The sequence below is a fragment of the Myodes glareolus genome, chromosome 5 (genome assembly GCF_982192425.1).
Source record: "Myodes glareolus chromosome 5, mMyoGla1.1, whole genome shotgun sequence".
In the NCBI taxonomy this organism is placed as follows: Eukaryota; Metazoa; Chordata; class Mammalia; order Rodentia; family Cricetidae; genus Myodes; species Myodes glareolus.
In genome coordinates, this window is record NC_142030.1 from 103,131,161 (window position 1) to 103,203,249 (window position 72,089).

A 72,089-nucleotide genomic window follows, 5' to 3' on the forward strand; every position below is an offset into this window, starting at 1 on the left:
ACCCAGAAGAGTGGCAATTTGTCCTTTAAATTATTTACCCAGGGGAGTCAGTGTTCTAAGAAAATGAGGAGTGAGAACTCATAAGCTTCGTCCCCACAGAGGGATACATGACAGTGTTGCCTCTCTTGCTTGTTCTTTCCCGCAATGTCTTATCTCTCATGTTCAGCCCTGGCTGCTATAATACCTCCTCTTCCTGCAGCACATTTTACATGAACAAATAAGGCAATTTGTGGAGTATTTACACACTGACTAGTGGCTGATTATCTACCTGCAAAGAGAGCAACCGGTCTAGACAAGCAACATTGCTCTCCATCAGTTTCTCCCAGGAAGGCAGCTTGGAGCTGATGGCAGAGGGAAACTGGCTGGACAGTCGGTCCTGCCCTGACGTCAGACCGTTTAATGCAGGAGCAGTGTATAGTCTGTTCCTCTGGGCTTGGTTACCCAGCAGAACATGAAAAGCTTGGAAAAGGAGAGAATGAATGAACGGGTGTGATGACTCCAGCAGATTTTACTAAAAATGCGAATAAAGTTAGGCAAAACCAAAAGCAACAGCCACAAAGAACATGTGATATTGTGAGGTCATTTGTTGGGTATGTTTTAGGTAGAGCCAAAGTACAGAATGAGGTTGTCATAGTTTCTCATAAAAATGCTTAGAGATGAAGTCATAACTGGTCCAAATATGAGAACAAGTGACGGTTGCGTGCTCACATCAACCTCGGCAAGGCTCTGGGAATCTGGCAGAAGGGAGGGAAGAGAAGCTGTGAGAAAGAGCTGGGGGAGACAGGGGAGCACTGTGAACTGCTGTCCTCTGGATATGCCGTGGCTACTGTGCACATGAACACAGCAGTTGTGGCTATCTGCACAAGATCAAGCCAGTCAAAATCCCAGGATGGATGGGAGGTGAGCTCATGAGGTTCTTGTGTAGCTGGAGACTATTGGTTTTGAGGTTTGCTGGGGTGGTTGAGGTGTTTTCTTTGGGAGTGTGGTAGGTTTTCCGCATGCTAATTATTTAAAAGAGGAGACAGGATGAAAGCAGGAGAGGGACGCGCCTAGGAGGGTGTGGCTATGGCTGGTGTGGATGCAATCAAGACACACTGCATGTGCGCATGAAATTCTCAAAGAGCACGTGTGTGTGTACATGTGTGTGTGTCTATCTCTGTGTGTGTTATGTCTGTGTGGGTGCCTCTCTCTCTTTATTTGTGTGTGCATATACCTCTGTCTGTGTGTATCTGCCTCTCTCTGTGTGTTTGTCTCTTTGTGTGTGTGTGTGCCGATGTGTGTGTGCATGTGCCCCACCTCCCATGTGTGTGTGTATGTATGTATGCCTCTCTCTGTGTGTGCATCTGCTTCTCTCTCTGTGTTTGTGTCTGTATGTATGTGTGTGCCTCTCTCTTTGTGTGTGTGTACACCTGTGTGTGTGTGTGTGTGTGCATGCATGTGTGTGTGTGTGTGCGTGTGTGTGTGTGTTGGGGCAAATCTGAGTTCAGAAGGCACTAGTTGATGTTTCCAGGTTCTGTGTTCCAACACTGTTCCTGGGGCATGTGGTAATATAGCAGAAACAGCGACAGTCTCTAAGAAAGAGAAAGAGACTCCGAGAAAGGGAGTGAACCAGTGAGAAGGAGAAAGGCTTGTGTTCAGAGACACTGGGCCACGGGGCTCAGCACCATTTCTAGACCAATAACGCTCTCCTCTTGCTTTTGCCTATCTCGTACTTTCTCACATGTGCTGTTTGCTTTCTGTAACCAAGATAGGAAAAGGCTCCCCTCCTTTCTCTGTTAGCTGCCTTCCTGCATGTGTTAATCTTGATGCTGCAAACTCCAGTCCCTACTCTCCTGCAGTGCCAGTCTGCTTGTGAGTCTACTCAGTACTTTTCTGCAATAGAACGCCTGACAAAAATCAACCTCAGGGAGAAAGGGTTTATTTGGCGTATGGTTCCATAGGTCCATCATTGTGGGGAAGGCATAGCAGAAAGAGTGAGGCTAGCCTGACAATTAAAAATCAGAGCAAGAACAGAAGCTTTGTAACCTCAAAGTTCAAGCCATGTGATGATGTGATGTGTTTCCTTAGCAAGGCTTTGTCTCCTGAGGTTCCATAATCTTCTCAAACAAGACTACAGTTAGAAACCATTCAAGGTGTGTGTGTGTGTGTGTGTGTGTGTGTGAGAGAGAGAGAGAGAGAGAGAGAGAGAGAGAGAGAGAGAGAGAAAGGGCATACGTGTGTGAAGTAGGTGATGTAGACAGAAAAAAAGGTTGATAGTATTTCATTTACAAGGATGCTAAGAAAAAGAATTAAATCCTTTCAATATTTAACTTTTGGCAACAGATAATTTGAAATGGATTCAGAATGTGTTCTTGGATGAGTTCAAATAGAAAATAGACAAGCAATCACATTTCAAGACAGAGCGGCAGTGTAAGCCTGTTAGAATATTTGATGCTAGTGTCCAGAGTGAAGTGAGCTGTATGAAAAGTGCTGATTCAGGCAGAGTAAGAGGGGTCTAGTACCAAACTCCTGTATCTCGTGGCCCTTCTGTGCAGTGCTGTGCTCTGCTCAACCCTCACGTGATGACTTGCAAATGCATCTGCCAATGTTCTGTAGTGTCTCTTGCTGAAGGGTGAACTCTCATAACACTTTAAGTCTAGGCCCAGCTGAAGTTTCGAGGTAGAAAAATGGGACAGGGAAGAAGGGATGCCAGAGGCATGACGATTGAAATATGAGAATAACCAAAGATACTAGAAACCCCTCTAACAGTGTGCTGTGTATCACAAAACAGCATAATCAGAAAAATAAAATGCAAAACCAAACAATAACAAAAATGTTACCTCTAAATGCCAGAAGATCACATTCAATGACTTGGATGGAGACTCTGATGACACTGGGTGACTCAGATGGGTCCCACTACCATTCTCAGCAACATCCCTTTCTTTCTTAATAAACTCTTTAGAGTTGTACCTCTCTCTGTGTGTCCTGGTCCAGTTCTGTGCTCCAGGATGTTGATCTTGGAAGTCTCAGAAAGTACCCTCTGGACTCTGATCCATTCCTATAACACATTCATTGGCCAACAGGGTTGATGTGTGACATGAGGTGATTCGAATGTTACTGGGTTAGTTAGATACACAGCAAAATTGGATCCAGAAAGAACTTCAGAGCCCAGAGTATGCACCTGAATGTAAGAGCTCATTTGTTGAGGTGTGGTGTTCATTTTTTGGAATTAAAGGATCCGGTCAAAGCATGGGAAGTTGTCTTAAATATGGCTTCTATTGCTGTGAAGAGACATTATGACCATGGCAACTCTTACAAAGGAAAGGTGGCTTACAATTTCAGAGGTTTAATCCATTATCCTCATGGAGAGAAGCAAGGGCGCATGCAGGCAGATATGGTGCCAGAGAAAGAAGCTGAGAGTTTTTACACCTTGACTCACAGGCAACAGGAAGTGTGAAGTCTCACAGGGTGTAGTTTGAGCATATATGAGACCTCAAAGCTTAGCTCCACAGTGACACACTTCCTCCAACGAGACCACACCTACTCCAACAAGGCCACACCTCCTAATAGTGCCACACCCTTAGGGGGCCATTTTCTTTCAAACCACCACAGAAATATAAAGCAAGAAGAAGGGAAGAGTAAAGGAAGCCATGAAGTCAGACTGGGAACTGTCTCGAGAGCACGGATATTCAGAAGCACACATATGAACATGAGCGTAACTAGTCCAGGAATGTGATGACTGAACTTCCCAACTTGATGGGAGCAAAGCAATAGTGCAGCCCTTTCTGGGATGACCTGAAGGACATCCGTGGAGGGAAGTTTTCACAGTGGACCAATCTTTGAACAGTGCACACATGCACACATTTTTGCTGGATGGCCAGGGACTTGGAAAGAACAAGACTGAGAAAGTGATGAGAAAGACATTTTGGGGAAGAAGTATGCAGATAGATCCCTCCAAATGGGTGAAGGATGTGATGATACTTGTGCCCCATGTAAACGCTCATCAGATTGTGACTTCAGCAGAGGAGTTCAGCAATCAAGAAGGGGAGATGACCCCTTCTGTGGACCGTCAGGCTCTTTCTCCAGTCATCCTGACAGAATGGGGAATGACATTATGAAGACACAATCACAACCCCACCTGAAGGGCCGAGGTGGGGTTCTCCAGAAGGTGGCATATGCTTTGAATAAGCTTCCTTTCTACAGTATTACTTCTTCTGCAGCTACTATTCACAGGTCCAGTAATAACGAGGTGAAATGGAAATGGCTCCACTCACTATCACCCCTAGTGACCCACTAGGAAAACTTTGCTTCCTGCTCCTACAACCGTCTGCTCTGCTGGCCTAGAAGTCTTGGTTGAGGATAGGAGCACCCCTCGCAGAAGACAAAACAAGTGTTCTACTGACCTTAATGCTCAGACTTCCTCCTGGCCTCTGATGACCTGAAGTCAACAGGCTATGGAAGGAATAGCGGTGTTAGGAAGGGTGAAGGGTGCAAGTGGATTGCTTCTCTGCAACGGAAGTGAAGAAGATGTTGTCTGGAGTACAGGTGATCTTTAGGATGGCTCTTGGTATCACTGTGACCTGTGATTAAAATCGGTGAGAAACTGTAACAATCCAAACTTGACTTTCAGGAATGAAGGGATGTGTGTCTTTTCCAGGATATGAGCCAAGACTTGCTGAGGTGCTTTCTAAGGATGGAAGAAATACAGGATGGGTAGCATATATCCCCATACAGAAGAAGGTAGCTATAAACAGAAGCTAAGGTCATATGACCAGTTGTAGAAATGAGTATTATAACTGAAATGAGTATTTCTGTCTTATTTTTTGAAAACGTGTTGAGTATAATATTTTTATTTTCTTTCCTTTATCTCTTTATCTCGTAATGTACCATCAACTAACATAACAGCAATGGTTAAGTGCTGTTAACTTATATTATCATATTTAAAAGATTATCATTCCTCAGGAACTTTGCCACTTATTCTATAATACACCATGGACTTACAGTTTTATGTATGATAGTTATATCACGGTAGGCCAATTGTGGCCTGGTTATTGTTTTCATCTGAAAATTAAGCATGATATAAGGAGATATGATTGTGTGTCAAGTTGATGATGGTTGGACTTGTGACAGCTAATCTTGGTTGCCAACCTCAGTGTATCTGGAAACAACTAAAGCACAAGATACTCAACACTCTTGATCAGATTCTTTGAAGCAGGAAGACCCACACTAAAGATAGGTGACACCTTCTGTTGGCAGCTCAGATAGAAAAACATGTGTGAAAACATTGTTTTCTACCTGCTTGCTGTCACTCTCGCTGGCAAGTTCATCTATCCTGCTTCGGCTGCGTTCCCTCACTGGTATTAGAACCTACTTCTTCCTTCAGACTTCCAGCATAGACTAAAGATCATCAGTATTAGTCTGTCTCCTGGAGTCTTCCAAGCCTTCATTGCCACATTGGGACTGCTGAGATGGTTAGTCTTGTGAACTGAACAAATACAAGATTCTTGACCTCTCTAGTACAAGACAGTCATTGTAGGACTATCCAGACTACATTCTACTAGTTAGCCAGTCTCATAAATACCTCGTGTGTGTGTGTGTGTGTGTGTGTGTGTGTGTGTGTGTGTGTGTGTGTGTTTACTCACTTCTGTTCCTTTGGAGAACCCTGACTAACACAGGACTGTTCCCTAGAACTGAGAGCCTACAAAATAATTCTTTCCTGAAGCTACTTTTTCTGGGTATTTTGTGACAGCAGTAACATCATGACTACAATGACTGCATGTTTAAGTGATAGGTTTTCTTGCCTGGAACAGGAATGTTCCCAAGGTGAAGGGGACTTGTGGCCTCAGCCATTTTCAAGGTCAAAAGAAAAGAGGAGGAAAGTCAACTAGCTTAGCTGACTCTAGACCTCTCTAGTTCAGCTCTCCGGATAGGGAGGGACAGTTTAACAATGGTTTGTAAACACTGGCAGGTGCAGAATGCATAAGATAACACTGCCTACTATTCAGATCAGATCTATCTCAGACCTAGATGAGTTGTATTTTCTAGACCCTAAAAGGGCGTTGAGTTAAGATGCAATTCTTGTCATTAATATTTTAGGACTTTCAAAAAACAAATCGCCCCAAAGTCTTATCTCATAACAGGTGAATCCTATAACATCCAGGTAGGTTAATCCTGTATTTGAAGTATCTTCTAGTTCAAATTATGAAAGAGATGATTTCTTGTCCTCAGCAAAAAGTATTCACATAAAATGATGAAGTTGTTAGCTTGTGTTTCTGTATGTAGTGATATTTTATTTGCATTAATAAATAAAGCTTGCCTGAAGATCAGAGAGGAAAACAGTCACACTGATCAGTCACACAGACCAGGCAGTAGTGGCACATACCTTTAATCCTAGTAGCCACACAAGTTAGTAATAGAAACCAGGTGGTGGTGGTGCATGCATATCATCCCAGCACTAGAGAAGAATATAAAACAGGAGGAGACAGGTCTCAGCTCAGTCTCATTCTGAGGATTGCTGGAGGCAAGATTGCCATTTAGGTCTAAGGTAGAGGTAAGAGCCAGTGGATGGTGGCTTTGCTTTTCTGATCTTCAGGTTGAACCCCAATATATGTCTCTGAGTTTTTATTTATTTGTGATACATTTGGCACTCAGTTTTTGAGGTATAAATTCGTGAAAAATCCAATTGCCTGAGGCTTTAAGCTACTGTCATAGGCCAGAGCTGCACATCCCCTGTAACACGAGGGGGCCTGCTTGTTGGGGTTTCTGTCCTGCCCAGTTCCCCACAGTTGGAAAGCCCCAAAGAAAATCACACAGAGATCCCCATAAGTTATAAAACTGATTGGCCCATTAGTTCAGGCTACTTATTAGCTCTTGTAACTTATATTAACCCATTATTCTTATCTATGTTAGCCACATGGCTCGATACCTTTCTCAGTGGGGCAGCTCACATCTTGCTTCTTCGGTGATCTGGGAAGAACCACAGAGAAAGCTTCCTGCTTCCCAGAATACTCCTGTTCTCATCACCCTGCCTCTACTTTCTGTCTGGTTGACCCACCTATACTTCCTGCTTGACCAATCAGCATTTATTTAAAACATGATCGACAGAGTACAGACAATTCTCCCACACCAATCCCCTATGCATCTCTCTCTCTCTCTCACTCTTTTTCTCTCTCTCCACCATGGGTTGCAAGCTCTCCCTGAACCCCCTTCTCAGACTACTGCCAAACTAGTTAGTTGCCTTGAAATCCAGTCAGGCTTTTACTGTTCTGTGCAGCAGCAATAAGCCTCACATCTTCATCAATATCATCAGTAGATTTGGTAAGACAGTTGGGAATTCTTAAAGAGAGGATTTAGCTAAAAGAAAGTTTATTCCCATTTTAAAAAATTGGAAAAAATCATTATAGTGGAGGGACTTGTATCCCTGTATGATAATATGCTAGACAGTTTGAAAATGGGATGATCAAATGAGAAGATATCTAATTTAGATGGAACTTAAGTGTCAACTGTAAATATTATCAGCTGTATCATTTTTGTCTAATCACTAAAAATATTGGTCAATCTGAATGCTAAGATACAGGCTTAGAAAAGCCTAATAAAACAGATGATAGAGATATTCAAATATAGATGGAGGAATTTAATGGAGAGCCAATTTCAGCATTGCGTTATAAGAATAGAAACAGCTTAAGGTTTTTCAGACAACCAACCTTACTATACCCAGTAACCTTACAGGAATTTCCAAGTGGCAGAGGCTCTGTCACAGCTCACTGGGCTTCTGTGCCAATGTTAGATTTAAGGAGATTCAAGGGAGCAATAGTGTCATGTGGTATACAATCACCTTCTGTGAAGCAAATGTTAAACTTGTGGTCAGTTTGTAATAAAATTATCCCTTACAACTAGATAGATTTGGTTAACGGCATTTTAGTGTCTGGTCCACCATTACAATGGAGCATCTGATTCAGAGAAGAGCTAAGATTATTGAACAGTAGAGTAAAACTAGAGGTAGGGAAATCTTCCAAGATCAAATTCTTGAAGAAAGAGACTATGCTACTATAGAAAGGCAAGCTGTGAATGATAACCACACCCTGGGTTTATGTCATACAGCAGTTTTGAAGGCTTGGGACAGAATTAGAGAAATAGGAAAGAAAATTGAGTCATTTATTAAAGTTATGCAGGGCCCAAAGGAAGCCTTTACAGATTTCTTACAAAGAATGACTTTAGCAGTAAATAGAATGATACCAAATTCAGAAGTTAGATAAATAATAATTGAAATTTTGGCTTTTCATTTTAAAGATTGGAATACTATCTCAGGTAAAGCAGAGCATGAAATGGGTTGAATGTATAGGGCCTGAAGCACAGAGAGGAATATTAAAACCATATGTAGCTAACATAGCAATGAATTTGTGGGGATGTGATTTGTTACAATAATGGAATACTCAGATTAATATTCCCCCAACCTAAAAAATGAATCATAGATTAATGTATGTTTCTGGGAAAATCATTAAAATGTCTTGTAAAGAACAGTCATGAAATATTCAGGTTGTACAAGAACAGGACACAACACCTACTAATATTTCAAAGACACCCTACCTTTAAAATGCTTCACAGACAAACCTGTATGGGTTAAGCAATGACCTTTAACAATAGAGAAACTGCAGGGTTTAGAACAGCTGGTATAGGAGCAACTTGATACTCAGCATATTGAAGAATTAACCAGCCCTTAGAATTTTCCTCTATTTGTTGTTAAAAAGAAATATAAAAAAGGGAGAATTATAACAGATCTAAGAGCTGTTGGTAAGATAATTCAGTCAATGGGCATTCTACAGCCTGGCATTTCTTTGCCTTCTTTATTGCCTAAATGATGGGCTCTTATAGTTATTAATTTAAAAGATTGTTTCTTCACTACACCTTCATAAGAAAAAGATAAAGAAAATTTTTCCTTCGCAATCCCTACTTATAATTCTCAGCCTGCTAAAAGATATCAGTGGAAATTTCTCTCACAGGGAATGTTAAATAGCCCTACTCTGTGCCAATATTTTTTAGTCAGTCATTGGAAATAATATGTAAGCAATTTCCTGAATCTATTGTTTATCATTACATGGACAAAATTTGCTATCTTATTCAAATGTAGATACTTTAGAAAAAATGTTTGAAGAAGAAAATAATGCCTTGTTAGTAATTACAAATTGCTCCTGAAAAAAATACAAAGAGGAGATTCTATTAATTATTTAGGCTATAAAATAGGTTAACAAAAATTTAGATCTCAAAAGGTACAAATTAGAAGAGATTGATTACAGACTCTTAATGGCTTCCAAAGATTGCCAGGAGACATTTCCCACCTATGGCCCCATATTGGGATTGGTTCTAATGACCTGATCAATTTAAACAAAACCTTAGATGGGGGCAAGGACTTAAATAGTCCCAGGGAATTTTCAACTGAAGCTGAGAGAATATTGACTTTGATTGAAGAGAAATTACAGAAGACACATGTGGAACACATGTATCTGAATCTTAACTGCATTTCAGTCATATTACCCTCCAAACATTTCCGTACAAGAGTTTTAATGCAGAGGGAAGATATTACCTTAGAATAATTTTTTTACCACATAAACTGAGTAAAAAAATTAAAAACTTATGTGAAAAAGGTCTCTGAATTAATTCTAAAAGGAAAATTGAAACTTCATCAACTAGCAGCAATAGACCCAGTAGAAATTAAAGTTTCTTTTAATAATGATAAAATCGACAAATTTGGGAAGAAAGTGAACCCTTGAAAAGAGCTTTTACTAATTTGGGGGGAGAGATTAGCAAGAACTATCCCCCAAAAAGAAGTGAATTCAACTTATAAAGAGAGCTAGTTTGATGCTTCCTCACATTGTACAGGACACACTAATAATTGGTAAGTTCTATGTTCTATAATGATGCAAATAAATCAGAAAAGGCAGGTTATAAATCATAAAATTTAAATAAAGTGAATCAAAGTTTTTATGATCCTGTCCAAAATGCAGAATTATATAATATTCTTATCATAGTAAAGGATTTTAAAGAACCTCTCAACATAGTTACTGATTTGAAATATGCAGAAAGAGTTGATTTGAACATTGAAACTGCCGAATTTATACTAGATAACACAGAATTGACTTCATTATTTATTCAGTTACAAGATATAATCAAAAATAGGCATCGTCCCATATATAATAACACACATCTAATCCCACACAGCTCTGTCAGGTCCTTTAGCACAAAGTAATGTAGAAATTGATCAATTATTGATTGCAAATGTTCTGAAGGCCTCAGAATTTCACAAAAAATATGTCAATAGCAAAGGCTTAAAAGAGACTTTCCCATCACATGACAAGAAGCTAAGGAAATTATAAGGAAATGTCCTACTTGTTCTTTGTATAAACAAACACCACTACCTGCAGGAAGTAAGGCAAAGGATATGCAAAGGAATGAAATCTGGCAGGTGGATGTGTTCCAGTTTGTAGAATTTGACAAAATAAAATATGTACACCACACTATTGATACTTATTCAGGTTTTCAATGGGCAACTGTTTTGAGTTCAGAAAAGGCTGATTTAGTAGTCACATATTTGCTAAAAGTTATCATACATATACCTATACAAATAAAAACAGACAATGGTCCAGCATATGTGTCTAAGAAAATGAAACAGTTTTTTGCTTATTATAATGCAAAGTATACCTCACAATTATACAGGGCAGCCAGTTATAGAAAAGTCAAATCAAACTCTAAAGGATATGCTAAGTAAGCAGAAAAGGATGATAAAGACCCCCAGAAATAGGCTGCATAATGCTTTATTAACTTTGAATTTTCTAAATGCTAATGAGAAAGGAGCAACAGCTGCAGAAAGACATTGGATAGTAGGAAAAACTATGTAATTAAATCAACCAATATACTTTAAAGATGTACTGACCTCAGAATGGAAACTAGGACATGTGTTATGTTGGGGAAGGGTTTTTACTTTTGTTTCCATGGAAGAAGAAAAGCTATGGATATCATAAAAAATGATCAAGATTCTATTTGAACAAGAGACACCTCTTTTTTATTGACTTTTATTGAGCTCTACATTTTTCTCTGCTCCCCTTTCTGCCACTCCCCTCCCCTTCAACCCTCTCCAAAGGTCCCCATGCTCCCAATCTACTCAGGAGATCTTGTCTTTTTCTACTTCCCATGTAGATTAGATCCATGTATGTCTCTTTTAGGGTCCTCATTGTTGTCTAGGTTAAGAGACAGCTCTTAATTAGAAGAGATGAGAGTTCATCAAGCAACATGGCAATTTAATCTGAACGAACCTATAAAACTAACAAGTGCTTTTCATTTGATCAGTTATAACTTGCCAAAAGAGAATATCCCCAAAATTAGGGTTGAAGAAGGGTTTTGTTTCTATCTTTTCAGGAGAATAAAGGTATTAAGCTAAAGAATCTGAAGCTGAAGACTATGGGACAAATGAGACATCTGATGGAAAAGGACAAATCATCCAGAAAAAAAGTCTCAAGAGTAAATTGGTTTATTGGTATATCATTTTTCCAATATGATAATGAAATAATTTTCCAATAGAATTATGAAACAATAAAATTTCATATATCTTTCCTAGTGTTTCTTTCTGCTTTTCTCTACAGACTTATAATGGAAAGGGTCTTTTTGTAGTTCCAGTCTAATTAAAGATTAAACCTGGCTGTGGGGTTGGTTTCTCTAAACCCGAACATGCTTACTAAAGTGAAATCCAATATCTCTGTCTCATGTCAGAAGAGACACCTATGAGACAAAAGGAAAAAATTTAAGGACTATTTTATTGCTGCTAATCTCATAATCCTTTGGTTTTTATAAAGACCCTTTAACAAGTTTTCTTAAGGTACAAGATTTATAAGATATAAAAATATATATACATACATACATATTTATGCATATATTAAACTTTTTATCACGATATTAATGATACTAAATAATTCTAAAAAAGGGTTTCATCCACCTTTCTGTACATGATTTACAGTTTGAGTCTCTATCAGTTTTCTGCAGTGAACCATGAGCACGCCTCCCAGTGACCTTTAAAGTTTCCAAAAGGAGAATTGGACCCTACAACAATGATTCATCCAGGACTATGATAACACCACTAACCTGAAAAACGCCACCTAAAGATTGGCTATGGACTACAAAATGCTCAGAACAATTTTGAGATGGCTAGCTGAAATGATCCAGCCTAACAGATTACTCTAGCCAGGACTTGAGACAAGTCCTGCCTTTCCCATTATGCAGAGACTAGACAACAAATGATACAGCTGCTTCTCCCCGGACTTGACAATTAATTAAAATTTTTCTTTTCAGGATCCCCTAATAAACTTTCACCTCCAGACAACAGGAAGTAAATTTAAGAATACTATGCCCACATTCCCAAGAGGTGGGTGGATGTTTTTTGTTCATTCCATGGGTTATAGATATTTGTCATTGTTTATGGGGATTGGTTACAAGTTGTTTTGGTAATGGTCATGAAAAAAGCTAAACAAAGGAAATTAGATTCAAGGTTCTTGTTCTGAAAAGAAAAAGGGGGATATAGTTATGTTGAGATTAAAAAGTAGATTATTGAATCTACTTTTAAAAAAGCAACTACCAGCTTTACATGTCTTGCATTGGATTGGACTTTTTTATATTATATGCAAATTTTGTATATTTATACATATTTGAGATTAATTTTGTTAAAACAGATTGTACATACATTTTTAATCTTGTCCAGGGTATTTTATCTATACAGTTCATTTAACAATACAATGCAAATTTCTAGTCCTTGAATGTTATTATTACCTACCTACTGCTTAGGATAGTTAGGAAATGCAGGTTAGTAATTAGTCACCTATTACAATAGAAGTTATAGAACATTAGGAATGCTTTCAAGGTCAAATATATATATATATATATATAAATAGACAGGTCTTCTTCAAACACCTCAGAGATCTACAGAATACGGCATTTAAGATGTTTTAATAACTTAAGTTTCTTTTTTTCTTTTTTTCTTTTTTTAACGACAGTGAGACATGTCTGTTCCTGTCAGCACCAATCTACTAGAGAAGGTAATTGGCATTGAAGAAACTCCACATGGAGTTTGCTTTCTTTGTGGCAAAAGTAAGTCACTGGGCAAGAAAGTGTCCTTACCTCAATTGCTGACAGTATACTGTCCTAATGGGGCAAGCAGGCCACAAAAGAGAGTAACTGCTAAACTTTGCCCAGACAAGGTGGAGAAGAAGACCTTCAAAAACCTTGCTTCGTGGAAATGTCTGTCAAATATTCTAGGCCTGTAGGCTGAAGATGGATGCCCTAACATTGCAAAGGAACCTTGGGTGACTGTCCACCCAAGCTGGTGCCTTGTTCTACAGCGCTGCCTTGTGTGGGAACTGGTTGCACAGTTGGAACAGCTCTAAGGAGAGAGCTATTTCTGGCAAATGTTATTATGTCCTCCTAAAAGCAGGCCTGCAAATTCTCCTAGAGCTCTCTGTGTTTGGAGCCACCATTTCTAAATTTATTAAGATTTGGAGTAGATTTCAAGTAGTCTCACAGCATACTGATGCAGCTGCAGACACATACTGGCTAGTTTTAAGTAACTTACCACAATCTAGGAAAAGACTCTGAGTTGAGAAGCTATTTACATCAGATTGGCCTGTGTACTTGTTTGTGGGGGTTGTGGTGACTGTTGTTTGACCCAGTTCACTGTGGGAAGCACCATTCCTTAGACTGGAAACCGAAGCTATATGAGAGTAGAGAAGACTTGGTGAGTACTAAGTAGCAGGCAGCAGGATTCATATGTTTTTCCTCTTCACGATCTTGCCTGAGAATATGGAGCTTTTAAATGTCTGCCTTGACTTCTTTGCAATAACAGATTGTAACCTGGAATTGTAAGATGAATAAACCCTTTCCTCCCCTATATTGTGCTTTGTTGGGTTATTTATCATAAAAACAGGAATAAAACTAGGATTGTAATAAAGCTAAGAAGGTCACTAGGCTGTTGAGTGATGGATTTCACAGCAGAAAACTTACAAGAGGATTATGAGTTTGTTTCAAAATGAAAACACTCACCAGGGAAATTATAAACCTCCTATTTAAACATTTATCCCTTATCAAAAATTTCATCCCCTATCAACAAAAAAGCAGAAGTGAGAAAATCCAGAAGGATGGATTTAGAAGCTATCTAAATTTAGGACTGAAGCAATGGCTCAGGGCTTAAGAGCACTGGGTGCTCTTCAGAACACCCTGGCACTCATATGATGTCTCAAGATTCCAGTTCCAGGGATCCAACACCCTTTCTGGTCTCCATGGGCACTAGGCATGCACACGGTGCATAGGCATGCATGTAGGCAAAACGCCCATACACAGAAAATAAAAAAAAATAAAAAAATTTAAACACCTAAATTTAACAGTTCACTACAACTTAAAAGTGGGAAGTGACTGTTAAAATACTATTATAGCAATGGAGAGAAGGCTTAGTGGCCATGTTGCTGCTTTTCCAGGGGGTCAAGGCTTGAGTCTCAGTACCCATGTGGCAGTTCACAACTCAGTAACTCCAGTTCCAGGGAATGGATCTGATGTCCTTTCCTGAACTCCCTTGGCACTTTATGCCTGTGGTGCACAGACATGCTTCAGGTAAAATGCCCATACAAATAAAATAAAAATTTTAAATTATCTTTTAAAATGTCACTAAAACGAGGCACTATGTTAAACAATATTCAAAATAAAAGCCCGGGGCTTGCTCTGGAAACACCTGTATGGAAGGGACATGAAAACAAGCAGCTATTGAAGTAAAGTGATAAAGGCTCTCTCACGGAAAGTAGCTAAAGAAGTGACTAGAATTTGTGGGGAGAGGAAGGAGACACTCACAATTTAAAAGTTGTCAAGTAGTCCTGGTGGTGGTGGTGCATACTTCAGAAGGCAGAAGCAGAGATTTCTGTGAGTTCAAGGCCAGTCTGGTCTACAAAGTGAGTTCCAGGACAGCCAGGACTGTTTCACAGAGAAATACTGTCCCCAAAAAACAAACAAATAAAAAGTTGCCATGTAGAACAGAATGGATAGGAGTCATAAGGAGATTGAAGCAGGAAACCCTAGGAGAGACCCTTCTACTGAGAGCTGTGCATGGCTGGAAGCATTTTCTTCAGGCGAGAAATCCCAGTTCTGGCGGCATTAAACAGGAACAGGAAGGTCATTTGTCATGGATACTATCTAAATGATTAAGATCAATACCCATAAAGCTATCATCATTTATCATTACTTCGTCATATTTACTCCTTAAACGGGAAATGTGTGTGGACCCGAGCAGTCTATGAAAGCTGGAGCATCTGTTTCTTGATTGTTCTGCTTTCCATCTTTTTATTTAAGGTTTGTGTTATGTGTATTGTGTATATGCACATGTGTGTGCAGGTACCCTGAGAGCCAGAAGAGGATGTGGGATCCTCTGGAGCTGAAGTTACCTGTACTTGTAAGCTGCTGGCAATGGGTGATGGGAACCAAACTCAGGTACATGGCAAGAGCAGCAAGCTCTCTTCACATCTGAGCCACTTCCCCAAACCGTGCCTTATTGTTGTTGTTATTGTTGTTGTTATTATTATTATTATTATTATTATTATAGACAAAAACTGTCACCAGGAGTTCACAGATTTAACTAGGTTGATGTCTATGGAACCCCAGGAATCCTCCTGTTCCCACTTCCTCCATGCTGGGATTACAGGTGTTTTCACTACATCTGGCTTTTTTTATGGTTGTTGAGGCTCAAACCCAAGTCCTTCTGTTTGCACAGCAACTGCTTTGCAGAGGAAGTGACCTCCCAGACTCATCACAGTGATGAGGAAATGGAGGGGCAGAGATGTCCGTTAACTTTGCAGAGGAAGTGACCCCCCAGACTCATCACAGTGATGAGGAAATGGAGGAGCAGAGATGTCCGTTAACTTTGCAGAGGAAGTGACCTCCCCGACTCATCACAGTGATGAGGAAATGGAGGAGCAGAGATGTCCATTAACTTTGCAGAGGAAGTGACCTCCCAGACTCATCACAGTGATGAGGAAATGGAGGAGCAGAGATGTCCGTTAACTTGACTTGGAATACAAGGTTGTTTGTAGAGAGAGAGTAGAACTCAGATGTGCCTGATTCTAGATGAATTCATGATAGATGAATAGGCTAGTACACTATCTTACCTTTCTTGTACAAGATGGAAGGGAGTGGTGAGAGCGGAGAATCTAGAAGATACAGGAAATGTGTGGCGATTATCAAGTATTTTCACGATTCCCCAGGTCACCCGCAAGCTAACAAACTTCTCACATCTCCGATTATTCAATACTAAATTATTTTATAAACCTAAGGTAGGTGTTTTTAAATGCCTGAGTTCTCTTAATTCTCTCCAAATCATAAATCCCTACCCTTTTCAAAAGGTGATGATTTTCAAATTCTGTGGGAGTTCAATTCAAAATCATTTCCCTGTATTTTTTTATTTTTTTTTATTTCTATGGGTAGATTTCTGTTTGGGGCCAGTTCAAATCCCAGAACAAATCTAAATCCAAGTCCTTTTATTCTTGTGATGTGAGCTATGTCCATCACATCATCTAGCTTTTGCATATATTCTTGGGGGAGGTTTAACTTTTGGATTACATGTGCATTCTGTCTTCTACAAAATGAAATCTTTATATACATTCATACATACTTGGGGGAGAAAGGAAATCCTCTCCCAAGTCTGTCAGTATTTTATAAAGACAGAAATGGGGAGATGGCTCAATTGGTAAAGTGATTGCAGTGTAAGAATGAGAACTGGAGCCTGACCTACAGAGCCCACACGAAATGACAGGCATGCAATGCATGCCCACATTGCTGGTGCTGGGGAGGTAGAGGCAGGAGGATGGATCCCTAGGGCTTTCTGACATGTCTGTCTAGCCAGCTGGTGAGATCAATTGGTGAGCTCCAAGTTCTGTGTGAGATACTGTCTCAAAATATAAGGTGACGGGTGTTTGAGAGAGACTCTCAACCTTGACTTCTGGTCTCCATACAGTGCATATGTGTGCACACACACCCCCACACATGGATAATGTCTGTTTTTGTCCCACTAAGAGTTTAGCTCAGTTAGAAACGAGACCTGGAAACTTTGGCAGCCCCCATCATGTGAATCCACTTTTAACGGCTATGTACCCACAGATCTGTACCAAGCAGAACAGACAAACAACAGGTCAGAAACCTCAGAGAACACCTTGTCATGTGCCCTTGGCCTCAGATTGTAAGGACTCTTTTGGTAACTACAGCTAATGTGGCATCTATATTCTTGGTCTACATCATGGCCTCCCTGAGAAACAGTTTACAACGTATAATCTTCCTGTCACCTTCTCAGTGAATTCTTGCTAGAGTTTTCTTGCTCATTCACAGTGAACTGGCCTCCTTTAAGCTCTGTTTGTTGAGTGCTGAGCCATCTCAGGGATCACAAGGCCCATGTGACTTGATTTATTGATTCTAGTTATCAATGCTTCCTAAAAACACCCGAGTTACAACACTAACGGGTAAATGCCCTTGCCACCCTCCTTTTTTTAGAACCTCAATGACTCAGCCCTACCCTGATTTCTAATCTTCACCCTTGAACACACGGTCTTTATTTTATTTTATTTCTGTTGCCAGTGCTGATCTTAGTAATATTCAGAGACACGGACCACATGGATATAAGCGTCATCTGGGGCCACCTGCTTGTGACTAGGTCAATGTATGAGGACATCTGCCGTTTTCATTGTGTTTCCCTCACGGTTTGTTAGGATGTTGCTCCAGTTTGCTGCTAGCTCAAACAAGACTAAAGCCAATGACTGCAGAAAACATCCAGTGACTTTGTAGACTTGGGAAGACTCATCCAAGAACATGTGTTTCCTCAATATAAAAGCAGCTTACATTTGTAACTCCTAAACCAGGGAATTTGATATATTTTTTTATCATCATTAGGATGCTAAGACACTCCTGACAGATGTGTCCAAATGAGAACTCATGTAGCTAATCCCTCATTGGGGCTCTAAGTTGTGTCAAGTTGACAGGTAAGCTAAGCATCACCATTAGGGTAGTGCTTCTCAAAGTGCTGTGGTGGTTTGAATGGGAATGGCCCTATAGGCTTACACAGTTTAACACTTCATCCTTAGGAACTGTTTGGGAAGGATAGAAGGTGTAACCTTATTGAAGTAAGTTTGGTGTGGGAGAATTGTCTGTATTCTGTCAATCATATTTTAATAAAACGCTGATTGGCCAGGCAGGCAGTATAGGCGGGAAAGCCAGACAGGAAATAGGGGTGGAGCAAAGAGACTGGGAGTATTCTGGGAAGCAGGAAACTCCCTCTGCACTCCTGCGCAGACCACCGAAGAGGCAGCATGTAACTTGCCCAGCTGAGAAAGGTATGGAGCCATGTGGCTAATGTAGATAAGGATAATGGGGTAACATAAGTTATAAGAGTTAACAAGAAGCCTGACCTAATGGGCCAATCAGTTTATAACCTTATGGAGTCCTGTGTGTGATTTCTCTTTGGGATTTGCCGGCTGTGGGGTACCGGGCAGGACAGAAACCCCAACAAGCCAGCCCCGTCATACTACTACAGTTTTCCACTACCTACTACTGCAGTTTTCCATTGCAGGTAGGATTTGAGGTTTCAAAAGACTTATACCATTCTCCTGGTTTTGGATCGGGATGTGAGGTCTCAGCTACTACTGCCACAATGCCCTTGCTCTGCCATCATGGACTCTAACCCTCTGAAACCATAAGCCAAATTAAACACTTTCTTTTAAAAATTGTCTTAAATGTGGTGTTTTGTCATGGCAAGAGAAAAGTAACTAAGGAGTCATGATCCAGTCTCAGAGGAAGCAAGATGTGACTGCCTTGCAGAAAAAGATACCAAGCCACATGGTTAACTCAGACAAGAATTATGGGCTAATGTAAATTATAAGAATTAGTTAATACGAAGCCTGAGCTAATGAACCAATCAGTTTATAACTAATGTAAACCTCTGTGTGATTCTTTGGAACTTAATGACTGCAGGACCGGGTGGGACAGAAAACTATGATTAACAAATGGTGCCCACGTGGACAACTGCATCCACATAAAGCCTGAGAGAGCTTGGGAAGTAATTTTAGACAGGAAAAAATAGAGTTAAGCATGGCTTATTGATAGCAGCACTTTCTCAGGTGGGCTCTGCTTGCTAGAGGCAAGCACTCTCATTTAAGAGAGGCTTCCTACTCAGCTTTAGCTGCAAAACCTTGCAGCTCTTTTAAGAGGTCCTGCCATGAAACACTTAAATGGTGTTGATGAAAAGCTGACCACATGTTTTTTGGTTGTGGCAGGGACCTTGAAACAACATAGAGTTGTGGCAACAAACATGTCTCCAGCTAGTACCTCTGCCATGAAGCTAGAATTTCAGAAAGCTAAGGAATGGGCTGGGTCCAGCTGGCAAAGCCATGGTTTTAATGCTAGCCATATTGCTTATCAAATCAAAGACTCATGTGGTCAGAAAAAGAGAGATACAGTAAATAGAGTTTCAGACAAAAAAATCCTATAAGAATTTACAGTGTGTTTAAAAATATATGTTAGCTTGAAAAAAAAGAAAAAAAAGTTAAAGTACTTAAAATGAAAAAGAAAGGAAGAGAGTAGTTGGGTGTGGTGGCACACACCTTTAATCTCAACACTTGGGGGAAAGAGGCAGACAGATCTCTGTGAGTTCATGCTGTGGTGGCACACACATTTTAATCCCAGCACTTGGGAGGCAGAGACAGGCAGATCTCTGTGAGTACAAGGACAGCCTGGTTTACAGAGTGAATTCCAGGACAGCTAAAGATACACAGAGAAATCTAGTCTTAAAAATCCAAAAATTAAAAATAGAAATAAAAGAAATAGAGTTTAAAATAAAGCCACATAAAGATGGAAAATACACAGAGTGTCTGGCTACTGTATGTTATTGTGTTGTCTTTGAATTGTTTGATGACTGAGGAAGGAGTAACAGCTGCTAAAAGACATTTGTTTATTAATGCTGCTGAATTAATCCAAGATAGGTATTTTGGAAATACCTTGACTTTAAAATTGAAGTAAAAAAATGTTACTTTGGAGAAGAGGTTTTGTTTTTGTTTCCACAGGAAATGAGAGGCTGTGGATTCATTCTGGATTAGGAAAATAAGGATTGATCAAGGAAGATCCCTTGAGAAAACTCTGATAGGAGTGGATGGCACAGATGTCTGAGTTCTACATCCAGAACAGATTCAAGACTGCTGCCTGAGATGATCAAGCCTCACAGAATACTCCAGTCAGTCAGAACTTGATCATAATTCTAAATTTTCTTTGGGTCCTCATGGGATTATCAGTACCCCCAATCAGCAGGAAGTAGCCTGGAAAACTATTCCCACATTCCCCAAAAATGGATTATGGATGTTTGCCTTTGTTTAGAATGTTGGTTACAAGATGTTAAGAATAATGAATGGTCTGAACAAAAAGCTAAACAAAGGAGATTCTATTCAGAGTTCTTGTTTAAAGAAAAGGGGGTAAATGCTGCGGGACAATGGTCTTTTATCCTGTAACTTGCATTATTTTTAATAAAATGCTGATTGGTCAGTACGTAGCCAGGTGTAACATGTGGGGCTGGCTTGTTGGGGTATCTGTCCTGCCCAGTACCCCACAGCAGGCAGGCCCCAAAGAAAATCACACACAAGACTCCATAAGGTTATAAACTGATTGGCCCATTAGGTCAGGCTACTTATTAGTTCTTATAACTTATCTTAACCCATTATTCTGATCTATGTTAGCCATAATGGCTCCGTACCTTTCTCATTGTGACAGCTTACATGTTGCCTCTTCGGTGGTCTGTACAGGAGTGACTAAGGGAGTTTTCTCCTCCCCTAGCCTTATCCTATTCTCATTGCCCCGCCTCTACTTCCTGTCTGGTTGACCCACCTATACTTCCTGCCTGGCCAATCAGCGTTTTATTAAAATACATGATTGACAGAATACAGACAATTCTCCCACACCAGCCAGGCAGAAAGTATAGGCCGGGCAATGAGAATTCTGGAAAGAGGGAAGTTTAAGTTTCCAGCCTCAGAGGAAGCAAGATGTGACTGCCTCGCAGAAAAAGTACCAAGCCATGTGGCTAACTCAGACAAGAATTATGGGCTAATGTAAGTTATAAGAATTAGTTAATAAGAAGCTTTAGCCAATGGTCCAATCAGTTTATAACTAAAAATTGAAAAGTAACTAAGGCAGTGACCTTTGTAGTTTTTTGGGGAGCAGCACTATTTTCTCTATGTTCCACAATTTCTCAAGCCAATCTTGAAATGATGCGATTTGAACAGCACAATAACCTTCAAATATTTGCCGCTCTAGATCACACAGAACCAACTGAAACAAGACATTGCCACACAGTTTTCTCGACATCTATACAGGCCTGGTATGCATGTGCCAGCATTTCCAGCACTCAGAGGCAAGGAAATTGCATGTTTAAGGCCAGCCTGAATAATATAACAAGGCCCTCTTCTCAAATGAACAAATGAACCAAGTGAAGGGAAAAACTGTAGCTGCCATATTTTATTTTAAGGGAATTTAAACTGTCACATTTTAAACAAAGACCAAATAATGGCTGGATAGAGTGTGTAAACAAGGGTCTAATAGAGGGACTGGTGAGAGATCGAGTCACCACAGGGCACTTGGAAGCACCTTTTATTTCCAAAGAATCTAGACATACCTGTTACTTCAATATTTATGCTGTACAACATCATGAAAATGTCGTGTATGTTACTTTTAATCTATGCCCTTTGTGCAAGTGCTCTGAAGAGTGTCTATGTGTTTATGAGTTTAAGCCTAAGATTTTTCTATCTAAACTTAAATTTATAACATTGTAACTACAGCAAGTTTAAGTAATACTATAATCCAAATAGTTTAAATCAAAACTATAAAAGCCGTTCTTGTAGAAACACTAGAGGACAGTGGGGGGACATTTCCATTATATTTCTCAATGCGTTGCACAGCATCCTTAAATATTAAGCGAATTTTAAACTGGCTTGTACTCTATGGCTATGCATCATCTACTAAATTTGTAGTGTTCCCAGGATCAGTTTGGGAAGTATTAAAACTCATTATGCGTAATCATGAGTTGACTGTGTTTAAAGTCACTACAAATAGATTGAAGTATTCTAGTATAGCAACTTCAGATGATTTTTCTTCTCTATCTCTGATATCTTTTTCTTTAAAAAAGAATCGTATGTAGCATGCAAATGGTGTAAGGTGTGACTTCAACCACCTACTAAAGCCAGTGATTCCACAGCGCGCTCTCTCTCTCTCTCTCTCTCTCTCTCTCTCTCTCTCTCTCTCTCTCTCGTGTGTGTGTGGTGTATGAAGAGGCTAGAAGATATCCTCAAGTGTCAACCATTCTCAGGTGCTTTCCACATTGCTGCTTTTGAGGCATAGGCTTTAATTGGTGTGGAGCTCTGTAATTTAGCTAGGCTGACTGGCCAGTAAGCCCTAGGCATCCACCTGCCTCCACCTTCCCAGTGTTGGGTTTGTAGGCATGTGCCATCACACCTGTCTTTATATGTGGGTTCTGGGGATGGAACTCAGGTCTTCATGCTTTAAGTCTAATGCTTTACCAACTGAACCATCTTAGGGTCTTAATTTCTAAACATATGTGGTCACTTGAGTTACAGATTCACATTTCCAGTGCTCTAGAGGACATTTCTAGTTAAACATTCAACACCTTTGAACTCGTTCAACCCCAAACTCAAACTCTCAACTCTTGATCGAAATCAACAGTGCTGTTCCTCTGAGAGTCTCTGGCTCAGAACTTGGAAGCCGCTTCCACTTAGTTCTCTGTGTCACTTTTCACATCAGTGGCCAGTTAGTACTGCCAATTCTGTGACCTCTGCCATTGCCTCAGTGAATGCTTGCACCATCTCCCAGCTGACATCTGCAATCCGGCCGTCCTCCATGCCTTGCTATTGGTCACCTTCCACACCAATCTAGATTAAAACAGGGCATGTCTGATCTCCAGAGGAGTTCTCAGTTAGCCTCTGTCTGTTTATGTGAGCTGAACTGGCTTCCTTTACTGACACCTCGGCTTCCCTAGACGAATTTATTGAAGGTAAGCCCCCTGTCTCATTTACTTTGGTGCCTCAGTGAGTTTCCAGCTGCTTACTGTATGCAGTTGACAGGGCTGTGCAGAGGGGCTAAGAACACAGGCACTGGAACTGAACAGATGCCTGTTGAATTGCTGCCTCCTCTGCTACTTTTTCTATTGCCAAATGATGCCAGACAAACTTAGAGCCAGTATTTCTGAATTTTGATTGCATTAGCATTTCTTTAGGAATATACTAGGATTATACAAGGACTTTATTGGAAGAGTCCAGGTCTGTCCTTCAACCCAATTAAATTGGAATATGTACAGGGTATAGCTCAGGTCCTTGAAAGATGTCATATACAGTACACACATTACTTCAATCAATTACAGGTGGTCCTAATATACAGTCAGGGTTAAGAACTACTCTGGTAGCTAATTTAAAAGGGTTTTGAACAAATGACGTAAGAGTGAATTTAAAGGCTGTAGAGATGGTTCGGTAGTACAGTGCTTGCCATGCAAGTTTGAGGATGACTTTGATCTGAATAGAAGTAGTTACTGAATAGAAAAATGGCCATGTTCTTTGTTTTTAATGTTTGGGTGCTTTTAATTTGGGTAAGGTTCCCAGGGTCGGGTTCTCAGAATCTGAGAATCTGGTTTAGTGAAGCTTCAGCCAGAAACAATGTTTAACGTGAGATCTAAAGTATCGCCCTTCAATGACCTCTGCTGATGTTTGCTTGTATTTAGCAACAAAGTTTTTATTCTTTCTAGCTTGCCTAATTGTTCAGCTGAAAGAACAAACAATATGCAACATTAGTGGGTCGGGACCAACTGAATTATCAAATCACTGATATTTCTAACAGTTAAGAGGACTTTAAAAACTAGGCATGGTGATGCACACCTTTAATCCCAGCACTCCAGAGACAGAGGCAGGTGAATCTCTGTGAGTTTAAGGCCAACCTGGTCTACAAAGCAACTTCCAAGACAGTCAGGGCTGTCACACAGAGAAATCCTGCCTCAACACCAACCAACCAACCAACCAACCAACAGACTGACCAAGCAAACAAACAAACAAACATTAAAACCAAGAAAAAAGGAACTTTAAAAACCACCAGGATCACTATTTCACTATAGTTATAAAAAGAAAAACCTAGAAAATGGAATTACTAGACATGACTACATACATGCAGTCAGTGCCGTGATACAGTTGAGGTTTGAAAAAACCCACCAACAACTCAGAAGCACAGAACTTCAGAGTCTTCGAAAGTAAGTGTGATTTCACTGCCCTCTTAATTCATATCCTGACATCAGTTCATTTTGGATTTAGACTTGGCAAAAGAATTTTCGGGAGGATGGGTCTATCCAGGCTCACATTTTGAGAGGACACAGGTCAGCACCAGAGGAAAGGCGTGGTGGTAGGGGTGAGGTCATACTGAACATACGGCAAGGAAATAGATGAGTGCACACGCTCAGGAGCTTTCTCCTTTCCATTCAGCTCAGGATCCCACTTCTAGGAATGGTATTTCCCACATGCAGTGTGTTTTTTCCTTCTTTCTTTAAACTTTTCTGGAAACTCTTGCTTCTACACACACTTGGAGATGTTCCCATGACTATTCTAAATTCTGTCAAGTTGACAAAGACGATTAGCCACCACATGTGTGCGTTTATTTTTCCTTATAACATTCTTCATCTATGCAGCACAATTAGCCTGGGTCTTCATTTACCATGCATTAAAAACCTGCAGGAATTAAATGCAAGAGATAGGGAAAAACAGAAATACAAGAAAGGTCATATTAAGACACGCTGAGACTGCTGGTCCAAGTTTAATTTCTCTTCCAATTTTCAGAAACAAATGTGTTGATAAAAGGGTCAGAAACAGGTTTTTAAAAAGTGCATCTGATTGTTTGCCAGTTCAAAGAAAAACAACAACAACAACAACAACAACAAAACAAAAAACAAAGGCATCTAATCAGTAGCAGTTGCCCATATTTCCTACAAAGTTCTCCTTAAGACCAATGTAATCAGACTGCATCCAAAATGTATTTTTGGCTGGGCCCCCAAAAGAGGTGATCCATGGAACAGCCCAGTGAGGAGAGATAATCAAGACAGATTTTGGTATTGGCTTTCAAAAACACTCTACGGAAGAATGTAAAGAGATGTAGGGAGTATGATCAAAATACATTGCAAACGGGCATGAAAACTTCCTTTTTAAAATGTGATTTTTTTTTGAGGACTTTTTTTGATCATATTGACTCCCCACATCTCCCAGATCCACCCTCCACTTTCCCACTCGAACTTCAAGTCCTCGGAATTCTCAAGGAATAAAACAAAACAGAATTTTCCTGTATAATTTTTCATCCAAAACAAGTTCATTTGCAGTCTCCAAAGATTGGTTCCTGTTTGGAAAGGAAGTTTAGCTGGGTGTGGTGGGTCACACCTTTAATCCCAGCACTGGGGAAGCAGAGGCAGGCAGCTCTCAGTGAGGCCATCCTGGTCTACTTTGGTGGTTTTAGACCAGCTAAGGCTACATAGTGCGACTCCGTCTCAAAAGGAGGATGTTCTTTCATTCAAAGGAGATAATGACTTTGACAGTAGAGAGATGATGAGGTTTCATTTGCTTGTTCTTTAGTGCAAATCTCTATAGAGCCTGGGCGAGGAGAACAGCTGCCTTTAACCTGTATTCAGAAAGGACATTGAGACAGATTCCAGGGCCCGAGGAAGTTGAAGGCGACGGCAGAGCCCACCACTTCGCTTGCGAGTGAGGCCCACGCAGAGGGCGGAGTCTCGGGCCGCGCGTGAGTGCGTGCGTCCGTGCACGACTTCCTCACTCCGCCCACAGAGCCGAAGCGCCCGTCAGAACCTTTGACTGCGGAGTCCGCCAACAACAGTCGTTTCCGCAGTCTCTCAGCCCAGATAAGGGCCCCGCCTCCTTCCAGCCCCGAGTGGCACGCAGACCGGAAGTCCTTATGCCCCGTCTCCGAGGAGCGCTGGGAGTTGGCGGCGCAGCAACCGGAAGATCCTCTGCCCCTAGCTTCCCCGCGAGGAGCCCGGGCCGCGCAGGCGCAGTGCGGCTCAGGCGGAGCTGTGGGAGGGGAGTAGGTCCGGGGGCCGGTCCCTGAAGATGGCGGAGGCGGGGGTGACTTGGGGGTCTCCCTGTAGAGCGCAGGTGAGCGTATTTGGAAGGGGACGGCTCGAGAAATGCGGTGACTTTCGGGAAGAGGAGCTACGTATGCCTTAACGTTGCAGGCTGGGTGTCCTGGTGGCAGGTGTTGGGGGATCCAGGACCCGTAGGTGGGGCCTGCAGAGAGAGGGGACCCGGGTTACCTGGTGAGAGGTCAGCGGGCTCTTGAAGGGGACAACGGGCCACGGGGGCAGGCTTAGGGGGTGCAGAGGTCTCCGGACAGTTTGAGACTGTGGAGGGGAGGAAGGCTGGAGGACGGCGGGAAGGGCGACCCTGGAGGTCTGTTTGGGGACAGAGATGGGCCAGCTGTCTAGCGTACACCTGACAGGACTGGGGTGTCTTGTAACCAGGGAGAAAGACTCAGGCTTGTATAAGAAATGGATCGAAATTAGGCTCATAATCATAGTAAATTTAGAATCTACCGAAGTAAGAGGACACTGAGTTCAAGAGTAGGGATTTGGGATCGGAAGCGGATACCTTTTAGTTATATCAGTCGGTGCAGCCAAAGAGAGCTCTTGCCAGGGCCTAGAAGTCTGTTGGTGACAGTAACTGGGGTTTGGGGGTCGTCCAGTGGGGATGAGCTGTCTGGGAAAGGTAAGCAGTGCTTTGCTGAGGATGAGGCTAGAGATGTGAGATGGTGTTAAAACTAAAGTGAAAATAACTCGAGTCCAGTGAGTGTTGGGAAAAGTTGTTCATGGGTGATGTTAGCTATGTAGTGGGGGAAAATTTACCCCGAAGAGCTTGCTGTTTTTTTAGGATGGATGAGGAAAGAGCAAATAGGCTTGACAGTTGGGCCACGGAAGCTGGCTAGCGTCGGTATCACAGGGAAACTGACCATAGCAATGAAAGACAGGCACCAGTTCTGGGTACAGATACATGAAGGCTGCCATGCTGTGTTTTCTGCCCTCACCCCCACCTTTGGGATTTGGCCCTGATGGTGAACCACAGACGGAATAAAGGGGTGTTCCTACTCATCCTGTTGGATCCTGTTAGGGCAAACAATGAGCTGGTGTTCTCTTTCTGTTTTCGTCCTCCATCCTTTTTTTCTGGATTTGTAACCGTAGTGGTTTTATTTGTTTTCGTGGTACTCAGCTCACATCCGTTATGAAATGAACACTGTGTGAATCATTTGTATTTGGGGGAAAGGTTGATGCTTTCTAAACTGACATTTATGTTTTTTGATGATGACATTGAAAAGGCAAAGATTAATGTGCAGTTCAGAAAAAATAGTGTTTTCATTGTTGCTAGAAAATTGTCTCCAAACAGTAGAGTAACATTTCTTAAGGGCTAAGCCATATGTTTAAAGCAGTAAGCTATGTGACTGTTGCTTGCTTAATCTTTTCTGCATTTGTGGAGAGAAAAGAGCTTCAATATATTCAGGAGATTCCTTTTTTTCTTTCTAGAGTTCTAATGGACCCGGTCTGAGATTCACATCTGTGTGCTTTTATTTAAGGAGGGTTAAACCATGCTGTTGTATTGTGTTTTTGTAAGGCTGGTGCTATTCTGTGTGTGAATGCCGTTCTAATGAGCACAGCATGTGCTGAAAAAAGTGGGCGGTAGTAATTTAACTTTATTATTTGGTGATGTATCTGACCCAGCCCCTGAAGAGAGAGACAGTCATCAGAGAATGCAAAAAACTTACCTGTGTGACCACCGCTCACTGAAAAATGAAGAGTCTTGTTTGCCTACAATTGTTAAGACCAAATGGTTCTTAAGTTCCTAGATTTGAATCAGGGTAGTGGTGCCTGCTTGGAATCCCAGTTCTTGGGAAGTGGTAGCAGGAGAATCCAGTTCAAGGTCATTTTTGGCTATATACTGAGTTTGAGGTCTGTCTGGGCTAATGAGACTCTGCTTCAAAGACAGAAACAAACAATCAAACAACAACAAAAAACAAAGCCTAGATTCCGACTTGTTATTACTATGTTTTGTTTCTATTTTTTTTCCAAAAGCTTATTGCCTGTAAGATGTTTCGGTGGGTAACATAAACTTTGTATTTACTTGTAGAATGCCTAGCATTACTTTTGCCTCTGTTCAGTCTGAAAGAAATGGTATCAATCCATTAACATGAAATCATATGGGAAAGTATTTTTCCAGCTTTGATGATTTGTCACCAATCTTGCCAAAGATTGTTTTTCTGTGTTCATTTATATATTTTATGGAAATCGTAGCTCAAGGCTCAAAGCAGAATACTGCATGTCCTCTAGTAAGGTTTTCTCTTAAACTGTACAAAGCATTGCTGTAGAGCTCATAGTGGCTCATGAATGGGACCTTACAAGCAGACTCCTTTGTGGCACCTAAGCTCTTTGTGTGGCCTTTGGGAGAGAAGGCAGAGTGGTTGGCTCAGATATGGCTACCTGGTAAAAACTTGGCCTTTCTGCAAAGTTCCATAGCCTATTTGAAGCCTGGGTTCAAGTCTGTAATTCCCACACTCTGGAGGACAAGAAAGGAGAATCGAGATTTTAGGCCAGCCTTGGCTACATAGTGAAATCTTGTTTTAAACAACAAAAGAAAACTACGTATTAGCCTGTCTGATTTTTGTACAGTGGGAATTAAAAACACCAACCTATTTATTAACACTAACTCATTAGGAGCCATTGTGGTATTATGCTTTAAATTTATAATCTAAGTTTTTTGGTAAAATTTAAAAATTTGAAGAACCAAATTTTTGCTCTAAGTAGAATATATAAAAATATGACTACTTTTGTTTTAAGAAAATGTGAATAGCTAAAGAGATTTTAAAATAAATTATGCTACATTTGTTCCCAGAGCCTTTAAAATATCCCACCCTCCTAGTATAATACTGTTGTCATCGGTGTGTGTGTGGGGGGGGGGGGGTTGCATGGAACAGCACGTATGTGGATGCCAGAACAACTTCTGAGGAGCTGATTCTTTCTTTCCAAAGTGGGATTCTGGATCTGACTCAAATTCTCAGGTTAGCACAGCAAGCTCCTTACCCTCTGGACTGCCTCACCAGCCCATTTACGTGCTTTTCTTTGCATAGAAACTTCGTCTAGGAAATAGTGAATTCTTTTCTGGGTTTTTTTTTTTTTATCTGTTTGACCAACCTGGTTATTTATTGTATGTGCTTATGTGTAATTGGAGTAAAAAGATCCAGAAATGATCCCCCCCTCCCAAATCCAGTATTGCATTGCCTTTTGTTTTGAGTATCCATGTCTAGCTTTGAACTTAACTGTAGCTGAAAACAGCCTTGAATTTCAGCTCCTCCTGCCTCTACCTCTCAAGTGCTGGGATTATATCCCTGCTCCAGTATGCCCAGCTCCATTGATTCTTTGCTGATCTTGTTAGTTCACCTGAAGGTTTTGTGACAGTATTACAGTGAGTGAGAGAACTGTTAGGTTGGTTGTGCTTCCCCCTCCTTCCCCCAACAGGTCTGGGCCACCTCACCAGCCTGCCTGCCTGCCTAGCTTGATGGCCCATTGTTGACTTTAGATACTGGAGATTTTTGAGTATGTGTGTGAACTCTGAAAAAATGCATACATACACATTTTTGTTTTTACTTTGCATGAATCTCAAATATATCCTAGAATAGATGGTCTCCTGGCCCCCTTCCAGTCCTTAAATTTTAGAACATTGATGGTGAAGTATTGTAGTCTTTATTTTTGTCCCTGGTAATTATATATCATTGTGCTGTGATGTAACCACAGTTAGCCCTTTGGTTCTGCTTCAAATAAACATTAAACAAATGCGGTGTTATTTTTAAAGAATACTTGTGGGGGTGAAGTAGGAAACTGAAGAAGGGCTGCCAGGAAAAGTTGGATAAACAGCAGTGGGAGAAAACACAAATGTCTGCAGTAGACAGGCGGGATGAGAGAAGGCTCCAGCAAGCAGCAGCCCCACCGGGGCACAGATCTCCCTCAGGGTGTTTGGAAATACTGTGGGCACAATTTTGGGTATCACAAGTGGGGGAGGCCTGCATTTTGTGGCCAGGAGCCAGGGATGCTAACTAATATGCCAGGTTCAGAAGAGTTTCCACACAGTAAGAGTCTGTCTGACCTAAACTCACCAAGGCTCCTCTGGCAGTTTCTGGCCAACTATCTCTGGAAATAGGTGGGACTAGCTAATTAAAGTTATTTATCCTTCTAAGAATACTGCTGAACCTAAGGTATATGTTGCTGTTAATTCTGCTTTGGGAAAAATCATGGGCAGAATAAGTGGTTTCTTGTGTTACTCGTGCTGTGCGGAGGGGTAGGGAGGCTCTGTGCCTGCCTAGGGTCTAGGCAGGAGAGGACACTGTTGGTCACACACAGTGTGTAAGGGAGCCCTTTGTGGTACTTTGTTTGATGCTTGTTGCTATTTTGTATTTCAAAGCATCTCTGTTAACCCTGATGTTGTCTATTTACACTTTTATTCCCGAGTACTGTGGAGATGAGTGAGGGAACACTGGGTTTGAGTCTCAGCACTGCACAGACCAGATTTGGTAGCACAGCTACCAAATAATCTCAGCTCTAGGAGTAGGGGTACATTCAGAAGGGGATTGGTGGGGGTGGGAGAATCAGAAGTTAAGACCAACCTTTGCTAGTCTGTGCTATGTGAAACCCTGTCTTAAAATTAAAAAAAAAGTTTCCTATTACATTTGTTTATTATATTGTCTGTGTGTACTTACATGTGTGGGTACGCACATGCCACATGTGTGTAGAGCTCAGAGGACAATATGTAGGAGTTGATTCATTCTGTGTACCATATGATGATGTACCCATCATCAGCGTTGGCTGCAAGCCCTTTTACCTACTGAGTTACCTGTGGGCTCATAATGGCTGTGGACTATATAGAAGCCCCTTTGCCTGCTGAGTTACCTGTGGGCTCATTTAGACATTCAGTTTTATTTCAAAATTTGCATTTAAGGTAGGTTGAAAATTAGAAACTTAGAGGCATTGTGTTTTAGGTGATTAGGTTCTAGATTTGCCTTTTCAAAGGACTGCTGAGCTGAGCCCACAAGAGTTTGATCATAGAAGAATGAACCTGGCTTAAACTAGTGAAGCAACTATCCCTGTGGGCCAAGCAGGAAGCTTGCTGCATGCAGAGATACAATGGAGGTTGGTGTCGGTGTATAAGACCAACATGAAAAGTTTATAACCCATAAAGCAGCTCTGCAGATAATTACGAGGTAGCTATTAGGAGTTCTGCCTGTGTGAGATTGCTCAGGGGGTAAAGCTGAGCCTGTCCCAAGTCCGACACCTTGGATGTGATCCCTCAGGACCCACATAGTGGAAAAGAACTGACTTCCAAAAGCTGTCTTCTGACTTCCGCATGTGCACTGTGGCAAGCCCACCCACTCACACATACATATGAAATGAACTTCATTCAGATAAAATGTTTCAGAATTGACAAGACATACCACTTAGGTACTGACTTACAGAGATGCCCAGGGTGTCGTGTAGTCAATTAAGATGAAGATAAATGACAGAGCAAAAAGCATACCTATTGTTTTCACATTTGAAAACTGGTAGTGTTCATTGAGAACAAGGTCCACGGCAGTTTGAGTGGCTCACCATCATGATGAGAGCACGGGAGTAGGACAATGGATTTGATTCAAGCTATGCTTCTTACCCAGGCGTGTAGACTTAACCTTGCTTTGCTTCCCTCACCTGTAAAATTACACTTAGCTCTCAGGTTGTTGTTATTATTACTGTTATTATTTTAGTTCTTGAGACAGTGTCACTGTACAGCCCAAGATGGTCACACCATCCTTTTAGGGATACTGTGAGGGTTAAGTGAATTCCTGTGTCAGGTGCTTGGAAAAGTGCACGTACTTATCCTTAACACACACGAAGGATCATTGCATTAGCTGATTAGTCTGTGTTACTGTAAGGAAATACTGAAGGCAGACTAACTTTGCAAAGAAAGCAGGCTTATTCTATTCACCATTTTGGAGATTCAGGGGTGTAACTGGCTAGCATCAGTTGTACTCTGGTAAGGATCTCTATGGCAGAAGTGTGGGTGAAAGAGCAAGATCACAATTCCAGATAGGGAGCGAAGGGGTGGAGGTCTCACAGCCTCTTTCCTCCCAGAGCAGTGCCCTCAACAAGCCTAAGAACATTCCTTTGGGATGTGTGTCTCCTTCCCCATTTAAAAGATACTTTATAGCCCAGGTTGGTGTCCAGCTTTTTGTGTAGATGACCTCGAATTCTTGATCATCATCGTAAACGTGCCAACCCCAGCAACCCCGCCATCACCTCTAGCTTAGATCCTCCCTCTGAAAGGTCTTGTCTCCCAGCATCACTAAACCAGCAGCGTAGCAATCTCTTTGGAGACCCCAGCAGGACCCAGCAGTCACTTTTCTTAGAGGAGTGAACAGCACCTAGGCCGGCCCTCAGAAGGTGGTACTGGGTTGGGTTGCATTCTCTTGGCGCTCGCTTCCTCTGCTTCCTCATCATAGTATCCCTGCGGTTGCAGCACTTGGCTCAGCACACTGCTGCAGGTCGGCGGCACAGCTGTCATCCTGGAAGAGTGGTTGAAGTCTGGCTTTTCTGGCTGGTATATGTGTAGGTGGGTGCTTGTGGGTTGGGTTTCATAGGACGCTTGCTTGCAGAAATTCAGCAACATAAGCATTAAACATAGGGATGGATCCTTCTGTGGACAGTGTCCTTATGAGCAAGTCACATTTTATTATCAAAACTACAGTGTCTTCAGTCAGAATGTGTTGGTTTTCTAAAAAGTATAAGAGATTCAATTGCTACTGATGGAGTGGAGGTTAGGCTGAAGACCTAGAGATGTGGGGTTTCATATTGTAGATCCCAGTAGATGTATTTTGAATTACCTGACTGGCTGTTCTGTGAGGTAGGGGAAACTGTTTTTCTATTATTTTAATGCTGAGGGGGTATTGAGGGGTGTGTGTGTGTGTGTGTGTGTGTGTGTGTGTGTGTGTGTGTGTGAGATTAGACATTGTGTATCTTCTGTAGTCCTCTACTGTTGTTTTGAGTAGGGCTAGGCCAGCCGGCCAGTGAGCTGCAGGGATCCTCTTGTCTCCCCTCTCCAGCACTGGCATGTGTCCCAGAAGCATGTCACCACACCTGGCTTTTTTAGTAGGTGTTGGGGATCAGACTTCAGGCCTCATGCTGTGCTTTACACATTTTACTAGCCGAGCTTTCGTTGCTGACCCAACTGTTGGTGCCTCTCCCTTTAAAGATTTCTATTGTTTTATGTTCATGAGTGTGTATGTGTACCACATGTATGCCTAGTGTCCACAGAGCCCAGAAGATGGCGTCGACTGCCCTGGAATTGGAGCTACAGGCATTTGTGAGCTGTCTTGTGGGTGCTGGGAACCTGGGTTCTCTGCAAGACCTCTTACTGCTGGGGTCTCTGGCTGGGATCTCCTAAGTCACCTGTTGTATCCTAGTAAATACACATGGAACACTTCACTTTTTTTATTTTTTGCAGCATGCATATAAAGGCTTTTTTAAAAAAGGATTTTCTTACTGAGTAAATAATTTAAATAAATTAGTATACAGACTTGTTTCATTCTGTGTCTGCCTAACTAGTACTGAGTGTGAAAACTTGTACAATTGTGTGTTAGCTGCATGCTGATTCTCTCTTCTTATCTCTTGTAGGATTTCTGGTAGGTTCCACCTTCAGGCAAGATGTGGTACCATTGAAACATTGGTCTGCTTCGATTCACAGACAGTTCATCTTTTCCACTGAGAAGCCTTGTTTTATTTTACGGCTTAGGCCTACTGAACTTATGAGACCATGTCGGAAGGAAAGCCCGAGTCACCTGGGTCCATAAAGTGTGGCCCATACATTTCCTCTGTCACCAGCCAGAGTGTGAACGTGGTGATCCGAGGGGTGGTGCTCTTCTTCATTGGAGTGTTCCTCGCCTTAGTCTTGAACTTGCTCCAGATTCAGAGAAACGTGACACTTTTTCCACCTGATGTGGTCACGAGCATCTTTTCATCTGCATGGTGGGTACCACCATGCTGCGGCACAGCCTCAGGTATGTGTGAGGCAGTGTGTTCTGTGTTGCTTACAAGTGTATGGGGTGTTGCCTAATGACAAGTGTGTGTTGGGGTTGTATATGTGTGTGGTTGTATATGAATGTATGTGTGCCTGCATGTTGAGGCCAAAGGTCAGGGTTGGCTGTCTTCTGTAATTATTCTCTAAATTGTTTCTTGAGACACTCTGTCTCTTAACTTGGATACTGCCAATTAGGTAGACTGGCTGGCCATTGAGCTCCCGGGTTCTGCCTGTCTTTATCTCTCGAGCACTGAAACTCTAGGTGTGTGTCACCACAGTGACGTTTTTATAGGTGCTGAGATTCTGAATTTAGGTCTTCATGCTTTTGTGGAAAGCATTTTACCCTCTGAGTGGAGGATATAATTTAAATAGAGTGCAGTGGACTCTGTGAGTGACTTTGGTATGTTTGGTACATGTATGCCATCATGTTGTGCTCCCGCTCCCAGCTGTGGAGCATGTCTGTCATTCCCAGTCTTTTATGCTCTCTTGCATTCCTTTGTACCCTGGCCTCGGGCTACAGTGGCCCTGCTTTCTGTCCTTCAGGATTGTCTCTGCCTTCAGTGTAGCCCTTGGAGTCAGCCGGTAGGCACTCTTGGGTACCTGATTCCTGCACCTTTAACATTTAACCATGAAACCAGTTCTCGTTTTCTTTGGGTGTAGGGCATTTACCTTTTTTGCATTTCATCTAAATATTATTCTAAGTTGTTTTGGTAATATTCACTACTGCCTAAAAGTTTTGATGTATGGGCTATAATTTTGTGTTTGAAATAGACAAAACCGTGATATATGGAGTAATTTTATTCAAGGTGAAAACTTGATGCGGTATTTTTAATTTATATATGCTTTTATTCTTGCTGCCTGGTCTTTAAATGTACCAGAAGAAATAGTGAATACTTGAAAAGATCAATGAGGTAGACTGTCTTTGCTTGAAATCCTGATAGTCCTGTTAGTGGCTTTGACCATTTTCAGTAGAGGACCATTGATGGCTAAGGGGAGCATTTCCAGATGATCTGGAATGGGCAGCTCTTCAGCTGTGTCTAATGAGAAGGTCAATGGGTCAACAATACTTTATGTAATAAAGTAATAGAAGGTAGTCATAGCCTTGTGGGAGAAAATGGTTCTATGTCTGTACTTAGTGCACACAAATACTGTGCGACACATTGTGGGTGCATCGCCATCCTAGAGCTAGGGGTTACAGAGCGTGTGTCCAAAGGCTGAGACCAACTTGTACATATCTTCAAGTAATTCCATGAAGCCTGCTGGACAGTGACATACCCCTGCTGCATGGACAGATGATCACTGTTGCAGTCAGAGTCCTCGTGCCTTAGGTAGCCTTAGAACCGATGGAGCCCTCAGTCAAGAGAAGTTATCACTGTGTCCTTGTTTTCCCGGGGTAATCCTTCTCTAAGAAATCGTCCAAATAAATGAGAACTTGTGTCTTATCATTCTACTGTATCTGCTGATCTACCTATAGTTTCCTTCATTAAATTCAGAAGAGAAAAAGTTTCTCAATAACTCTAGTTCTTTTCTCTCCTTCAAGGTGCAGCTCAGTGTGCAGCCTCACCACTTAGTTTCCTAGATCGGGCAACTATCCACTTCACCATCTAGTCTCCCCCTTTCCCTTTCCTTCCTGTAGCCCTCCCTATGTGCCCTACCTTGCCCTCTCAAATTCATGCCCTCTATTTCTGTAATTGTTGTTTTACATATGCGTGCGCATGCGCGCACACACACACATCCCTAAATATATAAATACAACCTGCTCTGTTACATAATCTTATTTGTATATGTATATATTTTAAATAGATATACTATTTGTGTTAACTCTTAAGACTTTCATGCATATGGAATTTTGCTTTTTTGTTTGTTTTGAGATAGGGTCCCATTGTGTAATTCTGGTCTGGAACTCACAGTGTAGACCAGGCTGACCTTTACCTCCTGAATGCTAAAATTCAAGACTGTGCCTCCACACCTGTCCTGTCCAGTGTGTTTTCAGCATATTTGCTCCCTCTTCCTCCCCCAACCCCACTGCACAGCCTCACCTTTAGCCTCCTTTCTTAATCTCACAAACTCCAAGGACAGTTTGTGCTCACCATGTTCTAATGTGGGCCTAGCCACTCGATAGGAACTGACCTTCTTGGGGACACAGGCTTAAAGAAAACTGATTCTTCCTCTCCCAGCAGCCATCAACTGTCAGTATCTCCTCAGCTAGGGGTGGAAGCTGGAGAGTGTTCCCTGCTCCATGCTGAAATGTTGACAGGCATCATCTTTTGCAGGCAGCCGCAGCAGCTGAGTTCATTAGTACCACAGCCTGTAATGTCCAGATGTTGTCTCACCAGGGTCCTCGCTGACCATTGGTGCTTACAGTCTTTCTACTGTAGATAGGTCTCCTTTGATGGCTCTACAGCCTTGGCGTGAGGGGCTGTGATAGAGATGTCCCGTTTGTGCCTGAGTGCTCCGTGGACACTTACTCTCTGTGCTGTGACCAGTTGTGTGTTTCTGTGTTAACACAAAGAAGCTTCTCCAATGAGATGTGATAGCTGCCCTAATCTATGGCCACAGGGATACAGGTTTAGAGGGTAGCTGGACAGTATGTCCATTTAACGAAATAATAGCAGTAGGCTCACCTCTGGGGCTCGTGAGCTCCCCAGCTCTGGGTTCTTGGCCAGATTTACATTCTTGGCATGCGCTTTCCTCTACGGATTCCCTTAACACTCTTGCTGTTCTTGCACCCATGGACCTATCTTACCATGCCAGTTACTGTGGCTCAGGGCTCACAGCTGAGTGACACTGCTGGTGAGTTCCCCCCGAGCCTTCGCAGCTCCTTTCAGTACTGTGAAAGCCAGCCAGCATGGAGGAAGCTTCCTGTCAGTACCAGCCTGATTTCTCCATGCTTTGTGACCAAAGTGTGTGATGTCTTCATTGGAAGGGTCTAAACAAGCTTAGCAAGGCTGGTGTTGTCATGGACTTCTTTATATGTGTGTTGCACTGGAGCCGGGACTGGAGCCGTGTATAAAGGATATCTTCTCATCTGGCCATGTAGTAGATGTCTTGTTACATTTGAAACAATAAAATAAAAATCTCATCCATCTCAAGATGACCTCAAACTCTGTAGGTGAGACTGACCTTGGACTCCTGATTGTCCAGCGTTCACTTCCTGGGTGCTGGGATTAGAGGCTTACCACTGCTGGCTCCATAGAATAACTATGTTAAAAGACAGTTGCTATATTGTGGCTAAAAGAAGTAGAGAAGTTGTCTCCAAAATCACAAATAGCCAAGCTTGTGGAAGTCATGTAAAGGATTCTTCTAGTCATTGGTTCCTCAGCCCTTTCCTAGAGAGGTCTCCATCCTTCCCCATCCCAGTCCCATGGTGAGCCTGCACCGTTTGCACTGTTCCCTTTGGTCCTGGCTCCCCACCCCTTGGGCTTGGTAGTCTTTTTTTTGTTTTGTTTTGACCCATCTCACTTCCCTGTGTTCTGTTGAGCACTCGGCTGTAAGAATAATTGCCTGTCTCTGACACAGTGTGTTCCCAAATCTTTAATATACACAGTGTTAAAACCTTTTTGTGACATACTTTTGCTTTTCTAATACTTTGAGCCTTTCTGTACCCAAGCCTCCCTTCATGCTCAAATCTTACAGTTTTCTGGTAATGGTGTTTGTTTCTGGTTGTGCTTTGGTTCCTTCAGGTGCCTCCCTTAGATGAGAGAATTGTTTCCATGCTTCTGCATGCAGAGTCACTTCTTTAGAACTTTCCAGACAGCCCAACACTTTACTCTCCTCATGTGCAGGAAAAAGATGAGAGCCCCTCAGCAACTTGTCAGTACTCAATCAGCACTTAGTAGTGTCTGTGTCCCTTTGCCATGAAAATACACCCTCTTGTTTATTAATGTATACATGTCTGTGCTGTGTGTGTGTGCAGGTCAAAGGACAACGTCAGCTGTTATTCTCAGATGCTCTATACGTTTCTGGTTTGTTTTTTTTTTTTTGAGATAGAATTCATTCCCCACTGGCATGGAACTCACCAAGTAGGGGTAGGTTGGCTGGCCAGCAAACCCCAGGGATCAGCCTGTCTCTGTCTCAGTGAGGGGTTACAAGTGTCACCACTGTGTGTGTGTTTGTGGTTATGTGTATGTTGTGTGTGTAGTTGTGTTTGTACTTGTGTATGGGATAGTTGTATGTGTGGTTTGTGTGTGTGTTGTGTATGGGGGAGTTGTGTGTGTGTGTGTGTGTGTGTGTGTCTGTGAAGTAGATTCTGGATCTCAGACTCTGGTCCTTGGGCTTACACAGCAGCACTTTACCATCTCAACCATTTCCTCAGCCCCTTTTTTCTCTTTTAAAATCCCCGGGAAATACCAAGAACAAGATACATTATAGGGCTTAAGTGTTTGCTGAAAGGAACATGATCCGCTTCTGTTGTAGTCTCCATGGAAGAGTGTCTTGCTGAGTGGTCTGGTTGTCTTCAGCCTCGCTCCTTGCTGGATGTCTAATTTAACTGTGTTCCTTCCTGCCTCACTGCACTGAGCACACGGCCCTGAGAGAGTGATGGCTTACTACTGGTGCTTCACAGACTCCTTTTGTCTGTGATCTGGGCAGACTTACCGGGAATCACTTAAAGATATCAGAAGACATGTGACTTTACATCAGAGAACCATCTGATTAAGCAGAATTGTATTTGCATATAATTTTACACAGCATGATTTTTAAGTCTCTTGTTTAAAAAAAAAAAATGGTACAGAGAGAAGCAGCAGCCCAGACATACTCCACTGAGCTCTCAGACAGTGGATCCTCACTGCGCTGTGTATATTCCTATCAGACTCTGCCATGCTGTTATTTAAAGGAAAGAAAGAAAGACATTTAATGGGAAGTGACAAGCTTCCCCAAATTCTCTCTCTCAGTGAGCAGCTGAGCACCACGTATACTCAACGGATTTGGTTTTTTATTGGCAAATCCCAAGGTTGGCAGCGTGGCTGTTTAAATTCCTTCTTTGTGTTTTCACTTTCTCTTCTCAGTTGTCTCTCACTTGCATAGGAGCGTAGTCGGTTTTACTTATATTTTTGCACATACATGTCAGCATCTCTATGTAATAATTCTTTACCCATGGCATCTGCTGCTGAGAATGACTTGGAATTGACTTGGAATTCCTGCTCTTGTTGGATTTTTACTCAGCTACAGGCAAACAGAAAGATGCAGGGGATTAAGGAGAAATTAATTGGTATATACATAGATGATAATGGATGATAGATAGTGAATGGGTGGATGATAGATGGTAGATAGGTGATATGTAGGTAGGTGCATCTATGTATGTGTTATTCAGAGAATGATGGAATGACAGATGAACTGTTTTGTGATACCCCTTGAGGAAAAAGTATCATTTAGACATGTTTCAATTATTAGGCATGCTTGTCATTTTAATCATGTGGAAATTTATAAATGCTGTCACTTAATCCAGTGAGATTTTTCAGTAGTGTGTTTCAAATAGGACCATAACTTAGATTTTCTTTGTGTGTGTGCATGGTATTTTCATGCATGTGCAGGTACACATGCATGTATCTATGTGGCGGCGCAAGGATAACTTCAGCTATTACTCCTCAGACACAGTCCACTTTAGGTTTTTTTTATTTTGGTTTGCACTCAGTTCCTTGGGCTTGCAAGGCAAGCACTTCACAAACCGAACTATCACCCAGGCCCTGAAGCTTACATTTTCTAGCAGCCATTGGAGCTCTCTGTGCATTGCCGAGCTTTGTCACTGGTCTCAGGATGGCTTGTGAGTCATCCATTCTCTACTAAAGCTGAGGTGGGAAGAGCGTAGAGCTCCAGTCTCATCACCAGGTGAGAGTAGCTTGGTTGGCTCTTTCCCGTGCTGCTCTGTGCTCTACTTGCCTGTGCTTTTTGGATACTAATTGGTTTCAAGTTTTCTTTTTTATTCTTTTAATTTATATTTAAATTTTGAAAGGGTGTGTATTTGTGGGGAGAGATGGTGCAATCGTTAAGGGTGCTTACTGTTCTTTCAGAGTACCTGAATTTGGTTCCCAGCACCCACATTAGGTAGCTTACAACTTCCTATAATTGAGGGAACCCTATGTCTTCTTCTAGCCTCCATGGACACCCAAATGCATATTTACACACAAATTTAAAAAGTAATCTTTAGCAAATAAATAAATTTTTTTCTTGTGTGCTTGGGATAGCCCAATCAGTGAAGTGCTTGCCTTGGGAACATGAGGATCTACCTTTGTTTGACCACTCATCACTCATATTAAAAAAGAAAAGATAAAAAAGGTGGGCTTGGTGGTCCTTACTTGTAATGCAGTGCAGAAGAGACGCATGCAGGTAGGTCTCTGGGGCTTACTGGGTCATTAACCTAGTTCCAGGGCAGGGAGAGACCCTGTCGTAAACAACAAAGTGGGTGGTGGTTGAGGAATGACAGCTAAGCTTATTCTTTGGTCTCCACATGTTCCATGAAGACATTCATGAAGGTACACATAAATTTCATGTCTTCTAAGTGAGTAAGATGTTGAGATTTGGTAAATAGAGGTAGGAATAGGATGAGAATAGTGGAGGTCTTAGTCATGGATATCTTACACACAGGCACTGTATTCATGATTACTTACCCAGGTAGGAGTCAGGATGTTTCTTCTTACCTTTAACAGCAAACTTACATATTATCTGTAAATCTGTAGGTTTTTAATTTGTTTTTGGACAGGGGTTTGACTATGTCCTTGAACTCAAAGATCTGCCTGCTTTTTCTTGAGTGCTGGGATTTACGGTGTGTACTGTCATACCTAGCAAGTTTGTAATTTTTCTGTTCCCCATGTCCTTCCTTTTTTCTGTGTATAGCAGAAATATTGCCTGTAGTCTTTTGTTGCTGTCCGAGTAGTGCTGTGAGAAGGACTGGGGGAACACTGTCAGAGAGTGCTGGGTACCAGACAGGAAGCCAGCCAGCAGGGCCGTGAGGACCCTGGGAGCCTGGCATGGGAGTTTACAGGCCCACTGCCTACCTTCTCTGTAGCTTCTGCTTATGATAAATAGCATACCTACGTGAGGAGAGGGTAACTAAGGGTAGCCGTGGGCTGACTTGGTGTCTCGGGCTCCTTGTGAGTCCTCTTCTCAAGTGTGTAGCCCTTAGAGTGCTGCAGCTTCCTCGGAGCTCTCTGCACTGGGAAACTCGTGTTTTCCTTTGGAAGGTAAGTTTAAAGATGCCAGCAGTGTTCAGTCATTTGGATACAGTTTTCTTTTGGAAGGATCCTGAAGCAGTGACTGCAGTGATTGCTGCCAGTGCAGTGCTGGTGAAGACTTACTGTTTTTGTCTTCTCTTCACAGCTGTGATTGGGTTATTGTACCCCTGCATTGACAGGCATCTAGGAGAACCACATAAATTCAAGAGAGAGTGGTCCAGTGTTATGCGCTGCGTGGCGGTGTTCGTGGGTATCAATCATGCCAGTGCTGTATCCTTGATGAAACCTGCAGGAATGAGGCAGCCTGCAGCCCCCTATTCACAATACCGTGCTGACCCAGTTGTTGACCCAGGGTAGCCAGTGTGAGGGTTAGAGGCGGGTAGGGCCTTGCCTCAGCTCGTTGTCAGTTCTGTGTAGAAATTCTGCTCATTAGGCTGCTAAATTCCTTACATGATATTTTGTTAATTCAAAAATGAAACAGGTACATTTTTAAACCCCCCACCCCACTTTTCTTCACTTAGGATTTGCAGGTAAGGACCCTGATAGTTTTAGGTACTCTTTTAAAAAAGTATATTTTTAAAGAAGTTATGCTGACATTTATTGGTTTTAATCAACACCAAAAAGCACATTCCTTTCCCCAACTTGATTATAAGATTAGGGTCGTCTTACTAGGCTAGCTAACCCTAACTGGCTTTGAATTTTGACCCCTCTGCTTTAGCCTCTAGAGTTTTGTTTTGTTTTGTTTGGTCATAGTTGTTGGTATTTTGGGAATTTTGTTTTAACATAACTGTTTTGTATTTTTCATTGAAACAATGCGACCAATTTGTTAAACCTGTTTCAATATAATCTGCATCCTTACCAGTGATGCTCATATTCTCATCCTGACTTCTGATCTACCTTTCTTTCATTTTAATAATTTTTATTGTTTGTTCTAGGCCAGTTTTATACATTTTGTGTACAGCACACTCCAGTTGCTGTGACCCCACCTCCCTTTCCTCTCTCTTCTACTCCCATTATCTCTCCTCTCTCAAGTTCACTTCCTTGGCTTTTCGTTTTCTTCTTTATTTGGAGATCCACTGAATTTCACCAGGATTCCCTGCCTGGCAATGGGTTTCGAAGTATCCTTTGGAGGTTGGTGGGCTCCTTAGTGTGTACACATGTAAAGAGGATGACTCTCTCCCTTGTAGTCCACCAGAAGCCAGTACTTCAGCAGGGAGAGGTGGAGGAAGGACTCCATGAGCCTCTCTCTATTCATGATTGACATCAGTAGGTCTGTTGTAGACAGCCACACCTGAGAAATCATCTCTGCATTAGCTGCGCCATGTTCAGAAGACAGTATTCACTGCCTTCTCCTCTTCGTCCCAGGCTCTTTATATTCTTCCCACATCCTCTTCTACCATGACCTCTGAACCTTGCAGGGAGTCGTACAGAAGTCCTTCGTAGAACAAGCAATCATCTCTTATTCTTGGCACTTTGAGCAGCCACCTATCTCGTTATTTACCCCTTGCCCATTCATTTCATTGCAATAAGAGGCTTCTCTGTTCCAGGATGGAAGTTGCATTTATCTATGGGTTTAAATGTCTTAGTTAGAAGACAGCACGGCACCGTGACAGCTTAACAACAGTAGTGTCATCTCTAGAGCCTGAGTCCTCCATCCTCCATAACCTTGGGTTCCTGACTGAGTTTACAGCACAGGTATGAATTCCCTCTTGTGGACAGAGCTTGGAATATAGGAAGAGAGTGGTTGGTGCCCCCATAACAGTGATACCATTGTTGCACTTGTGCACCTGTCTTGCCTAGCAGATTAGTATTGCAGATCTACAGCTCACAGATCAGTAAGATGCCTTTTTCTTCCGACAAACTGGTAGAACACCTTTCGCTTTAGTAAAGCTGGCCAGCAGAGGGACACTTCCAACTGAGTTGTAGCTTGATTTCTGTTCACCTTGCAATTATAAAGTACTCCTGTGTTATCTTCAACAGGGTCTTATCACCAACTAGTTCTGGTAGGTTACCAAGAGGAATAGCAAGAGCCTGAATGGTTTTTGAAGCCTCCGGGGCCTTCTTAGCCAGCAACTCATCAGAAGTGTCTCACACCTGACGATATCTCCCTTCTAATTCATCCTCCCTCCCCCCACCTCTCTCTCTCTCTCTCTCTCTCTCTCTCTCTCTTACAATTCTAATTAGCTTACAAAGTACTAAGCTTCTATATGTCTTACATCTTTCCCTACCTGCACTCTCCTGCCAACTTTTTCATGTGGGTGCTGGGATTCTAACTTGTCCTCCTGCTGGCACAGGAGTCCCTCTACCTGCTAGTTGTCTCCCCCCAAAAGAGTGTTTTCTTTGTAGGTAGGAGATTTAAATAGCCCTTTCTACAGCTTTAAAAGCCTTGCATACAATATGCATTTTTGGCTTCATTCACTTTTTTTTTTGTTTCTAAGTGAAATATTTAAACATAGCAATCTTACCTGTCATGTCTACCCTTTAAAGAAGATAGAAGATGTTTACAAAATTTATAGCAAAGACTTTTCATATTAGGTTACTTAGACCTTGGAAAACCGCAAGGTAAAGCTTCTGAAATTGATATATTTGACTGATTTACCCTAAAAGCTTCCTTATTGTGCTAAATAATTTAGTTAGCAAGATGAAACCCATTATTGTTGTCTCCTGTTATTTATGTGAATTCCTCTTGTAATACAAATTCTAATTGGTTTTAACAATAAAACCCCCGAGTCAGATATTAGGGGGTAAATGCTGAAAGATCAGAAAAGCAGAGCAGCCAGTCACTAGTTCTTACCTCTACCGAATCCGAATCCTCAGATTGGATGGGCGATCCTTTCTCTACAAGTCCTCAGATTGAATCCTGAGCTCCTGCCTTATATTCCTCTCTGCCCAGCCTGATCACTTTCAGTCTCCACCTACCAGTGCTGGGATTAAAGGTGTGTGCCACTGCTGCCTGGCCTCTATGGTTAACTAGTGTGGCTAGCTCTGCACTTTGATCTTCAGGCAATCTAATCAATGCTGAGAACCTTGTGTTTAGAGTGTACATACAAGAATAGCTAAAAGAAAAAAAGAAATTTGCCCAGATAACTGTTAGTTTGCTTGATAGACCAGCCACTCACAAGGACTGATCTTAAGAGAGTGGCATACAGCTGTCCTCAGAGTCCTGGACTTGGCCAGCAGGGGTTTTATATGCTGCTTTAGTGGGAAAGGTGGGGAAAGGTTGGTAACTAGAATCAGGAAATGGTTTCATGGGCATGTTTTGGGGGGCAAAGAAAGAAAAGACTTTCATAGTACTGACTTTGATCCAATTTCTAGTCCAACAACGAACCAGTTACAGGGCCAAGGTGGAGCCTTTGGAGCATAGAAAATGCCTTTTTAATGGCAGAACTAATTTTCTTAGTGTAATCCTCTAGCCTCCCCCCAAAATCAGAAAATTGAATTCGTAAAGCTTCATTCTCCTCAGAGATTCCTGAGTAAAAGGGGCCATATATTTGTGAATAGATGCCTAAGTGTGCACCAGAAATAAAATATCATCAGAGCAGAGTGCCCTGCTAGAAAGTCGCAGGCACCAGAATAGTTTGGCAGGGGGGAAGATAATGTTCACTTCAAGGCTTTATCCTCAACAAATTAAAACCAGAGCAGTTGACATAATAGAAGGGCTGCTATGTCCTTGGTGCTCTTGTTCTGAACTGCATTATTATAAAATGTGTCTGTCAGTAAATCACACAACAATGTGGTACCCTGTTAAATAGCTGTCAGCTCTTCTATTTCCAGGTTCCTGTATGATTTTCAAGTAATTCTAAACCTTTTTGAAAAGTATTATTGGTTTTCTTTTCTTTCTTTTTTTCCCCCAAAGGTGTGTTCTGTTAGCACTGTTATCCAAAGTGCACGGTTACATGTTTAGACACAAAGGCACTTCCTAAAGAGTGCCTGACTTTACAATTAGCCTTTTTTCCCTGGATGGGTTATAAGAAGGTAGGAAATGTTAATTAGTGCCCTCTGTATCTCGTATGTAGACATAGTTTTACTCGCACCTGTCTTCATGTGTTGTGATAGAAGTTTGCGGACACTCCAGAAGAATCAAGTCCCTCGAGAGGGGCCTCTTATTTAGAGAAGTGAACAGTTGATATCACCCGCTTCCTTGTTTTCTGATGGCTCCTTAACACTGGTCTCAGAAAGTAGATTTTGACAACAACTTCCAGTTTTCCCTCACGCTGGCTGCGCTGTCGGTAGGACTGTGGTGGACTTTTGACAGATCAAGAAGTGGTTTTGGCCTTGGTGTTGGAATCGCCTTCTTAGCTACTGTTGTCACCCAACTGCTAGTCTACAATGGTGTTTATCAGTAAGTGCTGTCCCTCTTTCTACCTGGTTGCTGTGTAAATCAGCAATAACTGCATTCAAAATTGAATGATAATATGGGGTTATCCAGTTTAATGTATAGAATCACTTATCTTCATTATGCTTGTCTTGAGTGCCCTTGTCCTTGCTCTGTGGGTTATTAAATGTTTCTGTTATTCTAGATACACATCTCCAGATTTTCTCTATGTCCGTTCTTGGTTGCCATGTATATTTTTTGCTGGAGGCATAACAATGGGAAACATTGGTCGTCAACTGGCAATGGTAAGCTGAGGCCCACGCAGGGTTGAGTTGCATGATACCGTTTCTCAAAATGCCCATCACTCAAGGGAAAGCATTTATTAAGACAGGATTCTTTGAACGCCCTTTTGTGCTTTCATTGACATAAATCATTTGGATGAATTTAATCTGAGGAGTATTAGTACTTGAGGAACAACTAGAGAGAAAAGGAAAAATTTGTTATGGGTAGTGTGGTAGAATTGGTTGACCATATAGTGATATTTGATTTTTGTTGCTTTGTTTTTATTAGTTTACAGTTTTCCATTCCATCAATAATATTTTTTTTGTTTTAATACAGTCTCAAGTAGCCCACCTTGTCTTGAACTCACTTTGTAGCCTAGGATGACCTTGAATTTCTGGTCTTCTACTTCCACCTCTTGAGTGCTGGAATTATAGGTCTGTACCACCTCTTTCATACTCAGCAAGCATTCTCAGCTGAGCCACAGCTTCAGCCCCTGATAAAAGAGCAGTTTTAAAATGAAGAGGGCCTATTATATAGTATTTGTAAATTAAGACTATCTCAAGCTGACCAAGATACTCATTTTTAGTTACGAATGGAAACACACTGTGATACCACCCCCACCCCGGTCATGTGGCAAGAGTTACACAGTGACGTTCGGAGGCCGCAGCAGCTGCTTTCACTTGAGCTTGGCCATCTGGGAGAACAGTGGTTTACTTGCTGTCATTTTGATACTCTGAGCACCCAGTTCTAACTCTGTGTGTTTCCTTTCTTTTGACTTTTAACTATTCATTTTGGTAGTTATACTTTTAGAATATTGTTTTAATTTGTATTCTTTATATCATAGTATGTTTTTCTGCTAACTCATAGAGTGATTTGAAGTAATGACTTGAATTCAGCACTGTCCTGAAATTCATGGCTTGTCCTTGGCTGGGCTGTGAGCACTGTGTGTCACAGGTTTCCCACATCACCAGCTGCGGTGGCGCACAGTGTGGGAATAGTCATCTTTTTGCTGTCCTCCACTGCTGTCCTCCACTGCTGTCCTCCACTGCTGTCCTCCACTGCTGTCTGCAGATTTTCACCTTGAATGACATTGTGCAACTCTTAGTTCTTTGAAGAATGAAGTGAACATATTAAAACATTTATTTTTCTAGCTTTTAATTTGTTTGGAAGTTGCAGTTCACAAGTGATTTTAAATCTGTTAACTTTTTGACCTTTTAATCTTTGCAGTATGAATGTAAAGTTATTCCTGAAAAATCTCATCAAGAATGAAGAAGGCAGAATCTGTCTTTTCTCTAGGAAGCCATGGGAAAGCATCGCGTATTTGCTAGGCGCACCAGCGAAATTTTGGACTGTGAAATTGCGAGGATGCAGTTTTCCTGGATTGGTGTGTGTGACACACACGTTTCTGCAGTCTGTGATTGCTTCTGTAAATCAGTTACCAACCTTTCGGTATTTGATTTCAATAAATGTAAGATATATGTGCACTACATGAAAGATATGTTTATGAGTACATGAAATTTCTAAATTTTTTAGACATACCATGCGTTGTTTCACAATGTTGATGTGCCAAACTACGCTGTTACTGTCACAGAGACTAAGAGTGCTTTGGACAGTTTAGAAATTTAGTGAAACAGAAGAAGAAAGCTGAAAACAAACCAAACAGAACGCGATGGGTAGCTGGTCTTCCCCTCTCACTGACTGCCGTGCCCTCTGTTTCTCGTCAGCTGTGTGCATTACGAGCTCCCACGTGCGCTTTGTCTCTGTCGCCGTTGTGTCAGAGAGTTCAAGTCTTAACTGTGGTGATGATGAACTTCCATAGAATGGTGTTGGCTGCATGGCTGCAGGAATCCAAAGAATAGTTTTCTATGTTGACAGACTTTACCAGGGCTGTGTGTGATGTTAGGGGAGGTGACCAACATTAACCTGCTTTGTGTCTAAATTTGGAAAAACATAAATAGCTAAAACTTAGGGGATTTGATTAGATAAATGTGTTTGGGGAATACTGTATGCCACAGAAACCAAAGTGATATTAGCTATTACTCGTTACTGAAGCTCGCTTTAGCACATGGATAATTAAGGAACACCAGGCAGATCAACATGAAGGTTCTGAAGGCAGGTAATGCCGGTGGGACTGGGCCGTTTATCTGCCTGGCTCTGGCAGGCCTGAGTCTGTTACCTTCACAAGTGCAGTCTGAGGATGGTGGATGCATAACTCCCTGAGTGCTGATGTCTCCTGCTGAATGGTCCCGTCCGTGGAGAGTAAGTTGAGAGAGTTCGTCACAGAGCTCCTGGCACATCTCATTAACAACTCCTGCCGTTTATGGTTTAAGTATATCAGCTGACTTTCCACTTGCTTTTCCTTCCTGGAATTGTCAATTTTCTGGATACAAGGGTAAATTCTTCAGAATACTGTGGTGTGTGTGCTTATGTGTTGAGCGTGTGAGAGAAAATGTATACATGTGTCTGTGTGCATGTGCCCATGCTTTCCTACAGTGTCAGGTAGATACTTTAAAGCTGTTTTCTTTCAAAGCAGTGCTGAAATCTACGCCAGAGTGTGATGTGCTTTGTGTTCTCAGGCTAAGAGTGCGAACATCCCAAGAATACTCCATATGGAATGTGTGTCCGCAAGCCTAGTGATAGGAGTGGCCAACACACTGCTATCATTTACTGTTCTGTCTTTCAGATGTTATTCATTTAGATCAAATAAGGTATATTTTTAGAATCAAATTTGTAAACACTATAAAATCTTTAATAAGTTATAAGGTCTATGATATGTTTACTTTGAAAATTGCTGTTGAAAGCAAGATGTATTAAATATGTAATTATCACCGTGTGTGAGTCCTTTTTTCTTCATGATAAATATTAGGATTTGAGACTATTGGCTAATCTTACAAAATTAGTACAGGTAGTTGGATATGCTAAGAAATGATGAAAGAGACTCAGCAAATCCTTTGGGATAGAAGAATTATCAAATGAAAATATTTTTTTTAGTTTTTTGAGTCAAGGTTTCAAAAATGATAATTTTAAACAGGAAAAAAATAATCCTGGCAAAAATAAAGTAGTTTTTAATATGTTGACAACCACATCAACTTCCTGCACTTAGGACTGTAGTAAACATTGTCAGTGGTGTGTCTCTGCTCTCATTATGTGGACTCATAGCAATTTGGGCCTCTGAAAACTGAGTACCTTTTAAGAAAACAATGAAAAGTCGCTCTTTGAAGTCCTGCTGATACTTTACAAAGTCAACTTTCTTCTACCTGTTCTGGGTTCTGAGGATCCGCCCCAGGTTGTCTGCTGTGAGGCAAGTGCCTTCCTGGCTTAGCCTTCACTGTAGCCTCATCTGTGTACACCAAGCCCTGGCCGCGCTCCACTAGGCCAGGGGAGCTTTGGGTAATATGGACATTTCGCACATCTTGTCTTATTACCCAGGTGAGATGCAGCCTGGTCAGTCTCACTGAGTGCTTGTGCAACCGTGCTTGGCTCGTCTCCTGGGGTGTACGCACTGAGTGGGAGCTGCTGAACCCTCCGTGTCTGCAACAGCCCATACCAGGCTTTGGGACTCTGGGTCCACCCTTTACTCCCTTCTTCTTTGATTCTCTGTGTGTTTGGGAGAATGCCAATGTGTGCCACGACTCGCAGGAATCCACTCTCCCTTCCAGCACGTGTGTCCCTGGGGGTCAGACTTGAGGGTCAGCTTTGCTGGCAAGCACTTTTGACCGCTGATGTTACTGCCCACCCCACCCCCGAAGATTTTCAGCCCTGTCTTGTGTTGTCTGACACTGCAGAAGATGAACATGCTGGTGCTCTCTGTGTGAGTTGCTTTGCAGGCCGACTTGTCATTTCACTGGATGGTTTAACTTCTTGATTTTACCCTCCAGGCATTTTTTCCCCTCTCACTCTGGTTTGTTCCTTCCAATTTGGGATTAAGTGTGCAATTTCAGTTTGTGGGCCTGTGTCTTCAATTCTGGAAATTTTCTTTCTCCCCATTTTTTACTTGAAGTTCCAGGTAGCCCAGACTGGCCTTGAACTTTCTATTGTAGCAAAAGATGTCTTGAAGTTGTGATCCTCCTGTAGCTGTCTACAAGTGCTGTGTTCAGCATTCATCACCACACCCTCACTTACAAGATGCTTGAGGAAAGAGGTGGATGTTATTTCCTTAAACCTAGAGAGGCGTGCAGAGAAGGAAGTCAGAGAGTTGGTTGTGACATGCTGAGATTGCAGTTTGCAAGGAATGTCCAGAGAAATGTAGACATTGGCATTTGGGTGACCGCGTGTAATTGAGGTCTTAACCAGTGCACGGCAGAAATAAAGGAGGCTGTGGGGATGGATGGGATTACCTTGGGGGCTGAGGTGCTGCATTCTAGAGTGTGAGCAGAGAAGCTGGAGAAAGAGGAATGTCCCCTGGAGTAAGAGAACACCAGAGTGGGCCTTGATAAAGTGGGAAGGCTTGAGGCAGTGCCCAGCAGGCTTGACAATGAGGAGGGTTAGTTCATCTTGGAGATAAAGACGGTGCTAGCTGACTTTAGTTTCTAGAAAACAATCTACTGTGTTACATCTGTACATGTGCCCACATGCCTGTTGAGGCAAGATGACAACCTTGGCTATAGTTTCTCAGGAGTCACCCCGCCCCCCTTTAAGACAGGGTCTCTCATTCACCTGGAACTTGCCTGGAAAGCTAGACTGGCTGGCCATTGAGCTCAGGGACTGACTTGTCTCTCTCCCCAAGAACTGGAATTATAAGCACACACTACCTACCATCCCTGGAGCTTGTTATATGGCTACTGTGGATCCAAGTTATGACAAGCTCTTTACCAACTGAACCACCTGCCTGGTCCCTACTGTGTTATATCTTGGTAATGCTTGTCTGTGATTCCAGCATTTGGAAGGCTGAGACAGGAAGATGGCCAGTTTTAGGTCAGCCTAAGCTATACAGCAAGAACCTGCCTTTAATAAATAAGCAAATAAACCAAAAAGAAAATATTTCACATATGCTAATAACCATTGAGAAAAACCTCATATTCTGCAGGCAGCAAGAGGACTTTGGAGTCTGAGAAGACATCTGGGAATAGACATGGGAACAGACAAAAATGAAGGAACAATTGCCAGCCAGTGTTGAGGCTGTCAAGGAACAAGCTAAAGGGAGGTTCATCGGCACTGGAGCCAGTGGATATGGTTGTGCCGTGTGTGGATGGGCTTACCAGCTGAGGAATGGAAACAAACACAAGAAAGTAGGTTTGTTTTGGTTGACATTCTTGGGTCAACTTGGCCCCAGCCTATGTGAAAGATAAATGGAGGGTCCTAAGGACAGACCAAGACAGCTGTGAGATCCAGGCAAAATGGGGGAGAAAGCCGAATCCCTAGTGCTGGTCTGAGCACATGAGGAAATGGGAGGAAGTCAAGATTGCAGATCTGAAGGAGATTTATATTTTATGTGGTCTTTCATCATTGTCCAGTTGATTTGATTTGTAATCACCTAGGAGGCAGAATTTGGGCATGTCCGTGAGGCTATTTCCAGAGAGTAACATGGGTGGACCTGTCCCACGACTAGGATCTAGGACTGAATAAAAAGAAAAATAAAGCTAGGTACCACTCTTTCTCTCTCTGCTTCCAGACTGGATGCCAAGTGACCAGATGTCCCAAGCTCCTGCGACTCTAACTGCCTTCTTGCCATGGTGGTCTACGCTCTGAAGTCAAGCCAAAATAAGCCCAATCATAAGTTGCTTCTCGTCAGGCATTTGGCTACAGTGAGAAACAACCAATCCACCTTGTTTTATAAGACAGCCTGTGGGTTTGCAGGCAGACGAGAATTCTTGGAACATTTCCAGTCTTGATGAGGTTCAGGAGATGACTGACGAAGTTGTTTACTCCGTTCACTGGAGTGGGCGGGGAGGGGGGTGCATCAGTGGACATACTCAAGGGTGAGATGTTCAAACTGATAGACATGTTGCCTGGAATGGGCTCTGACCAGATGCAAAGAAAGGTACTTAAATCTTCCTTTATCAGTGAATGAAGCTATTATCCCGTTTGCATGGGATTTTAACCAGGGTTTTTTTTTTGTTTGTTTGTTTTGTTTTGTTTTTTGTTTTTGTTTTTTGTACATCGTTGTCTGTTTATTTTGTAAGGTGTTTATCATCCTGGTTGTTCTGGTTTCTTTTCTGTTGTGTTGAAACAGTGACCTGAAGCGTGGGGGAATAAAATTGTGATTTGGCTTACGCTTCCAGGAGGCAGTCCATCTTTGAGAGATTCTTGGCAGGAATCAGGCAGGAACTTGGAGGCAGAAACCATGGAGTTGAAAGGCACTTGCTCCCAAGCTCATTCTTGACGAACTTTCTTCTACGACTCAGGACCACCTGCCTACATATGGTAGTGCCCACAGTGGGCTGGGCCCTCCCACATCAGTTAATAAGAATACCCTCAGACATGCCCAGAGGTCAATCTGTGCTGTGCAGTTCCTCAGCCCTGACTTTCTTCTCAGAGGACTTTAGGCCATGTCAGGTTGATAAAGCCACAGGACAAAAGTATCATGAAAAAAAAATCTACTCAAGTAACCTTTTAATCCTGTTGAGAAACTTTCCCCCTTGTCTTTGCTCCTAATATTCCTCATTATTTCAGTTTCTTTTCCTTATAAAGGCCAGCGAGAGGGCTGGGGGTGTGGCTCAGCTGCCTACCACACCACAGAAGCTGGGTACAGTAACACATGCCTGTCATCCCAGCACTCAGGAGGTGGAGGAGGATCAGAAGTTCGAAGTCATCTTCAACTCTGCATCAACTTTAAGGTCAACCTGGGCTGCATGAGAGCCTGCCTCAAACCAAAATAACCCCAACTTCCTTTCTGGTTTTGGAATGTCTCTCAGCTTTTTCCTATCATGCTTCACTTTAGAATTGCTTGACTTGATCCTCCAGCTCCCAGAGCCCTTGTCTTTATTTGTATCTATCTGGTGTTTTTTATTTCAGTGATCAGTTTTAGTTTCCAGGGTCCCTCTCGCTCGCTCACTAAGTTCTCACTGTGTAATCCCCGAATTCTATTTGTAAAGCAGGCTGGTCTCAAGCCCACAGAGGTCTGTGTGCCTCTGCCCTCTGAGTCTGGGATTAATTGTGTACTACCACAAGAGTCTCTATTTTTAAAGAAGGTATGGTATGCATCCCTTACCTTCTGAGGATGTCAATTCTGAAGTCTTAGGGGACAGGAAGGGCAGTGGTTGTTGTTTGTTGTTTTGAGACATGACACTCTATCCCAGGATTGTCTGGAATCTGTGTGGTTCAGACTGGCTTTGAACTGAGTCGATCCTCCTGCCTCAGCCCCCTGAGTGCTAATATTACATGAGTGAACTACCGTGTACCCTCTGATGCGGAGGCATGCCCTGGACAACCTGGTACATTGCAGAGATGAATGCTAGCACTCAACACCCACGTAAGGCGAATTCTGGTTTGTTTTTGCCCACCTGGGGTTGGGAAGGTGTGGGGCAGTTGGCTAGCTTAGCTTCTTCCTCATGACCAAGAAGGTCAGTTACCCTCTTCCCTTTTGGACACCAGTGACCTCTGGACTTAGGTCCCTGGTTCTTTTAGCAGTTTTCTTCGTATCTTGAGATATCATTTCCCCGTGACTGTTTCTGCCCTCTCAAGAAATCCTTACAGCTTCTGGGCCAAGGTGCTTTTTTTTTTTTTTTTTTTTTTGTAGTATAGATGCAATTTCTTTAAAAAGCTTTTGTTCTTGTTTCTATGGGTTTGCAGTAGGAGGAGAGAAGCTGTACCTTGCCTGCTTCACTGACCTTATTGAACTTTCCCTACGTGTATGTGTGTGTGTGTGTACATGCAGCTGTGTGTGTGTGTATACATGCAAGTGTGTGTGTGTGTGTATGTGTGTGTGTGTGTGTGTGTGTGTATACATGCAGCTGTGTTGTGTGATGCTAGGAATCAAACCCCGGACTTAATTTCATTTGAGGCAAGGGCTTTACTGCTGAATTACACCCCTGACTGCTCTCATCACTTATGCTACAATGTATTGCTGTCTCTTATCATTTCCCTGTACATTAAAAAAAAGCTCCATTTAAAATTACTACTGTTGCTCCATTGTATGTGTGTTGTGTGGACATATGTGTCACGGTGTGCAGGTAAAGGTCAGAGGACAGCTTAGGGGGTTGCTTCTCTCCTTGTACATTTATGTGGGTATTGGGATCAGACTCACATCATGAAGTAGTGAATGCTGAATGCCTATGTCCGCTCAGCTACGTCAGAGGCCCTCCATTTTTGTTTTGTTAAAAGGCTGGGATATATAGATTAAATCAGTGATTTCTTACTGGGTCTCAAGAAAAGTAGAAACACATATATTTCCTTATTCAAAATACAGGTAGTACCTGGAGTCCTTGCCAGCAAGCGCCCCAGCGTCTGTTCCTATGTGCCTCGCTTCCTTTTATCACTGATGAGATCTGGAGAAGCTGTCATCTTTCTGTGATTTACAAGACAGACTTGCTCCTGGCATGTCAACAGCCCTGAAGACAACGTTGTTAGGTATCAGCTTTGGCAGATAGGATAGATAATGACGTGCCCTGGAAAGGCTGGGCTATTGATGAGCCTGGTGTCAAAACTGATTGCCACATACAGGCGATTTTTCCCCCTTCACCAGTTCACTGCTATTGTTTCTGTGGAGATTGTCACAAACAAGGGCAGCTCTGGCTCCAAATCAAAACCACCATGACAACTGTGTTTCTTTCTGTTTTCTCATGGCAGGGTAGATAGCTGCCCTTTGTTCTGAAGGCGGACTTTAAAAGTGATCAATACTTGGCAAACACTGTCATCAAAAACTAGTGTGTGTGCACGCTCATGCTGGTGTGCTTATAGGTGTCTGGCAGTGCACATGGATGCCAGAGGATGACCTCGGGTGAGGCTGCTCAGGTGCTGTCTACCTTGATTGTCTTTTTGTTTGTTTGTTTTTGTGACAGGGTCTCTCACTGACCTGGAACTTGCTACGCAGGCTCAGCTGACAGACCAGCCAGCCCCAGTATCCACCTCACTTCACTGCCACAGAGCTGGGATTGCAAGAATGCAGCACCACACCTGACTTTCTATATACGTTTTGGGATCAGCTAGAAAGCAAGCCCTTTGCCAACCAAGCTATCTCCAGTCTTTTTGGAGAAAGAAGGACGGTGATATGTTTGGGGAGAGGTATGTCTGGCAGTAGTGAGAGGGTTGAGCTGGAAGGATATGATCAAGATACACATATTGTAAAAATGTACAAATTGTCAAACAGTCAAAATATTAAAATGTTTAAGGATACTGCTCTAAAAACAGCACATTTGTAGTGCTGCCAAGCGTCTTTGGAACTGTGTCATTCGCAAGCTCACGTCTCTGAGAAACACTTTTTGAGGAACGCTGGACAGACTGTGGCCATTGACCAGTTCCTTGTGATTAGCAGTGAAGGAGACAAAGGAAAGAAAGAGGCTGAGCGCTGAATCTGTTTGTTTAGAAGTTTTGCGGTACATTCCCTGGGAGCATCTGCTACGGAACACAGCTCATCCTACCCGCCCCCATCATCACATGTCATTCACAGATCTGCCGGGAACGAATGTCTGTTCAACCAGGGTGTAACAGTGGTGGCTCTGCTTGGAATCCCTCTGCTTGTACAAAAACTTGCTGTTTTACATCAGGGCATGGCAATAGAACACAGGGTCATTCTGTCACCTTCAGTCAGCTGGGTACATCTGCTGTGCACAGTCTCTGCCTGCCTGGCCTGGGAATCTGTGGGCAGGTGCAGTTAAAATGAGGACCAAAGGGATTGTAATAGGTCCAGGACATGGCAAGGCTGGTAAAATGCTTGTCTGGTAAGACTGAGAACCTGAGCTTGATCATGTGAATTTATGCACAAAAATCTAGGTGTGTTGGAGGGGGTTGGAGAGATGGATCAGCCATGAAGAATGTGTGCTGCACTACTAGAGGCTGATGTGGGACTCCCTCTGTATGCTCTGAATATATTTTATTACCTTTGGTTAATAAAAAACTGATTTGGGGCCAGGTTGTGGTGGCGCACGCCTTTAATCCCAGCACTCAGGAGGCAGAGGCAGGCGGATCACTGTGAGTTCAAGGCCAGCCTAGTCTACAAGAGCTAGCTCCAGGACAGGCTCCAAAACTACAGAAACCATGTCTCAAAAAAGAAAAAAGAACTGATTTGGCCTATGGCAAGGCAGAATATAACTAGGTGGGAAAACTAAACTGAATGCAGGGAGAAAGAAGGTGGAGTCAGGCAGACATTATGCAGCTGCCAAAGGAGAAAGATGCCAGAACCTTACCAGTAAGCCACAGCCTTGTGACAATACTCTAGATTAATAGAAATGGGTTAATTTAAGATATAAGAGCTAACTAGGAATATGTCTGAATTTGTTGTTGGCCAAACCGTGTTGTAATTAATATAATTTCTATGTGATTATTCAGGTCTGGGCAGCGGGGAAACCAAAGTGCAGTCTCTGTTTACATGAGAACACACACACATACCTACATATACATAGATGCAGGTACTTATGACACGTGCTCCTTCATACACACAAACATATACACATAAATTTTTTTAAAAAGCTACCCAGCAAGCCCCAGGATCTGCCTCTTTTGTCTTCCCTGTGGCACTACCACCCCCAGCTTTTTCCCCTCCTAAATCAATGTGATCTAGATAAATGAGACTCCCTGTCTAAAAAGCCAAGTTGGACAGCACCAGAGAAAGAATGACACCCAAGGTTGTCTTTTGGCCTTTACACACATACACATGCATACACGAATGCATGCGTGCACACACTCATGCACATGCACACATGCACACATGAATGCTTGTATGTATACACACATGCACACCTCCCCCCCCATACAAATACTGTCAATAAGGACAGACCCTGGTGATTTTTTTTGTGGCCCTAGACCTCGTGTGTCAAAATCATGCATGTCTAAGAAAAAGTAGCCCCATGCATATTGAAGCAAATATTTACAGAATATATGTCAAGCCCATCCCAAAGTTGAGTCAAATTGAGTTTTGTTGCAAGGAGGGCTGCTTATTGGTTCCCGGCCACCCAGCTTGCTTAGACTCGAAATAATCACACAGAAACTGTATTAATTAAATCACTGTTTGGCCTATTAGCCCTAGCTTCTTATTGGAAAACTCTTACATATTAATTTAACCCATTTCTATTAATCTGTGTATCGCCATGTGGCTGTGGCTTACTGGCAAAGTTCCCAGCGTCTATCTCCAGTGGTTCCATGGCGTCTCTCTGAGTCTGCCTTTCTTTTTCCCAGCGTTCAACATAGCTTTCCCTGCCCACCTAAATTCTCCAAAGCAGTTTCTTTATTCATTAACCAATAAAAGCAACACATAGACAGAAGAACTTCCCACACCAGAGTTTGTTTCCTTCCCCCCCAAAATAGTGAAAAATATCTGATATATTTATTTGCCTTTTCAAAAGGTAATTTGCTTTCAAGATGTAACTTGGTTGGAATATTAGAATAGTGTCTGATATGTAAAGAAACAATGCTTCAGGGGCTGGGAAGATGACTCAGTTGGTAAAGTGCTTGCCTATAAGCACAAAGACCTGAGCTCAGTACCCAAAATCCACATAAGAAGCTGGACATGGTGAAAATCCAGATACCAGTGACCTCTCTGAATGTCCAAAGTCATGGGTGCAAAGAAGTAGCATTTTATGTTCACTAGACTGTTTTCTCTTTGTGATACCTACTAAACATAACTATAAAGAAATATTTCATGGTAGAAATTTAACATAATGATATCATAATATTTCATATATATGAAATAAGAACTCTAAGTCCTAGGATAGTGAGAAGGAATAATGCAATTTGCTTTTGTTCTTGCTGTCCTCTCAAAGCAGAAGTGAGGGGAAGGGATATTTCAGGGGTCTCTTTGTATCTGTTAGATCCCCAGTATGCCCCTGTGTGGATTGATCTCCACCCTTGTGTGTGTGTGCATGTTCACATTTACCTGTGCATGCACACATGGACACCAGAGGTCAATGTTGAGTATCTATCTGCCTCTATCATTCTGTGTGTGTGTGCATGTGTGCATGTTCACATTTACCTGTGCATGCACACATGGACACCAGAGGTCAATGTTGAGTATTTATCTGTCTTTATCATTCTCTCTGTGTGTGCATGTGTGCATGTTCACATTTACCTGTGCACGCACACATGGACACCAGAGGTCAGTGTTGAGTATCTATCTGTCTTTATCATTCTCTACCTTAGTCTTTGAAACAGGGTCTCTTGATGAGCTAAGCTCACCAGTTTGGGTAAACTGTCGAAGCAGTGAGCTCCAGGAACTCACTTATATGTACCTTCCCAGAACTCACATCAAATCTATATTCCCATGCCCAGTTTCTTAGCTGGGTGCTGGGAATCTGAACTCAGGTCCTCCTTCTTTCTGGATAAGCACTTTCCAGCTGATTCACCTTTCTAGCCTGACTGATACCCTGCTGTGGCTGTCTGGGTCTATGTTTTTCAATGGTAGAACAGGAGTCCAGACCCTCATCTGACTCAAAGGATCTTCTTGTCACTGGGCCGAGAGTCCCTCAGCAGCTCGGAATGAACTGGGCACCTGGATTCTTATTTCATTGCTGATCATGAATGACTTGACACAGCTATCGTTGACATGAAAGCAACCTAAGATTTTCTGTAGAAAAGTGAGGATGGGTGGGCAAGGAGGCTCAGATAAAAGTGTCTGACAACCCAAGTTTGATTCCTGGCTCCCATGGTGAAAGGAGACAATCAAATCCTGCAAGATGTCTATGACTTCCATGTGCACATTAGCATGCGTACATCTGTGCACATCAAACACACACACAAAATAATAATAATACAACTAAAGGGCTTTGTAGGCACCTTAGTAGACTATTTCTTGAATGTGAAGTGTCTCGCAGATTCATGGGTTTAAACACTTGGTTCCCAGGTGGTGGTGCTGTTTGGGAAGATCACAGAAACTTTAGAAATTAGAATCTAGCTGGAGAAAGTGGGTTACTGGGAATGGGCCTTAAGATTTCATGGGGCAACCCCACTTCCTGTATGCTCTCTGCTTCCTGACTGCGGTTGCAATGTGACCTTACCCCCCTGCTGCCATGCTTTCTCCACTGCTATCCCCTCAAACCGTGAGCCAAAACAAACTTTTTCCCCACAAGCCGCAAAAAGAGTAACTAACACAGACATACTCTTCTGTTGTATAACCTGGTTTCCTTGAGACATTAGGAAAACTGTTCCCAGAGGGCCCTTGGAATCCTCTTCTGAGCACCTCGACTTGAATTTCAGGTAGAGTCTCTATGCAGTTTTCACAGACCCAGTTGGTTCCATACAGGAAGGAATCTTGCAGGAGAGTAAAAGAACTTTAACAAATTTTATTTCTGACTTTTTTCAAAATGTCTGGTCAGAGAGAAATGTGTATGAATTATTGAATTGGGTGGCAGAGTTTTGTATATGAGCTGTATGACATAAGTATCAGCCCCAAGGGAACCACAAGGCTGTGCAGTGTATATAAACGGTGGAAGACAGAGTGTTCCTGAGTCTTAATGAGCCTCTGTGTAGGAGAGGGAATGTTTTAAATCAGAGGAAATAGTTGCACAGCACAAAAATCAGATCCCTTTGTGAAGATACCATTAGCCAATCATGATTATGGTTCAACCTTCTGAACATCATTAATAGATGACTTTGGGGACTGAACTCCTTTGTGAGTTTGTAGGAACAGATTGGATAACAGATTCTGGAAGAGGGGATAGATAGGCAAAGTGAATACCACAAATAGAGAAAGTGTGGGAGGTTGACCTTAAGACAAAGGGACTGACTACTCTTGGCATTTTAAATGGCTCTTGTGGAGCTGGAGAGATGGCTCAGCAGTTAGGAGCCCTTGCTGCTAGGGCAGAGGATCTGAGTCCAGTCCCTAGAACTTACATCATGTAGCTCCAACTGTCTATAACTCCATCTCCAGGGGAGCTGTTGTCCTCTTCTAGCCACCAAGGACACCAGCACTCATATGCACATATGCACACACATATACATAATTAAAGATAAATGTTTTTAAAAATGCTATGGCAAACTCTATAAGCATCACATGTGTCTGCACGGGTATGCTGCACAATTGCCCATGGGTATAACATGAAGGACCTGCTTATTGGGGTTTCTGTCCCACCCAGTACCCAGCCATTTAGTCCCAGAGAAAATCACACAGAGAGTCTACATTAGGTTTTAAACTGATTGGCCCTTTAGCTCAGGCTTCACATTAGCTCTTATAACTTATGTAGCCCATTATTCTTATTTATGTTAGCCACATGGCTCAGTACCTTCTTTTTAGTGGGGCAGGTCACATCTTGCTTCTTCCGTGACTGGACAGGACTCAGGAAGAATGGGCTTTCTCCTTCCCAGAATTCTCCTGTTCTTATTGCCCCGCCTCTACTTCCTGTCTGGTTGTCCCGCTTATATTTCCTTCCTGGCTACTGACCAGTCAATGTTTAATTAAAACATAATTGACAGATATAGAATTGTTCTCCCGCACCACATGGGGGTGACTTTCTGGGGGCATGCAAATTGAGGAGACTGCCCCGGTTACAGCAGTTCATGGCTCTCACATTAGCCTTGCCAGGATTTCATTGGAAAACTGCATTCTGAGGCTGACCAAGTATAATCCTGGGATGTGGTGGTGAAAGCCAGGGAAGGAAGTCAGGGGAAGTCACTTGAATTCTGGATAAGTTCCTCACAGTTTGGGCAAGTGCTTCCAGTGATCTATATGATAGATATACAGTATCACTTTGTGTGTGTGTGTGTGTGTGTGTGTGTGTGTGTCCGTCCTTGCCATAGTATTCCTATGGAGTGCAAAGGACAACTTGTGAGAGTTAGATCTCCCTATAGTGCAGGTCTCAGGGATTGAACTCAGGTCCTCAGTCTGGATGACAAGCTCCTTTCCCTCCTGAAACATTTTGTTCACACCCTTAAATTTTGTCTAAGCAAGAGGAAGTCTAGTGTAGTGATGTGCACACAGCTTCTGCTGACTGCACTGCATGCTTTTTGCATTGGGTTCCTTGACAGGGAACAGATTCCTGAGGAGGGAGTTCAGGAACCTGGCCACTTGTCAGCATCCTGAGTCACTGATAGCTTGACAGTGCTGTGGGCTTGCTTGACTCAGACTGGGGCTACTGTCTGTGGAGGGATGCCCACGTCTGGGGCTACTGTCTGGGGAGGGATGCCCACGTCTGGGGCTACTGTCTGTGGAGGGATGCCCACGTCTGGGGCTACTGTCTGGGGAGGGATGCCCACGTCTGGGGCTACTGCCTGTGCAGGGATGCCCATGTCTGGGTCTACTGTCTGGGAAGGGATGCTCACGTCTGGGGCTACTGCCTGTGCAGGGATGCCCATGTCTGGGTCTACTGTCTGGGGAGGGATGCCCATGTCTGGGGCTACTGTCTGGGGAGGGATGCCCACGTCTGGGGCTACTGTCTGGGGAGGGATGCCTGTGCCTGGGTCTACTGCCTGTGGAGGGATGCCCATATCTGGGGCTACTGTCTTCTGTGGAGGGATGTTCATGTGGCAATGCCACCAGAAAGAGGAGAGGGATCAGAGATATGGGATGGGTTCTCTTTCCCCTTGGGATGCCGGCGCTTTCCCTCTGTGTCACCTGTCCAGAAGTGTGCTTCCCAGAAGGAGGAGGAGTTATGTTTTAATTAGCCACCAGACACCTGGTTTCTGACACTTCAGCTCCTTTCCAGGGACCTCATCGCCTCGAATTATTCTTGCCCATGTCCTCCACTTGCTTGTGCCTTTCATGTGGATCAGAAGGCAGCCATGGAGCCTCCTGGAAATCCTATTACCCAGACATCAGGATATTAATTGTCGAGTTCTCCCCAACGGTTACACAAGTACTGAAAAAGTATTTCTCCTTCAATAGTGTCTTGTCAAAACGCCAGGCGCAGTTTGGTTTTGACATTCTCTGTTACCTTAAATAATAGTCTTGCTTCTGTCACAGTGAATGTTGACTTGAAGCTGCTTGGAGGACATTTCTCAACTCCAGCTGTAACATTGAGACCCAGGGCTTGACAGATCTTTCTCTTGCTTGCCCAAAGCAACTGAGCATAGGGTCATCCATGGTATCCGTTTTTCTAAGTCTGAGAACTTGTCAGATGGCTATAAGCCATGCAAAACCTTAGTTCTAGTTATGTGTGCAGCAGGACAGAAGCACAGACACACGTACACACACCCACACACCCGTCAGGATCCTGGAAGCTCTGCTATCCTAGAACTGACCTATAAATCAGCGGAACACTATCCAGTTTGCAAAAGCCTCCGATCTGGCTGTTCTGCCTTGGTAAAGCTCTATCGGTTAGGATGACCTACTTAATTACAGCTCTCTTTTAAATCTATAAGCATTTTTATTGTTTCTGTATCTGCAGCAGAGCAAAGCCCTGTGCACCACCCATCTAGCTGCGTGCTCCTGCCTGCCATCTGTCAGGGAATGCCTGGCTCTTTATACCCAGTGCTTTCCCGAGCAACTCAATCTGGGAGGTAGCTTTTTTTTTTTAATTCCCTTTCCTGCTTTTGTGTGAAGGCATTTTCTGAATTTTTCCTTTAACAGCTTTCAGATGGATAGGTAGAGCCTTCATTTTAAAGGGGCTACTGCCCCTGAAAGGTGCAGCATTTATGAGGTCAGAGGAAGGAGTGGCAAGACAAAAAAAAAAATGAAAAGATAAAATAAGGGTGGTAGAAGAATTCTATGGAATTTCATGGGATCTGGGGGCATTTGTGTGTGAAAGGACCAAGAAACGCACAGTTGGTGTCAAAATAAATACTGAGGGATGGTGAATTTTATAACCCAGCTTTGGACTTACAGAAGCATAGCAGTATGTCAACCACCAGGGTTTCCAGTAACCAGGCAACTTGTCTTTGAACTCTATCTATGGTCTCTGGATTATAATTCTAAGGAATGTGTATGACCTGAAACACATTTTCCTAGAGCCATGCCTCACAATTCAATTGCAGGGCTGGGGAGATGGCTCAGTCAGTAAAGCCCTTGCCAGGTGAGCACGGGGACCCGAGTTCAGTACAGGCAGAGCCTATGGAAGACAACGGTGTGGCTGGATGTTCTTGCAACCCAGCGCTGTAGGAGCGGAGGAAGAAGGTTTCCTAGGGCAGCTCAGGCTGTTGAAAGACCCTGTCTCAAAGAACAAGGTAGATGGTGCCCAATGAATGATATCCAAGATTGACTGCTGGTATACACACACACACACACACACACACACACACACACACACACACGAGGAACACACTGGCACATGAGTGTTTATGAACCCCCTACCACACACACACACACACACACACACACACACATATTTATATATATATCATGTGATATGTGTGTGTGTGTGTGCGTGTGTGTGTGTATAAAATAATGACAATAATAATTTCAATTTCATTTTTAAATTTTGGAGAAGTGATTTTTGGGTGTTTTCCCAAATGTGAGCAAGTGTCTTCTCTGTCACCAGTTCTCTACTTTGCCCTTCCTTCCTTTTATACTAGCACTATTTCCTTGAGAGATTTATTTTGTTTATTGTGTGTGTGCACTCAAGTGTGTATACTGTGCCTGTGTGTGCCCACAGGAAGCAGAAAAGGATGTTGAGTGTCCTGATCCATCAGTCTTCACCCTAATCAGTTGGTTCAGGGTTTCTCACTGAACCTAAAGCTAGACTGGCATCTGGCACGCCTCCTGTCTCTGCCTTCCATAGCATTGGGCTTACAGGAAAAATGGTCACTCCTCATGCTTGTGCAGCCAGTGCTGGGTGTCAGCTGACTGCACCACCTGGGCGGCATTTGTCAGGGACCAGCCGCGACAAAAATACCTCTCGCCAGGGTAAAGGCGTGGGGATCAGAAATACAGTAAAGAATATGAAGACGCGGATGAAGATAATAAAACGGAGAAACATATAGGATGGTATCATGGGAGGGAATTCCAGTGAGTACGGAAATTCGCCTGTGTTTAATTTCCAACTGCTTAAAATACCCTGATCCCAAAAGGTAGGAGTAAGACCAAAGACTGCATTAACATGACACAAGGAAATGAAGAGACCAATTGAAAGTCGCAGGCTACATTCATTGTTAAATGTTCTGTTGCTAGAACAAAACAAGTCACCAAGTCACACTCACACCCCAGACCAAAACATCCTGTGGCAAACCACTCCCTGGACAGAATCCCAAGTTATCTCCATACAGGGAACTGGAACCTAGTTGGCTGCTCAGACTTTTGTTTGAGGTAGGAGTGGATCTACTTCTCTGTTCCTGGAGCACAAGGTCAGACAATTAGCCACGGCTATGACAATCACCTTGAGAGAGTAGAACTCTCTGAGCGACAGTCAGGTAGGAGCTTTGTTTGAGGTAGAAGCACAATAACCTTGAAGGTTCTAGAGGAAAGCTCCAAACTCCAAACCTTTGGTCAATGTGGAAACAGGCTCACATTTTCGAGCCTCTACAGCTGGGCAGAGGGAGGAGGCATACATCACCCTAGCCCTGGTTTTAGGTACCAGCAGTTTTTCTTCTGAGATGAGTAAAGTTCTTTAAAATGATGATGCAATTATCCTGCAATATTTGCCTTGACACCAAGAGTGGAATGGTGGAGCTGAGAGTATGCCTGCCACCCACCTAGGACAGTACCTGCTTACAGCAAGAAAAGAGAGCACGCATGTGTAATGCTTGCCTCAAGTCGCAGATAGAATCCAATATTTAAACTGCTTGAATAGGTCATTGACATTTCCATTCATGCTGGGGAGCTGGTTCAGTGAGTAGAGCCAAGCATTCAGGAAGCCCCAGGATCCATTCCCAGCACTGAATAAACGGGTATGGTGCTGTAAATCTGCAATCCCAGCACTCCAGAGATGCCAGCAGAGAGGTCAAGAGTTCAAGGTCAGTCCAAGCTGCATAGCAATTTGCTATTCAGCTTGGGGTAGATAGAACTCTGTGTTGCCAAGTCTGATGGCTTGAGTTCTATCCCTGGGACCCACATGGTAGAAGGAGAGAACTGATTCTGACAAGCTGACTTCTGACCTCTGCATTTGCACTGAGGTATGTATAGGCGCTCTCTCACACAACAAATTAATCAGTTAACTAACTGTAGAATAAAAATACAACAAACAACAACAAAACACCCCAAAACAAGACAAATAAAGAAATGTAACTAAAAACCCCAACTGTAATCGTCTGCTCTGTCCCTTTAAGGGACAAGCTATGCCCACTCCATTCCTCTCACCCCCATCCACTGAGGCAAGCTGATCTTCAGCTTCAAGTCTGAGTCCTTTCCTTTCTTTTCTGTGTCTATGTCTCTGTCTTTCTCTCTCGAAGAGACAGCTTCTGTCTCTCCCTTCTCCCCACTTCTTCCCTTCCCCCTTCTTGTTTCTCTCTCTCTCTGCCTCTCTGCTCTTCTCCCCTTCTCTCCTTTCCCCTCCATAACCCACTAAATAAATATCCAACCTCACTCTGCATGGCATTCCTATCCATGTCTCTTGCCAGCAACATGGCTCCCTGCCCAGGACCAGCTGCCTTCGGAGTGGTCTTACGGCGTGCCCATCTGTCTGTCTCTCCTGGTAGAACTGGCTGCCCCATCGAGGTCTCTCACCCACCACACGGCTCCCTGCCTGGAACTCGTGGCCTACTGCAGTCACTCAGGGACCGGCAGCATTTTTCTTTTACCATAATACCAACAGTTCAGTTCATTGAAGATGGAGCTTGATTTTCAAGCTATGCAAGGCTTAGGGCAAAGTGCTGTGTGTAACCAATGGTGGGGAACAGGCTTCAGTTGGCACTGTAACTGCTTCTATTGGAAAGGACAGCATGCTCTCTTTAGCAGTTTCTGTAAAATAACACCACTGTCTGTTTCATACATACTGATTCTTTCTATGTCAATAAGACATGGTATAAAGAGTGTTGTTTATAGATATAAAGGCATCATCTTACATGTGAAAATAGAGTTAGAGAGGTTATGCATAAGTTACTAAGATGCCACAATGTGTTCATCTGGGTCCTCATTCTTCCCAGGATACTTCTGTACCACCTGTGGGTACCCACACAGGAATCTGATGTATTCTAGTTTATGACTGAACAACATTTGTTGTGGAATTTGACCGTATACACAGAAGTCATGAGCTTACCTTTTCTACACAAATTTAAATTCTCACTAGGGTAGCGAGCAACTTCAGCAGTGTAATTTTTGGTTCTGTGTCTGAGGGTTCCGGTTTTGTTTTGTTGTGAGTTAAATGCCTTAAGATATGTGGGACAAGATTATTTGTATAGTGACTTTATTGAATTATTTGTTTTATTCATTTATCTAGTGTTTGTAATGCCAGGTATATATATTACAACTTGCTGTGGCAGTCATAAGACAACCTGTGCTCAGAAAGCAATTTGTGTAAGTTAGTTTTTTCTTTCTGCCATGTGGCTTCTGGGAATGGAACTTAGGTCATTAGGTTTGGCGACAAGTCTCACCAGCTGAGCCATCTTGCAGACACACATTGTATTCATAAATTAAAGTGGAGATATTTCTAGACCAGTGGTTGAGTTAGATGGGGCTGGAGAAATGGTACAGGTGGTAAAGTGTTTGCCTTGTAAGCATGAGGACCTGAGTTCAATTCTGTAGAATCCATGTAAAGTGGTTAGACATGGTGATCCATGCCAGTCATCCCAGTGCTTGACTTCAAAGCCATTTAACTGCTTTGTGTGTGTGTGTGTGTGTGTATGTGTGTGTGTGTGATATGTGTGTGTGTGTGTGTACACGCACACACGTGCATGTAAGGCACCTGTGAACCCTAGGTGTTATTCCTCAAAAGCTGTCCACCAAAGCTGTTTTTTTTGAGACAGGATCTCTCACTGGCCTGGAGCATCCCAGTTGGGCCCGTCTGACTAACCACCGAATTCCAGGATCACCTGTCTCTGCCTTCCTGCTGCTGGGATTAGAAGCAGATGCCAGCAGGCCTGCTTTATATATGAGTGCTGGGCATCAAATTCAGGTCCCCGTGCTTAAAGCAAGTGATTCACTGTTTGAGCCATCTCTCCACCCTCCTGAACTGTTTGTACTTTTTAGATTAAAGTTGTATATTAAAAGGATCCAAAATATTCACATGTTCCCAAGAGCACACCAATGAGACCGACCTGTCATTTTTTACTTTACTAAAGTTCTGTCAGATTTGAATATTTAAAAACCACAAGTAGGAACTATGAAGCGATTTCTGCACATTTTGATACTTTACATTTTGACATCTGTGACCTTATTGAAGACAGAACCAAAAAATGATTATAGTAATTGTCATATCAAGAGCTGTAATTAATGACTAGAAGTAGAGAGGTCAACCATGTGTGCCAGCACTTGCCCTGGAAGGAGCCCTACAAACTTTCTAACCTCGACCCTCCCCCGAGAACACACCTTCCTAATTGGATCACACAGGAACCAGAGCTGAAGATCCTGTAGAGGCCAAGGGTTGGCTCACTGGTAATTTGATGCTGACAGCTATCAACAAGTTTAGAAGCTGCTTTTGCTGGAGTCCATTGGCCCCTCACCTGGGCTCATGGTTGACTGGATGCATCAAGCTAACATTCAAAGCTAACAAGCTAGCTAGATTGTTGTCTTTCACCTTCCCCTCTGAATCATTTTGGGTCCTGGAACTAATGCCCCTAACTGCCTACCTTTCAGACAAAGGCAACCATCCCAGAGTGTAAGGAAAATGCTGCAGGTCCCAAGGGGTGTAGAGGCAGAAACGCTGCTGGTTCCTGAGTGGCGGCAATGGGCAGCGGGCCACAAGACCACGGTGGGCCATGTTGCAGGTCCCCAAAGTGGTGGTAGGCAGTGGCAGCACGTCCCGAGAGCAGCCAGTCACAGGCAGGGATGATACAGTTCCCCAACTGGCTGCAGTGAGCCACGAGAGGCAGCGAGTCCCAGGTAGGGAGCCATGTGGTGGGTGAGAGACCTCAATGGGGCAGCCAGTCCCCTGAGGAGAGACAGACAGATGGGTATGCCACAAGACCCTGCCGCAGATCTCCAAAGGCGGCTGGTCTCAGGCAGGGAGCCATATGGTGGGCAAGAGATAGAGACATGGATAGGCATGCCATGCAGAGTGAGGATGGATATTTATTTAGTGGGTTATGGAGAGGAAAGGGGAGAAGAGGAGAAGAGCAGAGAGAGAGGCAGAGAAAAAGAGAGAGAGAGACAGGGGAAGGAGTGGGCATGGCTTGTCTCTTAAAGGAACAGAGCAGACCATTACACAGTGGAACAGATGTAAACACCTATGTTCCATTTTTTAAAAACAATCTGGTGTGTGTGTGTATGTGTGTGTGTGTGTGTGTGTGTGTGTGTGTGTGTGTGTGTGTGCCTTTGCTGCACATATGTGCTTGTAGAGTCAGATGTTGGGTTTGGGTTACTTCTTCAGTCACTTCCCACCTTATTGTTTGAGTCAGGGTCTCTGAACCTAGAGCTCACTGAGCTGGACAGCATGGCTTGTGAACTCCAGGGCTGCGTGTGTCTCCATTTCCCAGTGATAAGATTACTAGCAATGCCACCATGCCTGGCTAGACATAATTATCTCCCGAGAACACAATTATTCCCTGGAGCAGTAAGAATTCCTTCAGATCATCCCGAATAATAGAACAGAGACAACCCTCGGGCAGATCACCTTGACCTGTTGGCTAAGACTACTTAACTATGCGTATCCTTTTGCTATTCTTCTGTTTAAATCAAACTCTCATGTCAGAACTTCAGAAACTGGTCTGATGGGGACAGCGCACGGTTCAGCGGGTAAAGGTGCTCGCTGATGCCTGTAAAGGGACCCACGTGGCAGAGGAGAGAACTGCTTCTTGCAAGTCCTTCTCTGGTCTCCACACACATGCAATTGGATGCACATTTGCACCCATAAATAAATACAACTTTTGTAAAGAAAGGGGATCTGATGATAAACTTAATGGTAAATGTGGAGCAAACAAAGCATTTAAAACTAGTTCTGAGGTCATGGAGGTTACTCAGTAATAAAGTGTTTGTCATATGTGCACAAGGACTGGAGTTTGCATGCCCAGAACCCATGAAAAAGCTGTGTAGGCAGCTGACTGTAATCCTAACACTGGGGAAACAGAGATGGGAATTCCCTTGGGCAAGATGGCCAACCAGAGAAGCCAGAATTAGAGGCGTCCAGGATTAGTAAATAATATGGAGAGCAATCACATGGGCTGCTTACCCTATAAGGAACAGATGGGAGTCTGGGATAAGAGGAAGATGGGAGAAGCAAGAGGGAAGGCAAGGGGGACTGGAATTAGTATGTAAAAAAAAAACCCTCAAGTACAAGTGAAAAAAATATAGAGAGTAATTAAGGAAGATACTGGAAGTGAGCCCCAAATTTTCAGATGCATATATATACACACGTGCACATGTACCTTCACACACATAAACATGAGACATACCCATATGTATTCAAGCATGCATGTACCACACACAAACCAAGATGTTCCACATCTGTAGAGATAAACAGGGTAGCTAAAGGATTTAACAATTATATTTTATTTATTATAAGGGGAAAATGCACGAAACAGGAAACGAGAAATTCAAGCACAGCAGTGACCTGCAGGAATGGCGCAGAGAGAGAGCACCCGGGCAGTGCACAGGTTTTTTTCCTCCGGTCACAGAGAATCATGCCTTGAAGATATTTGGCTAACAAGGTTTTCCCCATCATCTCCCCATTTTGTCTAAACAAGCACCATCCAAACCCAATACAAAACTATATACAATACGAACAGATATCAAGTATAAAATTACAAACAACATAAACAATATTAAGCAAGAAATACATGACAAATGTTTTAATAAATGTTCTATTCTAAGGAGTCTAAATCTTACATCGGAAATAAACTTGGCTAAATTGTAAGAGGAAGGTAACTACGACTATCTAATCTTCAACTCCATCGAAGGCCTGAGAAGGGAGACAATATTATTTGAGTAGACAGGAAGTACAGTTAAGCAGCTTCCAAAGCAAGCAGAATAAAATAGAGACAATTAGCTACCTAAGCAATCACTCAAAGTCTCATTTGCAATGTTGGAACAACCAACTTTGGTTAAGGCTTAGCATAACTGACAGACCATTTTCAGAAGCAGGAAATTTTAAAAAACTGTCTTACCCTGTCTTGGCAAGATTTGACAGTCTATTTTCCATCCAGTCCGGATACCATGTACTTTGTCAGTGGTTGAGGCATGGGCAATTCCTTGACCAAAGATCAATGGTGCCAAGAAGAAAACAAACCCCAAGTGGAGTGTCTTCAGTGCTCAACATTCTCTTGGGAATAGATTGGTGCTGTCAGGAGCTGTCTCATGTCAACAGAACTCTAATTTATTTAAATGCCATGTTTTACAGATCCTTGAAGTGACTGAAGATTACCTATCTAGAGAGAATACAATCTTGATGTATCTAAAGAACCTAATTAATCTGACTGTATATATAACAAACACAAACAACTATTGACCTAATATATAATACATGTATAACTTAAAGACTATGAGTTCAAGTTAGAATATTAAATAATCTGTAAACAAATGTGCAGCAAATGAGGACAATGACCTCAAAGTGTAAATAATGTATAAGTATCTTGATCAGAGGTAAAAATAATATATAATGCAATACGAAAATATATCCTAAAGGTTGTATCAATATACAAAATGTCCTAAATAGAGGTAGAAACATGCATGTATGCAATCTGACAGAATAACATTGCATAGGTGTACAAATATTGTAAACAGAAATAGCAAATACAATTTGAACTTGTATCAATATACAAAACTATACCAATGCAAATTATCCATAAATAATAGCTTACAAGTATTCACTCTGTCACCCACTATTATTATCCTTTTTTTTTAAACAAACATAGTTTCACCCCAACCCTCTACATGATACAAGTAATAATCAACAACCCCTAAACAGTGTTCTCGACCCTGAGGACAAACTTTTTTGGGAGACGGGGCATCGTACTCTAGAATTTCTTCCCGCTGTCATGGGGACTATGTTTTCTTTATGGGATCCTGCAAAAGTAAAGTGATGGTTAAGTTTCAAAATTACTGTCTTGTATAATTTATGGGATCCTGCAGAAGTAAAGTGATAGTTAAGTTTCAAAATTGATGTCTAGCTTAGTCAAAATGATAGTGTTGCTGGACTTGGGGTGACAGCTTGTACCCCAATAAACTAGGTTCAGCCAAGGCATATCTAAGCAATGCCCAGTCAAGATGTGGTCCAGCCCACTAGTGACCCACCATTGCCTCCTCTGTAAGGTGGCTAGGCTATTTTTAGACTCTTTCTTTCCCCAACATGAATTTCCCAAGGAATTCTGGTGTCTTGGGTTCATAATTTCAGTTATCTGATAGTCAAAATGAGTGACCCAAGGGTTTCTTAAGAATAAATTTATCACTGGCAGGCCAGTTACAATAAAACACATTTTGTTCAGTGTTGACTTCAGGGTCTCAAGTAGGCAGATCCTATCAATGGACATATATTTATTATAGTGTCAGAACTTGTGAGGAAGACCCCTGCATCTCTTCCCCTACCTCATAGAGATTCCATATAATGGCAACTCTGGGTTTCCTTGCCTGGTTCTTGATAGTGACTCCACATAAATGGGTCCAAATGGATCGTCAATAGCCCTGTCAGAGGAGCGCCTTGTTGAAATGCTCCTGTGTGGAGCTGTCTGAGATCCATCTCCAGCCATCTGGCCCAGGGACCTGCCCCAGTTAGCTCAGCAATTCTGCTCTTTGGCAAGTCATGTGATTCCAATGAAATCATCTTACATTGCTAAAACTATTTATGCCCTTTCTTAGTAAAGTTGAAAGGCTGGGTTTGTCTCTCTCTCTCAAAATAATACAAACTCCTTTCTCTTCGTGTAATTACTGAAAGGAATGTGGAATGCAGAAAAACAACCCCAGTATTGCAAGCCAAACTATGCAGCTACTCCCACTTTTGGTTTCAGAGGAATGGCTGTAAGAACAAGACTTGAAAGTTGTGCAAGAAGATCACTCCTTTATGTTGAGTATGTGTGTGCAGGAATGTATGTGTATGTGGGGTTATGTACAGGTGCAAATTCATGGTGCATGTGTGT

The 72,089-nt window shown here is 42.6% G+C and overlaps 1 protein-coding gene across 3 annotated transcripts; it reads left to right on the top strand.

Moving 5' to 3' along the window:
* Window positions 1-22,925: 22,925 nt before the first annotated feature.
* Insig2 (insulin induced gene 2) lies at window positions 22,926-47,468 on the top strand. Of its 3 annotated transcripts, XM_048443798.3 has the most exons (6): window positions 22,926-23,083; window positions 33,806-34,188; window positions 41,523-41,647; window positions 45,553-45,719; window positions 45,898-45,997; window positions 47,202-47,468. In XM_048443798.3, the coding sequence occupies exons 2-6, from the start codon at window positions 33,945-33,947 to the stop codon at window positions 47,241-47,243; spliced, it is 678 nt and encodes a 225-aa protein (XP_048299755.1). In that variant the 5' UTR covers window positions 22,926-23,083; window positions 33,806-33,944; the 3' UTR covers window positions 47,244-47,468. The 3 variants fall into 3 exon arrangements, with proteins under 3 accessions (XP_048299755.1, XP_048299757.1, XP_085544463.1); XM_048443800.3 differs by lacking the exon at window positions 33,806-34,188 and having other exon boundaries at window positions 22,983-23,083; XM_085688337.2 differs by lacking the exons at window positions 22,926-23,083; window positions 33,806-34,188 and adding an exon at window positions 26,120-26,222.
* Window positions 47,469-72,089: the final 24,621 nt, after the last annotated feature.

What these genes read in the sequence shown, in the direction of transcription:
- Insig2 (XM_048443798.3), top strand. Translation starts at nt 33,945, where the DNA reads ATGTCGGAAGGAAAGCCCGAGTCACCTGGGTCCATAAAGTGTGGCCCA. An exon ending in GTATCAATCATGCCAGTGCT is followed by an intron (nt 41,648 to 45,552) that starts GTATCCTTGATG and finishes CACTGGTCTCAG; the next exon opens with AAAGTAGATTTTGACAACAA. An exon ending in TTGGTCGTCAACTGGCAATG is followed by an intron (nt 45,998 to 47,201) that starts GTAAGCTGAGGC and finishes TAATCTTTGCAG; the next exon opens with TATGAATGTAAAGTTATTCC.